The 72,089-nt window shown below is 42.5% G+C and overlaps 2 protein-coding genes and 1 long non-coding RNA gene across 6 annotated transcripts in view; 2 read left to right on the plus strand and 1 right to left on the minus strand.

Moving 5' to 3' along the window:
* The first annotated feature begins 23,245 nt into the window (after positions 1–23,245).
* LOC309397385 (dipeptidase 2-like) lies at positions 23,246–49,759 on the plus strand. 4 transcript variants are annotated; one of them, XM_081963376.1, is made up of 11 exons: positions 23,246–23,327; positions 30,802–31,099; positions 32,901–33,027; positions 35,227–35,356; positions 37,435–37,582; positions 39,834–39,903; positions 40,762–40,938; positions 42,096–42,183; positions 43,780–43,855; positions 47,499–47,634; positions 48,779–49,759. In XM_081963376.1, the coding sequence occupies exons 2-11, from the start codon at positions 30,981–30,983 to the stop codon at positions 48,959–48,961; spliced, it is 1,254 nt and encodes a 417-aa protein (XP_081819502.1). In that variant the 5' UTR covers positions 23,246–23,327; positions 30,802–30,980; the 3' UTR covers positions 48,962–49,759. The 4 variants fall into 4 exon arrangements, with proteins under 4 accessions (XP_081819502.1, XP_081819503.1, XP_081819500.1 ...); XM_081963377.1 differs by having other exon boundaries at positions 23,298–23,327; positions 30,805–31,099; XM_081963374.1 differs by lacking the exon at positions 23,246–23,327 and adding an exon at positions 23,346–23,795.
* Positions 49,760–54,174: 4,415 nt separating this feature from the next.
* LOC309397404 lies at positions 54,175–61,259 on the minus strand. The gene is made up of 3 exons (XR_014176250.1): positions 59,324–61,259; positions 56,906–57,083; positions 54,175–56,449 (listed from the first exon to the last, which is right to left on the minus strand). It is a non-coding gene; the product is annotated as an uncharacterized lncRNA (long non-coding RNA).
* Positions 61,260–61,401: 142 nt separating this feature from the next.
* SLC12A4 (solute carrier family 12 member 4) overlaps positions 61,402–72,089 on the plus strand; it is a 62,210-nt gene continuing 51,522 nt past the window's right edge. Inside the window, exon 1 of the mRNA XM_081963333.1 lies at positions 61,402–61,730. Coding sequence (XP_081819459.1) covers positions 61,574–61,730 — 157 coding nt within the window. The 5' untranslated portion in view covers positions 61,402–61,573. The remainder of the gene's footprint in view (positions 61,731–72,089) is intronic.

Here is a 72,089-nt window from a genome sequence, read left to right on the forward strand (position 1 = left end):
CTAAGGCACAGAAGGAGAGTCAGACCTAACCAGAGGTGGGATTCAGCTGGTTCTGACCGGTTCTGGCAAACCAGTAGTGGAAGTTTGGAGTAGTTTGGAGAATCAGCAAATACCACCTCTGACTGGCTCGGCCCCGCTGCCTCCCGAGTCCCAGGTGATCGGCTGGGTCTTCTTTTGTTGTCCTGCAGAGGAGAACAGAGCTGGAAAGCAGGTTAGTGGAGTGGGGAGGGAGTGGGGATTTTACACTATCCTTCTCCTAGGAGTGGGGTGGAAATGAAGATTTCACACTATCGTTTCCCTGCTACACCCACCATGCCACAGCCACCAAGCCACAGAACCAGTAGTAAAAAATTGGCAACCCACCCCTGGATCTAACCCTCTTGTTCCTGTGTAGCAAATCCAACCTAATTCCACATTTGATCCCTCCTGCCAACCGGGATGGTTACTCTCCAACAAATTGGCTGCAGCCTCCAAGGAACACCCAAAGCTAGATCAGTGAGAATACGGTCTGTTGAAATAAGGAAGTCTTGTAAATACTGCAGGTCTTCTGCAGTCACGACATAAGCCTAAGACTGAAAATCAGGCTTGTCAGATGCTACATCTTTTCTCTCCCGCTCTACGGAGTGGAGAGTTGGTCTCTGACAGAAAACCACTTGAAGAAACTAGAAGCACTTGAAATATGGATTGACGGATGGCTGTTAGGTTTAAGCTGGGTTGACAAAATCAGAAATGAGGAGGTGATAAGCCACCTGGGAAAGCGACACCTGGAAAAATACGGCATCCTTCACTTAATCCTCTAGGGAAAGATTAAATGAGGTCCAGGCAGAAGAAGGACATCATGGCTTCAGAATCTAAGGGACCGGTTTGGGCAAAACTCAAGCAGCACTTTTTCGTGCGGCTTTTGATAAAAATAGAATCACCAACATGATCGCCAATGTCTGATGTCAGATATGACGGAAGAAGGAAGAAGGAAGGGAGGAGGAGGAGGAGGAGGTGATGGTTGGGAAGACGGAAGATGTCAGCAAAGAGTCCACTTCCTTAAATGTGATCCTTGACTTGACTAGCATAATAATGGGCTGCCAAATCCAACGGTCAAAGTATTGAGTGAGCGTGTTACTATACATCCTTCATATTTTTAATTTGCAGTTTAAAATCGAAAATCTTTATGTATTTTGCCAGCAATATACCGTCATTCTCATTTAGCTATAATTATTTAAACATGCTTTTATCTGGAATCATTTGTATTTAAAGGCACAATCACCTACTGGCATTCATTAGCTATTCCTATAAACCTCCAATAATGACCCTTTTATAGCATATTTATTTATTTGCACGAAATTTATTTGCAACCAATCGACGTGCTTTCTACAAGATGTAATGAAGAATGTTTTCTGTGTGTGTTTTTGTTTAATTAAAACAATAACCCCCCCCCCAAAAAAAGTATTGAGTGAGTGGTTAAATTACATTATGCAAACTCCACTCATAAATATCCCGATGTCTGTAATGATTATTTCTTGAGTTTCTTTTCCCTTATATGTGGCAAAAAAAGCTACCCTGCAGCAGATCGTTCATTTTTAATTTCCGTCATGGCCATTTAGGGTGTTTGCAAAACTCCAAAGCAAATGTTTTCTTTTGCTTCTCTTCCTCAACGGTTCCCTCTGATACGAGAGACGGCACGAAAACGATTGTCATTTTCCTGCCAGCCTGTTGGTAGCAGAAGCATCGCAGACTAATTTCATGGGCGAGGCAGCATCTGACAGTTCGAACCTGCGTGCATCTGCTTGGAAGTGAGATTTTGGAGGATTAATCCCAGGGGGTTTGGCTCAAGGAGTCAGCCTTCATTCTCCATCCTCAATGCTTTTTGATCTGGAACCTTGGAAGAAAGCTTCTTCTGAGAGACGTCGCTATTTTTGCAGCTCTGCATTATATCTGAGCCTGTCAAAAGAAAAGACATGGAAGCGTGTTATAAGGAAAAAGAAAATGGCAAATGGTTAAGGGAGCTTCACGCACGTGGATTGTAAGGTTTTTTTTTGTTTTTAGGTCGTTGTCTTCCTATCTACTAGAGAGGGATGCTTCGGTACAAATTTTGAGCAGGCAGCAAATCAAAGAAATCCAGAGGTGGTGTAGGGATGTCATGTCCACGAGGAGGGGGTTAAAAAGTCAAGGTGGCAGTTGTGACTAGGAAATGAATAGAATGGGATGGAATAGGAATACTTGGAAGGAATCTTGGACGACCCCCCTGCGCTCCCCACGCTTATGGCACGTGAGCCAAAAAAGGTTCGCCATCGCTGCTGTATATCATTTCAACAAATGGTTGTCCAATCTCTTCTTAAAAACTTCCAGTTGTTGGAGCATTCACAATTCCTGGAGGCAAGCTGCTCCACTGATTAATTGTTCTAACTGTCAGGAAATTTCTCTTTATTTCTAGGTTGCTTCTCTCCTTGATTAGTTTCCACCCATTGCTTCTTGTTCTACCCTTGGGTGCCCTGGAGGATAGCTTGACTCCTTCTTCTTTGTTGCAACCCCTGAGATATTCAAAGACTGCTATCATGTCTCCCCTAGTCCTTCTTTTCATTAAACTAGACATACCCACATCAAAGCTTCATCTCTCTCTTTTTTTTTACTCAACACACATTAAAAATTAACAGGTCTTTGGTCCTATGGTTCTGGCCACCATCTTGACTAGTTGTTGCATACACACATATCCAGGCGACACCCTTGTCTGGTGCTACTGTTGGACCTGCCATGATTACAACCTGCATAAGACATTTTGGGGCATTAAATGAATATATTAAAAGGTAAAGGTTCCCCTTGCACATATGTCCTAGTTATTCCTGACTCTAGGGGAACGGTGCTCATCTCCATTTCAAAGCCGAAGAGCCAGCGCTGTCCGAAGACGTCTCCATGATCATACGGCCGGCATGACTGGACACTGAAGGGGCACGGAATGCTGTTCCCTTCCCACCAAAGGTGGTCCCTATTTTTCTACTTGCATTTTTTACGTGCTTTTGAACTGCTAGGTTGGCAGAAGCTGGGATAAGTCATGGGAGCTCACTCTGTTACGCAATGCTAGGGATTTGAACTGCTGAACTGCCGACCTTCTGATTGACAAGCTCAGCATCTTAGCCACTGAGCCACTGCGTCAAAATAAATATATTGGCAGTTATTAAAGTAGCAAATGAAGCCTGCAAGCCAGGTTGTAGAGCTGTGTGATTGGGATACTAGCCAGCTAGTAAAAAAAAAACATACTCCAAATGTGGCATTCTATCATTCTTCTTCTTCTTCTTCTTCTTCTTCTTCTTCTTCTTCTTCTTCTTCTTCTTCTTCTTCTTCTTCTTCTTCTTCTTCTTCTTCTTCTTCTTCTTCTTCTTCTTCTTCTTCTTCTTCTTTTCATCTTTATTTGATTCTTTTTATTGGATTCCTTCTTTTGCAAGCTTTGTCCTTCTCCATCCTTTTCAACATTTCCCACTTGTATATCTTTGGTTTGAATGTCAAAGAGAGGGACCGTTCCCGTCAACCTTTCAGCTACAAAGCTTGGGAAAAAAATAAAGATTGTGCCCCCAAAACCACAATGCATGAAATGCAAACGAGGGCAAACTATCTGACAGCCAAACTCATTTGAAAGTTTCACAGCTGCAAAGGAAAAAAGCTTCTTCCAAGTCCGTAACATGGCAAACCATCTTTATTGAGGGAGCACCAGCGCCTTTATAAACCTGTTCGGGCTTCAAGCTCAGGATCAAAAGCTTTCTGTTTTAGAATTAGTCTGTGTGCTTTAGGGACATCACCATGGCATTATCAGCAACCATAACAAAGCAACGAGATCTTAGTAGAAAAAAATTGAGATATTCACTAGATGACAAAAAATGACAGGAACTTTCTGTATTTCTTTATGGCCATCCAGTGGGTTTCTTTCTTTCTTTCTTTCTTTCTTTCTTTCTTTCTTTCTTTCTTTCTTTCTTTCCTTCCTTCCTTCCTTCCTTCCTTCCTTCCTTCCTTTCTTCTTTCTTCCTATCTTTCTTTTTTCTTTTTCCTTTCCTTTCTTTTTCCTTCCCTCTTCCTTCCTTCCTTCCCTCCTTTCTTTCTTTCTCCCTCCCTTCCTCCCTCTTTTCCTTCTTCCTTCCTTCCTCCCTCCTTCCTCCCTTCCTCCTTTTCTTCCTTCCCATCCTCCATCCCTTCTATTTGTCTTAATGCTAGCACTGTATTCCCATGGCAAACATACACTCCTGTAGAGATTTACAAACAAACAGTTTGTAATATTAGCTTCTGGTGGGGAAACAGGAATTGATGCTGATCTTTGATTTTGACAATTGAGCTTATAACTGATCTACCCCTAAATTTGGATAGGATTCTAAATTTGCATTATATCTCTATCTATCTATCTATCTATCTATCTATCTATCTATCTATCTATCTATCTATCTATCTATCTATCATCTATCTATCCATCTATCTATCATCTATCTATTTATCTATTTATCTATCTATCATTATCTATCTATCTTCTATCTTCTACCTACCTGCCTGCCTGCCTGCCTGCCTGCCTGCCTGCCTGCCTGCCTGCCTGCCTATCATCTATCATCTCTCCCTCTTTGCACTGGATTCTGTTTGCATTTTCTATCTATCATATCTATCTATCTTTCTATCTATCTATCTATCTATCTATCTATCTATCTATCTATCATCTATCTATCTAATCTATCTATCATCTATCTATCATCTATCATCTCTCCCTCTTATCTATCTATCATCGATCATCTTTCTCTTTCTCTCTTTCTCTCTCTCTCTCTCTCTCTCTCATATCCAGAACAATTTATTACAAATTGTACTCTTGATTCTCTTGAGGATCTTTAGCAGAAAAACCTTCCCCAAAAATCTCCATCTTCTCCTTAAAAAAATTGTTCAGGAAATGAGAGTAGGAGAATTCTGGAAGCAAAAGTACACATGTGAGCTCACATATGTGAGTTCATCTGTGTATCAACAATACCACAGCAGAGACATCAAAATCTGTAATATAAAAAAGATTCCTAGCTTGATATTGCTTGGTATTTTTGTTTGTATTTATTTATTGAGGTAGCGTATTGCATGGGAATAACTTTTGTGATAACAACTGGTTGCTTGTAGTCATGAAACAATATGCAGTTGTTTATCTCCCTGGGCAATTTGTTGGGGATGGCTAAAAGAAGAGTACAGCAAAATCTACTTAAGCTCTCCAGCATCTCTACCCTTAGTCTTGATTGTTGGAATATCTTTGCTTTGTTCCAATTATCATTTTATCTTGCCTTTCGTTCTAGTTGGCTTTCCAGCCCTCCACCAGAAGATGGAGTCCTTGTAGTAGATCAACAGAAAACAAACTTGAAGTAATTTTAAGCTGCAGGTCTTGAGTCACCCAGTGATTGACATAATATTCAGGGCAGACAAAACAAGTCTTCGTGCTGTTTCGCCCTGAAGAGATTGTATGATTCAGTCGTAATCCTGGTCCATGATAACTTTCGGAAGAGAGCTCTGAAAAAGGATACAATTGTCCTCTTAATTCCGCTTCACACATTTGCTTTTCCCCCCTCTCTGCTACCTTTGAACAAAGCTTTCTGTGTGATTCATTTAAAAGAAAACAGTTCCTTAACATTAACCACCTGAGGGTTAAGAGAATGAAGTCCAAATTTTTGTCAAGGACCTCACATGTCTCTTTGGCTTCTCGGACAGAATATCAAGACAGGTTTGTTGGCTGGGTCAACCTACCATTCCAAAACAGATGTCAATTAGAGAGTTGCACCACTACCACAAGAGTCTTTTAGGTATGATTTATATGCCTGAGTGCCAAGAGCTTGTGTTTCAACAAAGCTTTTCTTCTTCTCTCTGAATTTGATGATGGGCTTTGCAAAGTAGCATCGGTCTTTCTCAAAAACCCGTTAAAATCATGCATCAAACAAATTCACTGGGCCTGAGTGAAAAAAGGACTCAGTGTATATTTGTTGGGGCAATGGGAAAATGATCAAGTGGATACTCCGGGCAGAAGATCAACTTTCAGAAGACTCAATAAGAAGAAATAAACTGTGGAGAGTAGAGTAGAGTAGAGTAGAAAAGAATAGAAAATAATGTAGTGTAGTGTTGAGTAGGATAGGGCAGGACAGAATAGAATAGAATAGAATGGAATGGATGGAAAATAGTGTAGTGTAGTGTTGGGTTGAATGGAATGGAATAGAATAGAATAGAATAGAATGTGGGAATGGAATAGAATAGAATAGAATGTGGGAATGGAATGGAATAGAATAGAATAGAATAGAAAGTGGGAATGGAATGGAATAGAATAGAGTGGAATGGAATGGAATAGAATGTGGGAATTGAATGGAATAGAATAGAATAGAATAGAATAGAATAGAATAGAATAGAATAGAATAGAATAGAAAGTGGGAATGGAATGGAATGGAATAGAATGGAATGGAATGGAAAATAGTGTAGTGTAGTGTTGGGTTGAATAGATTAGAATGGAATGGAATGGAATAGAATAGGAAATAATGTAGTTTAGTGTTGAGTAGGATAGGACAGGGCAAAATAGAACAGAATAGAATGGAAAATAGTGTAGTGTTGGGTTGAATGGAATGGAATGGAATAGAATAGAATGTGGGAATGGAATAGAATAGAATAGAATAGAATAGAATGTGGGAATGGAATGGAATGGAATAGAATGGAATGGAAAATAGTGTAGTGTTGGGTTGAATAGAATGGAATGGAATGGAATGGAATAGAATAGAATAGAAAGTGGGAATGGAATGGAATGGAATAGAATAGAATAGAATAGAAAATGGGAATGGAATGGAATAGAATAGAATAGAATAGGATTGCACCACAAGTGGGTTTCAAATCCTGGCGCTACCATTTCACTCATGCTCTCTCTCGCATGCACAATGCTTCTGCACATACGCAGAACCGGCTGGGCAGATGGGCGGAGCCTCCCTCCGCCGCTACTACCAGTTCGGCTGATCCGGGCCGAACCAGGAGCAACCCACCTCTAGATTGGGCACACGAGGAATTTGTGATAGTGGTGAATATCTGGAGCTGGGGTGTAGGATGAAGGCAGATGTTCATTCTCCGAGCTTATGGGTTGGTTCCCAAACGTTTCATTGCCAGGCTAGGTAACATTTTCAGCGGAATATAGGAGATGTCAGTGCCAGTTTTATTCTCTTTATAAGGATTTCAGGTGGTCAGTAGGTCTTCGGGTGGGAGATCACATCAGGTCCGGGTCTTGTGATGGGTCTTGTGGTAGGTCAGCTGTGGGTGTGTCAAGTGAGGGTCTTGTGGTGATTCTGGTGATGGGGAGGTTATGTCAGGTGAGGGTCATTGGGAGATAAAGTGCTGGTTGGGGTGGGGGCAGAGGTGAGTCTCTACCAGTTCGACCCGGTTCAGCCCAACTGGTAATGGTTTAGTGGCTTGGGTTGCTGGCATCGGAAGTGAACCAGGCCTGCCACGCCCCAAACTGGTTCCCCTATGGGGCCGCCATCTTGATTTTCATTTCTGCGCATGCACAGAAAAATTGTAATTGCACACATTTATTTATCTTTCTTTTTTTAATGTTTTGCACATGCACAAACCTATTTTCGCGCAAATGCGCACACGCGCAAAGCATGCCTCCAATGAGTGCTTGAGCAAAGCAGAGCACACGTGAAAAATTATTTTGCGGCCAACAAACTGGCAGTAATGCCGGGAGCAACCCACCCCTGGGTGGGGGCTTGTGATGTTACCTACCCCGGTAACGAAACGTTCGGAAACCAACCCACAAGCTCGGAGAACGAATCTCCACCCTCCCACAAGGAATTTATCTCCAGGGCATAAACTCTTAGTGTACCTACAAACACCAAAGTGATATGATCAAAAGATAGCAATAGGAGTAGTTCATAGGGAAAATGAGAAGGATAATAGTAATGCAGCCCTACTACATGAGTAAATATCCTTAGGCATAAGACACTGTGTCCTAGAACTGAAAATGAGAGAATTATTCCTCTGGCTTCACACACCGACACCCACACACAAACACACAACTTCTCATGTAGTCGATGCTCTTTTCCATTGGGGTTTATTGGCTCTGTATTTTTTGCCTCTGCAAAACTTCTATCATTTCACTGCAAAATTCTTTTTCTTTTTTTATTGGAAAAGAATCTATACTTCATCCACTATGCTTACACCTCCATATAGTTTTGTCTCTGGGGGGGACACACTGTTTACCTCTGTCGATAAACAACGTTCCTTCCTTAAATTTTGTTTTATAAGGTTGTTTTCTAGGAGCCAATAAATGCAAGTGCAGAGAAGAGCAACGAAGATGATGAAGGGGGGGGGGGTGTAATAATAATGGAATTGCTATATATGTCTACATTTAAAAGGAGGTTGTATGTAAAATTACTAATATGAAAGACGATGATTGGAAGGTGCTCTTTAACAGTATCAATATTAAACTGAGTCTGCTCAGATGCTGAAATACACCATGTAAGCTAAGTGGAGAGTGTGGAAGGGAAGAGAGGAGAGGAAAGCAGAGGAAAAGTGTAGGAGAGAGAGAAGGGGCAGAAAGAGGAGAAAGAAGAAGGAGAGAGGAAGGGGAAGTAGAGAAGAGAGGGGTTGTAGAGGGAAGGAAGGAGGTAGAGTGGAGGTAGAGAGGGAGAGGAGGTAGTGCAACTGTGGAACAGGGTATAATATGGTGTATGGAAAGCAGAAGAGCAAACGAGAGTTATTGTGGGTAGAAGGTGAGAAGAATTGATATAATAATGGATGCTACATAATAGTGTTTGTTAAGATGTAATGGTATATTTGTGGATACTTATATGGAAATTTTAAAAAACACTTCTAAGAAAAAGATGATGAAGTGACTGGAGTCTAAATCGAAAGGCTGAGGGAAGTGGGAATGTCTAGTCTAACAAAGAGAAGGACTAGGGATGACGTGATAACAGTCCTCCAGTCCTTGAGGGACAGTAAAAGAGAAGAAGAGATCAATCTGCTCTCCAAAGCACCTGAGGGGAAGGCAAGAAGTAATTGATGGAAGACCATTAAAGAAATAAGGAGGAACTTCCTAACAGTGAGAACATTTAACTAATGGAACAACCTTACCTGTGGAAGCTGTGGGTGCTCCATTGCTCCATCCTTGGAGGTTTTCAAGAAGAGATTAGTCAGGAATGATATAGGGTCTCCTGCTTGAGGAGGTTGTAGGACTAGAAGACCTCCAAGGTCCCTTCAAGCTGTATTCAGATTGATTGAAACTGTGGAAGGTCCCCTCTAAGATGTTTGCCTTGTCACCAGCAACAGGCTAATTCACACAGGCCAGTGTACAAGATTCTATTATGGTTATGTTACAATAAGGGGACAGCCAGGATTCCTGAGTGATCTTCTTGTCTGGAGTACCACACAGGCTGATATTAATCTTGCAAGTCATGAAAGCACATCTCTCCCACCCTCATCTGGCACAGAGAACATATATGAACTTGTTTGATTATATCCTACCTTTATTAGTTTTTAAAATAAATAACTCAAAGTAGTAAACATACTTTATGCACCTTAATGCACCTGAGAACTCACAGTCTCCTGGTAACTGGCCAAACGTCACCCATGCCGACTGTACACACAATAATAATACAGATACTACTACTATTGCTACTACTACTATTACTATTACTACTGCTGCTACTACTACTACTAATAATAATAATAACAACCTGACTCTACAAAAAACCACCCTACTTGGGATAGCTTATATCCTCCGACGTTACCTTAACAGTTCCTAAGTCCCTGGTTAGGACTCGAGCTGTTGAGCTATTAACCAGCCCCAAAGGCTGTGAATCTCACCAAAGATTTACCACACAACAACAACAACAACAACCTGACAAGAAAATCATAAGAACAAGCACTACAAACTAATGCCGTGAAAGTGAAGATACAAAAATCCACTGACAATCCAAACTGCCGACTTTGCAACAACAAAGTCGAAACTGTTTCACATTTAATATGCGAATGCAGCAAAATCGCACAAACTGATTACATGACCGAGTTGCTAAATTAATCCACTGGTCATTACGTAATACAAGTCATGGGTGCACAAAGTGGAAAACGTTATCGAAAATGAGAAAGTGAAGATCTTGTGGGACTTTCGAATACAGACAGATTGTCTTTTGGAACACAACATGCCAGATATCACGGTTGTAGAGGGCCGAAGCGTACAGTTTATTGATATCGCTGTTCCTGGAGATGCCAGAGTCGAAGAAAAAAAAACCTATAAAGAATCACGAAATATCGTGACCTGGCCATCAAAAATACATGGCTATGAATGAAACGTGTAACTGTGATACCGATTGTCATTGGGGCACTTGGTACCATGTCCAAGAATTGTATAAGATAAATCAACAAATTGCAGCCTCCTGCAATAACACCAGCGGAACTGCGAAAAACTGTGCTACTAGGACCATCATATATTTCAAGAAGATACTTGGTTGATACTGAGGATGCTGGCAGCAACCCATATCAACCATTAGCACCAGTCAATGGTATTTGTGATGCATTTTTAAATGTTCGGTTGACTGAGTTTCATGCTTAATGAATAAAAGAAATAATAATAATATCTGATTATTGCTTTTTAAGTAGCCAAGATCTTTTCCCAGCCTTAACCAGAGATTTTGCAAAGATCCCTCTGATTTTTTTTTCCCTCTCCAAGGTTCCTTTATTTCTTTGCAAACAATGCCAGATGACAAATGCGAGGAACATTTTAGCTTTAAAAATGCCCCTGGCTTTTTGTTTGTCCACATTGTTCTTGTGCAAAAGTTTGTTTTGAAAGCATTCATGAATCATGTGCGGGAAAAGGGCACAAATCTTTTACTTCCCAAATAGGAGTGGAATTTGACATGTTCAGAACCCAGTTTGCCAGTGGCTCTTTTCCCAGTCTTTTCAAACTTTTTCGTAGTGAAACCTGACAAGCAATGTTTGAAATCCCCAGCAGCTGGTAAAGAGCAGCCTGGCTTTTACAGCCTGACTGCAGGTTCAGAGGCCGTGGAAACAAAAGATTCGCCACTGATTTGAAACGGAAAATTCAATACCTTCCTCTCCTGCTGCTCTTCCACGTGGGATCTTTCTTAAGAGGTTGGCAGTTCAAACCTTTCTGCGCCAGTCTTGACTTTAGAAGAACATCTAACATCTGCTGTAATCTCATTTAAAAAAAGCAGTGTTTCCTTTGGTACCACTGCTAACTAGTCTACTACGACTGAAGTTGTTATTAAGCTTGGAGCAAGGGTGTGCACAGGGAGATGTCTGAAAAGATCAAGATGACAATCCCAGACACGCAACTGAAGCCCTGTTCTTTTCTCATAGGTTTTGCTTGTTGTTATTCGGTTGCTAAGTTGTGTCTGACCCTTGGCAACCTCCTGGACCAGGCGTCGGCAGGATACAAAAATCCACTGACAATCCGAAACTGTTTCACATTTAATATGTGAATGCAGCAAAATCACACAAACTGGTTGCAAAGCTAGACACAACCAGGTTGCTAAATTAATCCACTGGTCGTTATGTAAAACATACGACTTAGATGAAAGATGTGGCACAAATACCAATCAATGGTATTTGTGACACATCTTTAAATGTTCAGTTGACTGAGTTTGATGTTTAATGAATAAAAGATGATGATGATGATGATAATAATAATATGAAAAACAACAACAACAACAACAACAACAACAACAACAATAATAGCAGCAGCAGCCTTTTGGAGCAATACCTAAAGGGCTACCTCGCTATTTGGAAATTCTAAATTTATCGGACTTGAACATTCTGATTCTACAAAAAACCACCCTACTTGGAACAGCTTATATCCTCCAACGCTACCTTAACAGTTCCTAGGTCCTTGGTTAGGACTCGAGCTATTAAGCTACCAACCAGCCCCAAAGGCTGTGAATCTCACCAAAGATTATCATCATCATCATCATCATCATCATCATCATCATCATCATCATCATATAACAGAGTTGGAAGGTCTTCTAGTCCAACCCCCTGCTTAGGCAGGAAACCCTGCACCACTTCAGACAAATGATTATCCAACATCTTCTTAAAATGTCCAGTGTTGGAGCATTCACAACTTTTGGAGGCAAGCTGTTCCACTGATTAGTTCTTCTAACTGTCAGAAAATTTCTCCTTAGTTCTAAGTTGCTTCTCTCCTTGATTAGTTTCCACCCATTGCTTCTTTTCCTGCCCTCGGGTGCTTTGGAGAATAGGTTGACTCCCTCCTGTTTGTGGCAGCCCCTGAGATATTTATATCTTAGAGGTATTTATATTTTAGATAAAAACAAAGAAAGGACAGTGTATTGAGCCATGCATCAATTTAGAAAGGCTAAGGAACACTCCTATTTTTTTAGGCAAGTAAATAAGAGGCCACAGAGACTTGCTTTTCTTTTGACTGCTGGTTTCTGCTTTGTTATTATTCCTTTTCAGTGGAATTCAGAGGTTGAAAAATAAATCCTTTTTAAAAACAGTGGTTTCCAGCAGCAGAAAATCCGCCTATCCTTGTTTGAATATTGCAAAACTGAATCTGTTACACACATTAGCACGTACAGTACATTAAAGAGTACTGTTTATACGTTCTTCTTGGGAAAAACATTCGATTTGGATTGAGATAAAATGACATGTTGGCTTAATCTTTGGCCTCTGCTTCTTAATAAACAATCCTTAATAAACAATTAACAGTGCAGAAGAGAAAAAAAATCCTGAATGAAAATAGAAATTCAAATGCTTCTGGCATAACAAAGCTGGGAAGAGCAGTTTCTTTCTATATTTGCTATCCTACATTAGAACAATGCTGGAGAAGACTCCTTGGACTGCAAGGCGATCAAACCGGTCCGTCCTGGAGGAGATCAACCCTGACTGCTCTTTAGAAGGCCAGATCCTGAAGAGGGAACTCAAGTACTTTGGCCACCTAATGAGAAGGAAAAAGGACTCACTGGAGAAGAGCCTAATGCTGGGAAAGATTGAGGGCAAAAGAAGAAGAAGGGGACAGCAGAGAATGAGGTGGCTGGATGGAGTCACTGAAGCAGTCAGAGTGAGCTTAAATGGACTCCAGAGGATGGTAGAGGACAGGAAGGCCTGGAGGAATGTTGTCCATGGGGTTGCAATGGGTCAGACACGACTTCACAACTAACAACAACAACATTAGAACAAAACCAAAATCACTGGATTTTTTTCTCTTATATCAATTACTACAAGCTTACTACATTGACAGCTGAACGATGGAAATAGGTTCCCCAGACTCTTATTATTAACAAAACATTTCTTCAACATTGGAAAGGCAAATATCATGATTTATATTTGTAGGCCAAGATTATATATGGACAATTACATTGAAGTAAGGTAATGTTTTATTGAAGCAATTACATTAAACATTCATACATATACACTTATATATGTGTAAGAATCCCCATGTATACAATTTATTTTCTTATAATTACATCTCTTTTCCTTGCTTTTGTTATTCTTAATCCTCTCTCTGTCTCTATCTCTGTCTCTCTCAGCTATCTATCAAAAGAAAGAAACTATTAATGCAATTAATGACAGACCAACCTACATACTATCTCTGTCTCTGTCTCTCTTTATCTATCTATCTATCTATCTATCTATCTATCTATCTATCTATCTATCATCTATCTATCTATCTATCTATCTATCTATCTATCTATCTATCATCTGTCTGTCTGTCTGTCTGTCTATTTATCTATCTATCTGTCTCTCCCTCCCCCTCTCTCTAAGAGCCAGAGTAGTGCAGTGGTTAGAATACAGTATTACAGACTAATTCTGGCCACTGCCATGAGTTCGATTCTGATAGAACTCATGGCAAAGTTGACTCAGGGTTGCCCTGAGGCTCAAATTTGACTCAGCCTTCCATCCTTTTGAGGTCGGTAAAATGAGGACTCAGATTGTTGGGAGCATTAGGCTGACTCGGTGAACCACTTAGAGAGGGCTGTAAAACACTGTAAAGAGGTATATATGTCTAAGTGCTATTGCAATGGATTTCTTTCTCTCTCCCCCTCTCTCTAAATCATCAATCAAAATAAGCAAAGTATTAATGCAACTAGACAAGAGACAGATGCATTCTGTCTTTCTGTCTTTCCGCCCGCCCGCCCATCCATCCACCTCTCAAGCTTTCTTGTCCACAAGCCTGCAAACCTAGAGATGCATTGGATCCACCATTTCTTAAGCCATCATAAACCAGCTAATGACTGGCCATCATTAACATTTTGAACCCATTAAGATTTTTGAAAGGGTTTTATTTATTTATTTATTAGAAAATAATTTAAAGCCGAAATCAATGCCCACATATTCCTGCTTAAAGGCCTCCAGTGATGGGAAAACATGATCTCTTCAATCTCTGCTTTTTGTTGAGATGGGGGCAGTGACATTTTGCAGTGAGGGGGGGGGAATGTACTTCAGAGGGCAGACATTGCATGCATTTAAATTGCCACTTTGTGCTGTGAAGTTCACAGAACTATCAATCAGTTTCCCTGCTTGGTACAGATGATGAGAAAAAAAATAACAATTTACACCAGGATTTGGTTTCTCCCCTGCTCATCATTTCTTTGTTTTGTTCTTCTTGTGGTGGTTATTTTTTTTAAAGCTTTGTACATTGTACAAATCCAGTCTGAAAGTTTTTACCTGATCTGGTTGAACATATTGTGCTTGTATTGTGGTTAAGAATATTAGAACAGAATAGAACAACAGAGTTGGAAGGGACCTTGGAGGTCTTTTAGTCCAACCCCCTGCATAGGCAGAAAACCCTACAGGACTTCAGACAAATGGTTATCTTCTTAAAAACTTTCAGTGTTGGAGCATTCACAACTTCTGGAGGCAACCCTCGGGTGCTTTGGAGAATAGTTTGACTACACACACACACACACACACACACACACACACGTATATCCAGGCTTGATTTATGCTACACACGTATCCATAATGTGCTTTGTTTAGTTTTTTGTTTAATGGAGAACACCAATACGCATTGGTGAACCCATGGCTAACCAGGGGTTATAGTTTGAGGATTGGCCATTGTAGCTGGTGTAGCCATTCCAGTTTAAAACATGCATGGTTTAGCAGAGCCGTGGGATTGACAATCCATATAATTCCAAAGTTTAGGAAAAGCACAGAAGTCAAAGGGAAAAGTTTGCAGGACCTTGGACAGATCACAAAGTGCTGGTGATTTTCTTGAATGAAATCCCTGCTCCAAAATGACCCATTATTATCAGTCTTCCATAACCTGGCCTCCATCCAAGCAAGCAAGGATAAACTTCCTGTTGTGATTTTGCTCTCTAGGAATGATGAAAGTGGTAAACCTAACACATCTGGAAGGCCCCAGGTTAGAGGGGATTGCTTTTCCCTCCCGGTTCTTGAGTAATTCTTGTTCTGACCTAGGCTTCCCAAGATCATGAAGCTGACTCCTCATCCAGAAAAAACCTCTTTTGTTTAGGTTAAAGGGAATTCCTCTCCAGCAAAGTCCCAGCAAACAGTCTTTCATGAGCTTTCACAACTACAGACCTTTATCAGGCTTGGAGAGTTGCCAGGACGATATCTTCCAAACGCCACGCTGTAGCTGCAATTACTTGGCAAGAAGTCAGGAACAGATCTTCCCCCTAATGAATTGAACTAATTGACTCCTGCAAACTTCCCTCCCCTTTTGCTCCTTTTTATTCCCTATGGGAGGGGCTATTCACCATCCACTTGTGGCTTTACTCCCGAGTCAGCCCTTGTTCCTTAGCTGTTCCTTTCTCCTGGCAACTCTGCACATACACACATCAGGAACAGGCTCCAGATGTTCTTCTGCCCCACTGATGTCTGACTCTGAAGGCAGCTGATAACTGTCAGACGGCCCTGGTCCCATCTCTGCCTCCAACACAGAGCACTCATCAGAGCCTTCCCCAGACTCCAGGGAGGAACATGGGCCAGGCCTGGAGTCTGGGGAAGGCTCTGATGAGGGCTCTGTGTCAGAGGCAGAGAGAGGGCCATGGCCATCTGGCAGTACTCAGCTGCCTTCAGAGTCAGACATCAGTGAGGCAGATGAGCAGCTGGAGCCTGTTCCCAATGTGCGCATGCGCAGAGTTGCCAGACAAAGGGAACAGCTAAAGAACAGGGGTTGACTTGGGAATAAGGCTACAGGTGGTCAATGAATGGCCCCTCTCAGAGGAAATAAAAGAGGAGGGAAAGGGGAATGGAGTTTGTAGGAGACAATTAGTTCGCTTAATTGGTTCTTGACTCTTTGACTTCTTGCCAAGTTTTGCAGATATCGGCCTGTCAGCTCTCTACGCCAGATAAGGTCTGTGACTGTAAATCCTCCCTTGAAAGACTTTGCTGGATGTGAATGACAAGAATTCACAGTAAATTAATAAAAGGGGTCTTTGTCAGGACAAGGACTTTGCTTCATACTCTCAGGAAGCCTCGGTCAGAACATGGTCTTCCAGAAAGCTAACAAAGATGGCGCCAACCACACCTCAGGGGGAATGATGTCCTGGAGGGAGGGAGCCACAGCAGAAAAGGCGTGTTGCCTGGGTCCCGCCTGATGGAGATGGGCAACTATCTTCATGGAAGGTAACCTGTCTGATCCCAATCAGAGGCAGAGCAGGAGCACATGTCTCTGAGTAGTATATGAAATAGTAAGCAGGAAAGGATTAACTCCCTTGCTTATTAGCCAAGAAAAACATTAGTTTATAAATGGAAGAAAGTTAGTGCTAAGCCTTTAACAGCTGCGGAAAATAAAAAGCAGGTTTATTTAACCTCCTTATTGAAAGGAATAAGGAATGAACTTGCAAAAATTCTTGGCAACTGGATATGTTTGCTTTAGCCATTAATTTACCTCTCCATTCATTGGGCGGGATTTTCTTAATCCTCTTAACTAACCACCCATTGATCCATTAGGGAAGTGGCTACTCATTTTGCTGAATAAAAAGAAACAATATGCGAGCTTTCTTGCTTGTAATAGCTTGCAAGTGACTACCTTTTTTTAGGTTCCAGGAAACCCATTAAAAATAGGGGCTGATTATTTCTCCCAAGATTTACTCTGTCCAATAGACATACATGAGAATAAGATGATATATCGTAAGCATTTCACATTCGTATCCTCCGTCTTTTAAACCTTACCTGCCTCACATTTTCTTATGTCTAGCCAGGGGGCTAAAAGGCATGGGAAGATCCATGAAGTAGTCTTCAAGATGAACTTGGATGGAGTGAAGAAAAATCTTCAGATTTCTCTTCTTTCCAGCTGCCCTTAAAAGTAAAGGTTCCCTTTGCATTTATGTGCTAGTCATTCCCAACTCTAGGGGGCGGTGCTCATCTCCATTTCAAAGCCGAAGAGCTAGCACTGTCCGAAGAAGTCTCTGTGGTCACGTGGCTGGCATGACTAAACGCCAAAGGTGCACGGGACACTGCTACCTTCCCACCAAAGGTGGTTCCTATTTTTCTACTTGCATTTTTACATGGTTTCGAACTACTAGGCTGGCAGAAGCTGGGACAAGTCATGGGATCTCACTCCGTTACAAGGTGCTAAGGATTTGAACCGCCGAACTGCCAACCTTTCTGATTGACAAGCTCAGCGTCCTAGCCACTGAGCCCCCTGGTACCATCACAAAAAAGTTTCACACACACCCCTTGTAGAGGCACGCCCTACCTCCTTTAGTGAGCCAACTGGGAAGAAGGCTTCTTAGATGATCTTTAGGTCTGGTTTGTACTTACAGAAGTAATGGGAGCTCACTCCACTATGCAGCACTAGGGATTCAAACCGCCGAACGGCTGACCTTTCTGATTGAGAAGCTCAGCCTCTTAGCCACTGAGCCACCACGTCCCTACCTGCTGTCCTTAAGGAATAATAATAATATTGGATTACCCCAGTGTGTGGAGTCTGAAGTGGGCATCACATCCTGTAACAACCGGTTCACCCAGAATAAAAAATGTGAGCATGCGCACGGCACTGAAAAACTGGCAATTATATAGGACTTGATAGCCCCAGGGTGGTGGGTGGACTTAGCTTGGTCTAGGATGATCCCGTGCCCCTAGATGTCTCAGTGCCATGACCATTCATCAAAGTCTGGTCATTGTCCTGTTGAAAGAAATGTCCTTCTGGGTTCGGCTCCAAGTGGGGAAAAAGACACTGGAGACATGGAGGCTGCTTGGAAAGATGGTTTTAATGGTGAACAGGACTGCGTGGCTTGAGTCCTGAACAGAAAAGGTCATCACATGCTTCAATGTTGGTGGAGAAGAAGAGAAGGCAAAGGAAGGGAAGAGAAGAGAAGGACTGAAGAAGGGCTTGCAGGGATTTTTATAATCTGTTCGGCCCCACCTATCTGTTTCCTGTTCCTGTGTAAGAAATGTATTCTGATTGGCTGTCAGACTCACATGGGCCCATGCAAGGGCAACCCTCTAGGCTGAGTTTTGAATCCATGTTTGGTTGAATTCTCAGATGCCATGTGGTCAGTTGAGTAAAAGGCAATATTATCCTGCCTTCATTCCCATCCCCCTGGAGCTGAAGGGGAGAACTCTTTATTATGTAAAGTGGACTAGCTTGGCCTTCTTAATGGCCCATTGACAAAGTGGGGATGGGCCGGAAGCTGCAGGAATTTACTTTGTGTTTAAAATGTGTTTCTCCCTTTTTCACATCCAGGAAAATATAATATTCTGCCTTTTCAATATTTCCTAGGATATTTCATTTTTTCTGGGAGAGGGCTGGGTGGTAACTTCCTACAGTCCATCTGATCAAGGTATGCTTTTCCACAAATGTTCTTTGCCCACAGGGTGAATGTGAGATGTACCAGAATCTTATCAGGAAAAACATGTTCAGGACTTCGCTATCCCTTCATAATTCAGAACATCTTGTTCATGCGTACTTTGCAGATTTCTTCCCCTACATAATCTTTTAGCCCTTTATTTTTTCACAGTTAATTTATTCCATAAGCCAAGCTCATGAAATGTTGATGCTTTGCCAACTTTAGGACTGATATCAAACTTTCTCAGTTTTCAGCCCCTTTCCTCATAGTTTAGGAAGACAAAGCATCAAAGAATTCCAGAAATTCAGCACAATTTTTGTTCAAGGGGGATAAGTTTCCAAGAAATACAGATTCCTGATGTGCTACAAAACTATTCATAGCTTCGACAGTCATTATTTCCAGATAACTCCAGAGAGTATTTCTCAAAAATAAAAAAATGGACCATAACTGCCATCCCCAGAGGAGGGAGGAAATAACAGAAGCGTAAGCAAGAATTTAACAGTAAACATCCTAAGAAGTGAGTAGAAAAGGTCCCAAATGGGTTTTTTTTATAAAAGACAACTAGACTTCCTTTGTTTTTCCTTGAAGATGTTTCCCTTCTCATCCAAGAAGCTTCTTTGCTCAGAACTGAAGAAGCTTCTTGGATTAGAAGCAAAACATCTTCAAGGAAAAGCAAAAGAAAAGTCCAGTTGCCGCTTGGAAAAGCATCTTTGGCACAGTCACGACCTGGATGACTGAGGATCTCCATGGGTGAGGAGAAAGAGGGTAAACAACTCCAGCTATTTATCTCTTGATACATCATCCTTTAGAAATTGCAGCTATGGCAACAATTGTGCAGGTTGTCCTCAATTTACAGAGTCAGCCTCTTGCCCCCAACAATCTGACTCCTCATTTTACTGACCTCGGAAAGATGGAAGGCTGAGTCAACTTTGACCTGGTAAGGATCGAACTACTGGCAGTGGGCAGAATGCTACATTCTAACCACTGCACGTCATGGATGGATGGATGGATGGATGGATGGATGGATGGATGGATGGATGGAAGGATGGAAGGATGGAAGGAAGGAAGGAAGGAAGGAAGGAAGGGCAATGGCACTTAGAGATATACTACTTCACAGTGCTTTACAGCCCTCTCTAAGTGGTTTACAGAGTCAGCCTCTTGCCCCCAACAATCTGGGTCCTCATTTTACCCACCTCTGAAGAATGGAAAGCTGAGTCAACCTTGAGCCTGGTGAGATTTGAATGCCAAATTGCAGTCACCCGGCAGTCAGCAGAAGTAGCCTGCAGCACTGTACACCATGCTCAAATGATAAGCATGGTGTGTCTCTCCACACAACCTCCTCTGCAATTTCATTGAAGCCACAGGCATAAAACAAAGAGAGACTTTGCTCGTAGGCTGGCTTAGATCACAAAAGATAGCCAGATATAAAGGTAACTATAATCTCTTGGCGACTACATTAATCCCTTTAGAAAATATATGAATATTAACAGATTAACAGAGTTGAAAGGGACCTTGGAGGTCATCTAGTCCAACCTGCAAGCAGGAGATCTTACCCCATTTCTGACAGATGGCAGTCCAGTCTCTTCTTGAAAGCTTCCAGTGATGAAGCTCCCACAACTTCCAAAGGCAACTTCTATTCCATGGGTTGCTTGTTCTCACTGTCAGGAAATTCCTCCTTATTTCTACGTTGAATCTCTCCTTGGTCAGTTTCCATCCAATATTCCTTGTCTGGCCTTCAGGGGCTTTGGAAAAGCAGAATTTAGTTCTGTAGGTTTTTTAAAAAAACTATTGCAAAAGAAATATTTAACAAAACAAGAAAAGGCTAAGGTAGAAAGTCTAAACAAATACGTATCCATTATTACCTTTAATAGGTTCTAGTCCACCCCCCACCTCCATTCCAAGATCTTTGTCACTCCATATGAGAAATACCTTAGAAATGTCAAGAGGTAGCTGTGAAAACTAGGCCTTAAAATAGTGAAGTGATTTAAGCCAGAAAAACAACAAATAGGCTTATGGTGCCTTAAAGGCTAAGAAATAAATTAAAGTGCCAGAAAAATTATGGTCTGATGAAGTTATCTACAGTCAGCGATAGATGCAACTCTAAACTAGGAGGAAAGCTGAATGCCACAAGTATAGATACTGTATTTTTCCAGAAAATATCCAAATTCAGAGAACACCAAGGACACCACAATTCAACCCTGAGCTGTAGGCAAAATCTGGATTGAGGAAACGTATTTACTTCTTTTTAAAAATAAATGTTATTCATAAACATTTTTTTTTGAAAAACAGTGCATCGTCAGGGTACACCATTTACAAATGAAAAAGACACCAAAAAGAGAAGAGCGGTGTTAAACATTGACATACAAACTAATACCAATAATAATGATACAGTAACAATAATAATAATATAACCGAAAAGCTTTTAGCTCAGTTTCTTCTTACATTAAAATATTTACATTTTGGTTGATTGTTATAATTGTAGTTATTTGCCTTCTTATTTTCAGTGTTCACATTTAAGACCTTACTTTTCTCTGATTCCTACCTCTTGCTTCCAACTGTTTCTAGAATTCATTCCAAATCATATAATAGTCTGTATCTTCTTGATCTTTAATTTTAAAGGTTAATCTAACCGTTTTGATTAACCATTTAACACAGTCAAAAAACCATTTCGGCACAGTCAAAAATTTTTTTTGGGGATTACAGCCTCCTCTGGTGGGGTATTCACATTTTCCCAATATTTAGAAACGTATTTACTTTTAATCTTTAGCGATGTAACCGAAAGACTGATCAATATTGTTTTATCAATATATAAAATCTAAAGAAAAATAAAAGAATAGGAAATTAAGGGAAGCAAAAAGAGGAGGGGAAAGAAAATATGAAGTACAAGCGAAGAAGAGGGGAAAATAATATCTGTTAGAAAGACTGATCCATATGACCCTTCCCTACTTCCAGCATAAGTTTCTGGACTCCCAAAACATTTGGAGATGAAGCTTCAAACCCCTTTCCAAACTCCAACCTCTTCCTCCATGAGAGTACCTCGAAAGAGGAAAAACTACAGGTAGTTCTCAGCTGAAAACATTTCACTTAGTTACAACGGCACTGAAAAACTGACTTGGGACCGTTTTTCACACTTACAACCATTGCAGCATCCCCAGGGTCACATGATGAAAAATCCAGGCGCTTGGCAAGTGGCTCATATTTACGACGGTCGCAGTGTTCTGGGGGCCATCCTTCGGATAAGCATTGTGAAGCAGATTCACTTAATGACTGTGTTACGAACTTAACAACGGCAGTGATTCACTTAACAAGAGGAGCAAAGAAAGGTTGTAAAATGGGGGGGAGGGGTAGAAACTCACTTAGCAACGGCCTCACTTAGTCATGGAAAATGTTGGTTTTTTTTTCAATTTTTTCAATTTTTTATTCTCTTCCATACCATTGTAACTATACATTCACATAATTGTTATTCTTCTTTACGTTTGTCGTTTTTATACATTTGTTATTCCATTTAATAGGTTATAATATACAGTTTGGGCTGCTTTATTTACCATCCCTTCTGCCTGTTGTAACACCACTTTATTTTCCCTTTATTTTCTCCCTCCCTCCCTTCTCTACTTCCTTCCTTCCTCTCTCCTTTCCCTTCCTTCTTCCCTTCCCTCTCCCCTACTCTTCCCCTTCCCCTTCCTGCCTTCTCTCCTTCTCTTTCCCTCCCTTCCATCCTCCTCTCCTCACCTCTATCTTCCTTCCCTCCTCTTCCTCTCATTCTCTCCTCCTTTCTCCCTTTCCTTTTCTGCTGTTAAAGGTGTCTCTTTCAAATCTCTGTTTGGAATGGTATTTCCGCAAACCCACATATAATTTAGTATCATTTCTTATTCTCTTACCTTCGCTAATCTATCCTATCTGTGTTTTTTCCCCTGCTCTTGAATATATACTTGTATATTTAGTATTTTCTTTTCTGTTTTCCCCTTCTTCCCCCTGTACATTATAGCTTTTGGGAAGCTTTAACTCCTTTTCCTCCCAGGATTGTCAGAGTTGGAATGGAAGGATGAAGTCTCCTTGACTGGCATTGTGTCTCCTTACCCTGCCAATAAGCCCCCATAACTTTAACTTTAAACTGTCTAGCATGGACCCTTTCCTAAGAGGTCTGTAAGGGGACATAAGCACACCTGCATGCCTACCGCCCCTGTCCTACTGTCCCCATTTATTCATACCCATTTCCTGTATTCTTATTCATGTTTATTCTTACTCCTGTTATCTCGTACATGAGTGACAAACTAAATGACTGAATGAATAAATACCCAGTGGGCTTATAAGAAGGAAAAAAATTGCTTTTTTTTTTAAAATGGGAATTCAATTGCAGATTTCTCCCTCTGTCCTAGCCTGCCCTTTGCTATCTTACTAGTTCCCCTTTTCTGGTGAGCTGAAATGTGAGGAATAGATAGTAGACCAACTGGGGAAACTCCCTCCTAATCACCGTCCCATCATCTGTCCTCATGATCACATGCTGATCCTTCAGAAACGGCCGTGCCTTCCACTTGCATTATGCGTCATAGTGATGCTGACCATGACTACTGCTGTTTGGTAAGATTCAACGCCCGAGCTTCTCCCCTTCTACAAATATGGGAAAGGAAATTATGCATTTTGTGGGAGGTGGTGGCGGTACCCATACATTAATCCTTGGGAGGATCTGGAGGTTTTGGCTACTATTGATCTGGAGTTTGGCCATTATTGAGACACACCAGAGAGAAAGAGAAGGCTATATGAACCACATCCTAAAATTTCTGTACTGTAGATTGATATAATAACCAATGAAGCCTAAAGCCAAACAATTGGTTTGTTTTGAAAGAAGTCTTCTGTTTTGGAGTGATGGAAAATGGAAGTGGTCAGAAAGTAGATCAGGTTAGACTTCTGGATAACTTATTGAAAATCTTAAGGATCTGCATTTTGATTATATAGACATATTTTAATGGTAGGGTAGGATTTCAGAAAGGGGACAGCATTTCCCATTCACTGATCTGTGTTGTGAAGAGCAAACGGGATCGTCTGAAGGTAGGTGTCAGCCTCTGTTTCGCTATTTGCTTTCAGCTGCCATTGAAACGGGGAGGGGAGGCTGGTATTTGAGAGGGGAGGTTTAAGTACAGGAGAGATTGTACAAAGGGAGTTTTGGTCTCGCCGTCTACTGCGCATGCCGGAGATTAGTGTTTGGTGTCGGTCAAGGCCAACCGTCCTGCATACCAACCTGATGATGCTCCTTGAAGATGGAACTCACATGACACCTAAGGGATTTGCAGATTGGACACTGGGATGAGGGTTACCAGGGGGAGGGGGTTTGGTCACATATTGATATGTATGATTTCGCGCGCTTTTGCCTCAGATCTTGCTTTGCTTAGGTGCTATTTTTTCATAACCAGTAAAAGTACTCTTAATTCTGCAAAATGGAGTTAAGTGGTTTCTTTCTTGGTTGCAGTTTAGGATTGTGTGAATTTTTTTGGCTGCCGCTGCACACAGCTAGCTCATGTTTAGCCTGTTGTCCACTAAGACTCCAAGATCCCTTTCAGAATCACTGCTATTAAGCCTGGTTTCACCCAGTTTATATGTGTCCTTTTGATTTTTCTTGCCTGTGTAAGACTTTACTTTTCTCTGCATTGAATTTCATTTTGTTAGAAATGGTAGAATTTCATGGTAGGAAGGATTCAAATCTAATAGAACAAGCACTATCAAAAGTAAGAGCAGATGATTTCAGGGGTGAGAACTGGGGAGAAGAAAGCCGGGTCTTTTCCCATGTAAGATTGAGATTGTCTTGGCAACGTTTTGGCGAGGTCTCACTCGCCATCTTCAGGCTGGGTTTTGGGCTTAAAGCGTGGTCGGAGCTGCCGTCTTTCTATAAATCTTGGTGTGTGTGTGTGTGTGTGTGTGTGTGGAGTGCTGGCTTTGTTTCACTAAGTGGAATGATTGGTTGTGTGGTTGTATAATGATTGATAGATTGATGTATAATGATTGATAGATTGATGCTGATTGGTGCTGGCTGTGTGTCTGTTGTTGTTTCATGTTGTAACGGCCTGGGTGGTGGGTGGGGCTCGTTTGTTGACTAGGGCTGGTTTCCAGATGTCTGGTAGGTACATACATACATACATACATACATACATACATACATACATACATACATACTTCGGAGAGAGTGAATTGGGAGCCCTAAGCATAGAATGACTTTCCCAGGAAATCTTGGTTTCTCAATTTAGGAGAACTCCCAAATTCCAGGAGTGGGATTTGGGGGGGGGGGGGGTTCTCCAAACCGCACAGAATCTTAGCTAGAGGTTCTCCTGAACCACAGCAGCCCATCCTTGAATGCATCACACACAGGACTTGCCCACCCCAGTTCTGTAAATGGGGGAAAATGTCACAAAATTTCAAGTGACAGCAATGTGATTCCACGAGTTTGACACCTCTGCGCCTTAGACAAAGCAGATGATAATTCTGATTTCATAATCAAAGACAGGAAATGGAAGGCAGTCTTAAAAAGAAAGAATCCTGAAGGAACAAGCCGGAAGAATTTCATTCAAGATTGAGAACTTATAGCTGGAGGTTTCCAGCTTGTAGCACAGTGCAGGACTTCGAATAGAAACTGCTGGAAACGTCTGTCATAGGCACCTCCAACAATTCCTATTAAGCATAGTCTTTTTTTTTTCTGGTGACCTATAACCCGGATGAAATATTGGCCTGTTTTGCCTTTTAAGGAAGTTCCTTTAAATTCCACAAGCATTTATGTTGTAACATGTACTGTATGTTAAAAGTATGACAAGAATCCTGTGTGCATTTGATGCCTCAAATTGACATTAGGGTAGCTCCTTTTGAGTTTTCCAGGTTTTCTATTAACAGAAACCGAGTAGAAATGGAAAAACATCTCCAATGTATGCCTTCCCCCCCCCCACAGTTTTATGCACAGGTACTTACACTTTATACACACACAAAATAATATTTAATATTTAATCTAAAAATTCCTTAACCAAAATTAACGAGAGACCACTTCATTCTAAAAACACAAACTAAAAATATATATTTTGTACTTATCAGTAGCCCCTGCTTTACCAATAAATTACCTGTCTAATACAATCAGTTCCACATATTATTGTAAAATATCACAAACATCACTGCAATAGCAACACATATTGCTGGATCCTTTCATTAATAGAAAACAAGTGCCTTCCCCCAAAATAAATCTCATATCCCAAAGTGATGCCTAAGTAAATCCTAAATTGCATTAACAGAGGTATACAATCAAGATCAAGGAGCTACTAATACCACTCTATAAAGCACTAGTAAGACCGCACTGAGAGTACTGCATCCAGTTTTGGTCATCAGACTATAAAAAAGATGTTGAGACTCTAGAAAAAGTGCAGAGGAGAGAAACCAGGATGATTAGGGGATTGGAGACTAAAACATATGAAGAACAGTTGGAGGAACTAGGTATGGCTAGTCTGGCAAAGAGAAGGACCAGGGGAGACATGATAGCAGTCTTCCAATATTTGATGGGCTGCCACAGAGAGGAAGGGGTCAAACTATTTCCAAAGCACCTGAAGACTAAACAAGGAACAATGGATGGAAATTGATCAAGGAGAGATTCAACCTGGAAATAAGGAGGAACTTTCTGACAGTAAGAACAATCAACCCATGGAACAGAAGTTGCCTTCGGAAGTTGTGGGAGTTTCATCACTTGAGACTTTCAAGAAGAGATTGGACTGCCATTTGTAAGAAATGGTGTAGGGTCTCCCGCTTAAGTTGGACTAGGTGACCTATAAGGTCCCTTCCAACTCTGTTAATCTGCTATATATTTGCAGCCTTTGTAAAATGCACAACAGAAAGTTGTGCAAAGGGTGTTGTGACTCTTAAAAGACTAACACATTTATCACAGTGCAGCTTTCCACAGTATGTTAACTGATGTTTCCTATATATTTCCCTCTTTAAACGTCTAAAAGTGATCTCATTCACACTTTTTTTATGCATGTCTCGACTTCCAGGCTCCTCATCTTTGTTGTGTTTACAATACAATCTTCTGTTCAAGAAACTTGTTTTAGAGGAATGTTGTGTAATGTGCTTTCAAGGAACTGCAGCAGCTTTTTCCACTCTGGTGCCCTTCAGCTGTTTGTTGACAATTCTGGGAAGTGTAATCTCAAACACAACTGGAGGACAGATTGAAGACAGCTGAGATACAGGAAAAGGAACATGGGAGACTCAGTTGGGAATTAAAATCCTGCAGAAGAAATACGGTCCAGAAAATCCTCTAGAACAGGAGTGTCAAACTCAATTTCATTGAGGGTCACATCATGGCCGGGTTTGACCTCGGAGGGCCGGATGTGTGTGTCAGAGGTGGGAAATACCACCTCTGACTGTCCCCACCCCCATCTATATAGTAATAAGGTCTGAAATCTCACAAGGCTGCCACATCTCGCAAACATCAGAGTTCTGGCATGAGCTGTCGAGAGATTTTGTGTGGGAAGGCTGACATCTAATGAAATGTTGGCCTTCACTTAAGTTCTCAGTCATTTTTAAATTCCAGTTTTTATTTTTTTAAGCTGCTGGCATCAAAAAGTTTCTTAGCGTTTATATCGAGTTTCTTCAGCTTAGATTCCTCCAGATGCATCAGTTCAAGCCTTACAATTCCTTCTCCATAGGACCAGAAATGATAAAGAATGAGCAATCTTCTAGATGTCTATGGAGATGTTCAACAATCTAAGTCATGGTTGTCCCAAATATGCTTTTCCAAAAGTCACTGGACTTACTTGTTTTTTCTTAAAGGTAAAGGTTCCCCTCGCATATATGTGCTAGTTGTTCCCGACTCTAGGGTGTGGTGCTCATCTCCATTTCAAAGCTGAAGAGCCAGAGCTGTCCAAAGATGTCTCCGTGATCATGTGGCCAGCATGACTAAATGCCAAAGGTGCATAGAACACTGTTACCTTCCCACCAAAGGTGGTCCCTATTTTTCTACTTGCATTTTTACATCCTTTCGAACTGCTAGGTTGGCAGAAGCTGGGACAAGTAACGGGGGCTCACTCCATTACGCAGCGCTAGGGATTCGAACCACTGAACTGCCGGCCTTCTGATCGACAAGCTCAGCATCTTAGCCACTGAGCCACTGCGACCCCTTGTTTTTTCTTATTCAAGGAAAAATACCCAAGAAAGCCCAATTGTCTTTAGAAAAACACCTTGGGATCAATCCTCTGGGTATCTTCTAGAAGTTGAGAACTCAAACTCTCACCAATGGTCTGGTCGTGTATTCTCATCTTTAATTCCCATCATATTCCAAAACGTCTCCAAGTGTGAAAGAATAGAGAGGCTATTTCAACCTCTTCCATCTCCACTCATCGGAGATCATAATCAAATCTTTTGATGACCACTCATCAAAACTTTCAAAATTTTCAACTCGGCTCAAAGGAGGAGACTTCCATGGAATTACAAAGCTGGACTATGCATGATGTGCTTGGTCAGAAGGCCAAAAGTCCCCCTTATAGCTAAAAATCTTGCAAACTTACATAGACAGAATTGGGGCCACCATGTCGAGGGAGGCAATTAGAATGCCAAGCTCGGCAATCAGGGCTGTGAGCAGAAGAGCCCAGGTTGGTTCTCCATTTGCCTTTCCGTGGCCAAACACCTGTTTCAAAAGAAGTGGGGGGGGAGGGGGAGGAGAGAGAAACAGAGACTGAAGAACAAAACTATTTTGTATGTCATCCTTTCATGATGAGTCACTTCAGCCCCATTCATAAGGAACTGATTGGATTCATCTCCTGTTTGGTCAAAACAGTGGCTTCCTCCTCACTTCTGAAAGAAGCATCTGTGCTCTCGAGTCTTTGTTTGGTACCGTAGGCCGATGAGAATTAGTTTCACACTCAGGAGATGACAACTTCCCTTGGCTTCAATTCCAGAAGTTATTGTCTTGAGGTCTTTAGCTCAGCCTCAGTGAGAACTTAGTCTAGCAAAGCCACTTAAATCCAGCATATGGTGCTGATGTTTTGACAGAAAATTGACCCAAATGACAGAGAAACAGCTTCGGATGGCAAGAGATCAGCATCTGTCTCCATTCACACAATGACTTCCAACACCAGACTCAGAGGTGGCATTCAGCAGGTTCTGACCAGTTCCGGAGAACCGGTTGCGGAAATTTTAAGTAGTTCAGAGAACCAGTAAATACTACCTCTGGCTGGCCCCGCCCCCATCTATTCTCTGCCTCCCAAGTCCCAGCTGATTGGGAGGAAATGGTGATTTTGCAGTATCCTTCCCCTGCCACGCCCACCAAGCCATGCCCCCAGAACCAGTAGTAAAGATTCTTGAATCCCACCACTGCTTGTAGGCCATCTAGTCCAGCCCCCTGCCCAAGCACTGGTGTGTGTGTGTGGCTGTGGCAAGGCCATGTTGAGTGTGCCCAGGATTGGGTGTGGCCATAGTAGGCATGACCCAGGACTTGTGTCGGGGGCACTGTGGTGACCAAGTGGTGGCATGACTTCCCTGAGATCCACCTCTCTCTCATTATAATCTCCTTCCTTCCTTTCCCCCTCCCTCCCTCCCTCCCTTCCTTTCCTCTTCCTTCCCCCTCTTCCCATGTTTTTCTTTGTCTTTCCTCTTTCCCTTTCTCCTTTCCTGCCCCTTCCTGGATGCTCAAATGCAAAAGGGGAAACTATTCTCCTTTTGTTCTGCTTTTAGTTTGTTTTGGTAACCCTCTGCCAGCGAAAATGGAGCGCGGGGGAGGGGGGGTGCCTTTTGCTGGTAGATGCACCACAGGTCGGTGCTTTGTTGCTTCTAGGCTTGCCCTATGGGCCACATCTAAGCATCTCATGGGCCAGATCCAGCCCATAATCCCTGCTCTAGAAGAAATGATTAAGATACCTTTTCTCTGCCCAATCGCCTTCCTTCAACGGCCTTCCAAGGAAATCCATATTTAATGGCATGGCAAAAAAGTGATTTCAACGCAACCACCCGCCCTCGCATTTCCTTTTATAGATTTTAGCCGTGCTGCATAATCTCTTTTTGTCAAACTATTTTTATTGCTTGTATATTTGCATGGCTTCTTTTCTTCCATTACATTGAGCTAGGACTGTAGGATGTTAACCCTTAAGGGTTCTAAAGTGGCTTCAGGTTCTTACTTTTGCAAAAAAAAAAAAATCTTAATCACAGCTTTCTACAAATACATATCCTCTGAACCCATTGAAGAAACCCTCCCATTTTTGGCTCCTCTAATACAATCAGTTCCGCATATTATTGTAAAATATTACAAACATCTCTGCACATTGCAGACGCACATTGCCGCAACCTTTGATGGATAGAAAACAAATGTTGATCGCGTTAGACCAAGGGTGACAGTTGTTAAGTGTGAAAAATACTCATTTTTTTCACTGATGTCGTAACTTTGAATGGCCATTAAATGAACTGTTGTATGTCAAGGACTACTTGTGTGTGGGTTTTGAAGCCTAGAATGTTCAGCAATAGCGTGGTTGGGAATTTCTGAGATGGAGATCTTAATACGATGAAAGAAAAGTTATTTTTGATACTGCAAATGGAGGGAAAGCTTTGCTTTCTTGCTTTCTTGCTTTCTTGCTTTCTTTTTAAGATGAAAGAACATTTTGTTTGCCAGCCAATGCTTTTTTTAGCCCTGATCTTTATACACATTTGTGCGTGGGAGGGAGGGTGGGTGGGTTTGGAAAAGAGATATATATGTATGAAAACAAATTTCCTAGGCTCCCCCAATCCTGGCGTGGATTGTATGAAAACTTAAGTGTCCTTCCTTGACATTTTGATGGGTCTGGTGCGAGTGTGGCTTGTATATTGTAAATAGTAGATCTGCCCAGAGAAAAATCTGGCCATCAGTAAAATAAAAAAAACTATTCTGGCAAAGTTGCAGGAAAACGTGGGTGTGCATTTTCTGTGTGGGAGAGATTCCCAGAAGTTTTTATGTAATGTTATTCAGGATCTGAGCTCTCTGCGTTGAAAAGTCTGAGAGAAACGTATATTGGGTCCTTTTAACGCATCACAAGATTGTACCCATTAAGTCTTTTTCTTCCCTTGTCAGCAGCAGGACGACTGAGCGAAGATTTTCAGAGATTGATTACTTCTTTTCACTGGGTTTGAAATCCTTTGCCTGAAGAACGTGGAAGGAAACAGCGTGCTCCGTTTTTTTATCCAAGAATATATATATACATATATTTGGAGGCATCTCATTTAGCTTGTGGACTTCCTTGGGACCCAGTGATGGTGATGCTTCTGGGGCTACTCTTTCTGTTTGTGGACATTTTGGAATCCACAGCTACGGAAGAATCCTTAAGAAGTGAAGTTCTTGAACTCATGGAAGCATCTCGGCTAATCGATGGGTATGTGGATTTCCTTCCTTGCAGACATATAACAGCAAAGCCATGATTTGTACCAGAATCATAGTCTGATAAGATGGCACTGTGGCTCAGTGGTTAAGACACTGGGCTTGTCAGCTGGAAAGCTGGCAGTCTAGGTTCAAGACCCATGTACCATATGACGGGGTGAGCTCCTGTTCCGTGCCCCAGCTCCTGCTCGCCTAGCAGTTCAGAAGCATGCAAATGCGAGTAGATTAATAGGTACCACTCCAGTGGGAAGGTAACCGTGTTCCATGATGTCATGCTAGCCATAAGGCCAAGGAAGTGTCTTCAAACAGCCATTGGCTCAATGGCCTTGAAACAGAGATGAGAACAGTGCCTAATGATTGGCATATTCTGATAACTTTCTATTTGTTTTCTCTCTTTGTGTCTTTGTGTCAGTAATGAGCAAGTAGTAAATAAATAGTAATTCCTCTTGATGTCTAGGGAAGTCCCTAGAATGTTCTTGGCAGCTTTTTCAGAAGTGGATTGCCTCCTTCCTAGAGCTGAGAGAGAGGGACTGACCCAAGATTATTCCTTTGGCTATACTAAATTCACTTTCTTTAATACTTGGCTTTATACTACACATGTCAAAAGGGACACGGTGGTTCAGTGGCGAAGCTGCTGAGTTTGTCAATCAGAAAGGTCAACATTTCGGTGGTTCAAATCCCTAACGCCGCATAACAAGGTGAGCTCCTGTTAGTTGTCCCAACTTCTGGCAAGCTAGCAGTTTGAAAACACGTAAAAAATGCAAGTAGAAAAATAGGAACCACCTTTGGTGGGAAGGTAACAGCATTCCGTGTGCCTTCAGCATTTAGTCATGCCGGCCACATGACCATGGACACGTCTTCAGACAGCGCTGGCTTTTAGGCTTTGAAACGGAGATGAGCATCGCCCCCTAGAGTCAGGAACGACTAGCACATATGTATGAAGGAAACCTTTACCTTTACACATGTCAATCAGTTTGCACAGGGTGATATAATGGCAGTAATTGTATTGAGAGCCAGTTTGGAGTAGTGGGGAAGATATCAAGCCAAAATGCGGGGGGGGGGGGGTTCTGTGAGTTTGTGTCAAGCCTTAGACACAAAGCCAACTGGCTGGCCTTGTACCGGTCACTTTCTCTCAGAGTGGTGTTCTTGACTTTTCTATAATCAAGCCTCAAGCATCATAGCACACTTCCAAGTGATTTTGATCATGTCCATTTCTTGTCATAGAATAGGAATAGGAATAAGAATAGAGTAGAATTAGAACAGGATAGGAATAGAATCAAATTAGAATTAGAATTAGAATTAAGAATAGAATAGAATAGAATAGAATAGAATAGAATAGGAATAGGAATAGGAATAGGGGTCATCTCTATTTCAAAGCCAAAGAGCCAGCGCTGTCTGAAGACATCTCCGTGGTCATGTAACTGGCATGACTAAACGCCAAAGGCGCACGGAACGCTGTTACCTTCCCACCAAAGGTGGTTCCTATTTTCCTACTTGCATTTTTACATGCTTTCGAACTGCTAGGTTGGCAGAAGCTGGGACAAGTAACAGGAGCTCACTCCATGATGTAGCGCTACAGATTCGAACTGCTGAACTGCCGACCTTTCTGATCAACAAGCTCAGCATCTTAGCCACTGAGCCACTGCATCCCTCTTCAATGTTTAAGAAGAGGAAAATGTCCAGCTTGCAGCCCTTTCAAGTAGATTAATTTTTCATGTGCCCCAAAAAAAAAAAATAGCTCATCAATCCAAGATCAGCCTTTAGGGAAGGTGACAATTCTCTGTCTTACCTTTCAGACACAACGATCTGCCCTTGAAATTAAGATGGTTTCACCACAACAAGCTAAGCACGATTGACTTGAGGACACTCGGCGGTACCAACACCAACATTGAGAAACTCAAGGCTGGCCATGTTGGGGTACAGGTAAATGCTACCTGAGTTTCAAACTAAGCTAAGGGCTAAGAAGTAGACACTTACCAGAATGGAGCTTGGGCAATGTTGGAAGAAATATCCATCTGGTTCAATTCCAAGTCGGGGAAAAGACACTAGAAACATGGAGGCTGATTGGAAAGATGCTTTAATGATGAAGCAGAGCCACCAAGCACATGGTTCACTGGTGCACTGAACACATGGAGTTGAGTGTGTATGTGGGGGGTGTATTTATACCTTCTCTTGAGCTTTGCACTTGAGCTTCCTGTTCCTGTGCAAGAATATGTATTCTATTGGCTGTTGTCAGACAGTCATAGGGCCATGTAGGGATCATGTTTGTCTGAGCTAGTTTGGTTGATGTTTGCTGGGTGATGCAATGTCCCCAAGTGATTGTGCCATGTGGCGAGCTCTGCTGCTTAAATGGGTTAATCCAAGGGTGAAATGCTACTGGTTCAGACCGGTTCGCCCAAACCACTAGTAAAAAAATGCTACCGGTTCGGGCAATCCGGTAGCTCCGACGATCAGCTGTGCGACCATCAACTGTGCTGCCCAATTAGAAATCACACGGCACAGCTGATTGTTGTACAGCTGATCGTCAGAACTACTAGTTCGTCCTAACCAGCAGCATTTTTTCATGTTCTGACGATCAGCTGTGCCGAGGGATTTCGATTCTCTAAAAAAAAAACAGGAAATCCTGCTTCCTAGCAAGTCTAAATCGCATGGCACAGCTGTTTCCCCTTCCCCTCGCTGTTCCCCTTCCCTTTGCAGACTCAGAAAAGCATTCTTAATCCTCTTTTTTTCAGGGCTGCGCGGTAGTGCCTGTGGTGCACGTGCGTGCAAAGCGTGCGTTTGACGTGTGAAGCAAACCGGTAGCAAAGCAAACCAGTAGCAAACTTCAGAGCATTTCACCTCTTGGTTAATTCTATTATGTCCTGGAGAGTCATGTCTTCATCCCATCATCTTGCTGAAAGTCTTTTGTCTTGTAGATAGGCTGGCTCAGTCTTTCTTAAGGGGTACCAAATATCTGCTGGGAGCAGGGAGCTGCTTTCTATCTTTATTATTTTATTTATTTATTTATTTACTGAGCGCTTATAGACTGCCCCCTCTCCCAAAAGGGACTCGGGGCGGTGTACAGTCCATATCGGAAATACATCATATAAATAACTATAAAATTAAGCAATTAAAATTATTAAATAGATAAATAGGTACGAAGGAGGATAAAAAAGGTTTAACAGAACTGTACAGCCGAGTAAATAGTTTAAAACCCCTACAAATATCCCATAAAATTAAATTTAAAAAACAATTCCCCTAAAATACCAGTTAAGAAATATGTTTGCCAGGAGGTAGCAGTTATGATTATGCCAGGCCAGCCAATCGGAACAGGTGTGTCTTCAATTTTTGTCGGAAGGAGCGGAAGTCGGTGGTGGTTCTAATGTCGGGGGGGAGGTCATTCCAGAGGGTTGGGCCCATCACAGAGAAGGTCCTACTCCTTGGCGCCGCCCGTTGGCATTGCCTAGTGGACGGCACTAGGAGAAGTCCCTTCCTGTGAGAGTGAATTGGCCGCAGGGATGTGTGTGGAGAGATGCGATCCCGCAGGTAGCTAGGTCCTGTGCCATGGAGCGCTTTAAAGATGGTGATCAAAACCTTTAAAACATGTTTCTTCTTTTATCATCCAGGGGAATATAATATTCTGCCTTTTTTAATATTTCTCAAACTATTTAATACAGTACAATACAATAGCAGAGTTGGAAGGGACCTTGGAGGTCTTCTAGTCCAACCCCCTGCCTAGGCAGGAAGCCCTATACTGTTTCAGACAAATGGCTATCCAACATCTTCTTAGAGACTTCCAGTGTTGGGGCATTCCCAACTTCTGGAGGCAACTTCTGTTCCACTGATTAATTGTTCTAACTGTCGGGAAATTCTAAGTTCTAAATTTCTAAATTTCATTTCAGTTCTAAATTTCATTCTTCTAGCAGAGAGGTGGGTGCTAAGTTTCTACATCCACATTGGTGGAAAAAAACTTGGTGTTTCACATGACGCAAAGACGCAAAGTATTGAATCGATAAAAGCAGTTGCTGTCTTTATTTTACTGGTTTATTCGATTTTTTAAAAATCCTGCCTTTATTACTTTTATAAATAACTCAAGCAGGCAAAGATAGTTTATCCTCCTTCCTGTTTTCTAAATCTTCCCAGTTTTGGTCAGTCTATGTTCTCTGTGGCGCCCAGAACAAAGACGCTGTGCGTTTGACGCTAGAACAAATCGATGTAGTGAAACGGATGTGTGAAGACTATGAAGAACTGGAACTGCTGACATCTTCGGAAGGTAAATTTGGTTTCCTGTGCTCAGGGAAAGAAATCTTAGACAGAAATATAAGGGATAAGAAACATGCATTCTTTTCCCGTTTTCATGAAAAACAACATAATTGACCTAACTGCATAAGAATGCAATTGTCTGCAAATTCAAGAATACTTAGCAAACTCATTCTTTTGCAATCCCTTTAGGTAATCGTTAAAATACTTACAGGAGGGGGAAGTATCTCTAGGCTCTGAGGAGTATCAGAGGAAAACTTTAGAACAAGGACAGGCACTATAGGTCTAAAAACCTCCCAGTGGGTGGGAAGATGGAACGCACACAGCCAAAAATTATAGCATACAAATTTTCATTTGGAGGAGATGAACTTTATCTCCTTAATTTTAAAGGTGTAAAGATTTGCAAAGATCTGCAACCTAAGGCTGGAGATCCATATAGGGGTCTTCAACAATGGGGTGCTTGTGCCTTCTTTAGGAGGAAAAACTGTGGGGTGGAAATCATAATAATCTTTAGTTATTGTGACCATAAGGGATGCAGTGGCTAAGACGCTGAGCTTGTCACTCAGAAAGGCCGGCAGTTCAGCGGTTCGGATCCCTAGCACCACATAATGGAGTGAGCTCCCATTACTTGCCCCAGCTTCTGCCAAGGTAGCAGTTCGAAAGCACGTAAAAAAATCCAAGTAGAAAAATAGGGACCACTTTTGTGGGAAGGTAACAGTACTCCGTACGCCTTGGGTATTTAGTCATGCCAGCCACATGACCACGGAGACGTCTTCGGATAGTGCTGGCTCTTTGGCTTAGAAACAGAGATGAACACCACCCCCTAGAGCTGGAAATGGCTAGCACGCATGTGCGAGGGGAACCTTTACCTATTGTGACCATGGAGCATACTGGATGGATTTATTCATCTGAGATAGAATGCAGACTGTTGAGAAGGTTAACGAGAAGGAGAAGCAACTTGCAGGTAGTCCTTGACTTATGATGATAATTGGGACTGGAATTTCCATCGCTAAAGGATGCAGTTGTAAAATGTAACTGTGCGGGGTAATCACATGACTGTGGGGATATCAGAACAGCCAGAAGTCTAAGAACTGATCATGACCAACATCACCAGAAGTCCACAACTCTTAAAGTTGTGCCAACGTTGGACACTCCTGGTTTAGAGGCCGTTTTACAGACAGTCCTCGATGTACGACCACAATGGAGCCTAAAATTTCCGTTGCTAAGGGAGACAATTGCTAAGTGAGTTTTGCCCCATTTTACGAACTTTCTCACTACATTTCGTAAGCAAATCAATGCAGTGGTTAAATTAGTAACACCGTCTTTAAGTGAATCCAGCTTCCCCCATTGACTTTGCTTATCAGAAGGTCGCAAAAGAGGATCACACGACTCCAGGACACTGCAACCGTCATACATAGGGACCAGTTGCCGTGCATCTGAATTGTGATCATCGCATCACCATGGAGATTCAGTGCCATCGTAATTTTGTTGTAAGTCAAGGGCTACCTGTATAAAACCTGGCACAACACTTTCAGTATATATGTAGTCCGATAAGTATTGATGGGAACATAAGGCTGGATAAGAGGATATTCATCACCCCTGGAATTTCAATATATCACATGGATACGAAGTATGAGTTGAGGCTCTCCCTATCTACCCAGAATTCCTACCCTCCATGTAGTACCCTAGTCCAGTTACAAATATGTTGTGTGGCCATTATTCCGTGATGTTGGTGAAGACCACATAGTTGTATTATGGACGAACAGGAAGTAGTGTCCAATCAGAAGTTCAAATTTTGGAAACTGATCTCAACCTTTACCTATGCAAGGGGGACCTCCATCAAAACGTTGCCGTCTTGAATGCTTTTGTTGAGAACTCCAGCTGGCCATGCTCTTTCCCAAGATCCAGGCAGTCCCTGACTTATGGCCATTTGCTCAGTGAGCATTTGAAGTTATGATGGCACTGAATCCTCATTGTTGAAGTCCACGAGTCTTAAAGTTGTCAAAGTTGGCCGCACCTGCTCTAAACCATAGGTGTCCTCTGAGGATCTGCCTTTTAAAGTAGAATGCTCTCTTTCTGTTTCGACTCCAGGCATTGAGAGTCTTCGCCCCGAGAAGATAGGATGCTTGATTGGCATTGAAGGCGGTCATTCCATGGACAGCAGTCTGGCCACCTTGAGGATGTTTTATGATCTCGGCGTCCGGTACATGACTTTGACGCATACGTGCAACACGCCCTGGTAATCCACGGATAAAAATGTTCTTTCGGAGATGGATTGTTATGACAGTCACCACTGTTGCTTTGAATCCGGGGTGTCAAACTCGATTTCATTGAGGGCCATATCAGGGTTGTGTTTGACCTCGGAGGCCAGAGTGGGTGTGGCCAGCTTGATGTCACTCGTGTCGGGACACCTGTGGTCGCCCGAGAGCTCTGCCAGCAAAAATGGGCTCCCAACAGTGGTGGGTTCCTACCGGTTCAGACCAGTTCAGATGATCCGGTAGTAACTTGGAAACCTGGATTGCTGGAACCAGTAAGGCCTGCCATGCCCCAAACTGGATCTTCCTTTTGTTTTTTGTTTCTGCGCATGCGCAGAGCAATTTTAGTTGTACTGTGCATATGCAGTACAACGAACCAGCAGTAGCTGCTGCCAGAACCCACCCACCGGCTCCCGAGCTCTGTTTTCAGCCATGATGGCCTCCTACTGCCCTCTGCCAGTGAAGATGGAGCTCCATTTTCACAGGGAGAGACACTTTGCTGTTTCTAGGGTGACCCCGTGGGCCAGATGCAAGCACCCTGCAGGCAGGATTCGATCCCCGCAGGCCTTGTGTTGGACACCCCTGCTTTAAATAATATAGTGTTTGTAAGGTTTAAGACAGGGGTGTCCAAACTTGGGAACTTTAAGATTTGTGGACTTCAACTCCCAGAATTCCCCAGCCAGCCATGCTGGCTGGGGAATTCTGGGAGTTGAAGTCCACAAGTCTTAAAGTTCCCAAGTTTGGACACCCCTGGTTTAAGAAAATGAATTGCAGGCCGTCCTCAACTTAAAACCATTTGTTTCGTCATCATTTGAAGTTACAACAGCATTAAAAATATGATGAACGCCAGTTCTCACACTTACGAACTAGAGATGGGTATTCAGCAGGCAAACCAGACTTTTCCTAGCTGGAGTGAATTCTGCTGGGGAGCCAAAAATGGCAGGATTTTTCAATGGATTCAGAGGATATGTATTTTTAGAAAGCTAGATTAAGAAAAAAAATGCAAAAGTAAGAATTCGAAACCACCTTGCAACCAGAGGTGGGTATTCAGCAGGTTCTGACCAGTTCTGGAGAACCGGTAGCGGAAATTTAGAATAATACAATACAATACAATACAATAGTAGAGTTGGAAGGGACCTTGGAGGTCTTCTAGTCCAACCCCCTGCCTAGGCAGGAAACCCTATACCGTTTCAGACAGATGGCTATCCAACATCTTCTTAAAGACTTCCAGTGTTGGGGCATTCACAACTTCTGGAGGCAAGCTGTTCCACTGATTAATTGTTCTAACTGTCAGGAAATTTCTCCAATAGTTTGGAGAACCAGTAAATACCACCTCTGGCTGGCCCCGCCCCCATCTATTCTCTGCCTCCTGAGTCCCAGCTGATGGGGAGGAAATGGAGATTTTGCAGTATCCTTCCCCTGCCATACCCACCAAGCCACGCCCAGCAAGCCACGCCCACAGAGCAAGTAGTAAAAAAAAATTGAATCCCACCACTGTTACAAATGTCGTAACATCCTCACAATCACACGATCAAAATTTGGGCACTTGGTAACCGGTATATATTAACAATGATGGCAGTATCCCCAGGCTCACTTGATGATGATCTGGGACCTTCCCTCTTGGCTTTTGACAAGTAAAGCATACTAGAGGGAAATGGGAGGGTTTTTTTAAAAAAAATGTGGACAATAAAATGTGAAAAATAAACCATGTAAATAATGGGGGAAGTTGGATTCTCTTAATGACTCGGTGATTCACTTAACAACTCCAGTGGTTTGTGGCAAAAAAAAGTCATAAAATCAGGTGCAATTATATTTTAGATAAATTAAATGGATGAAGTCTGGAGTTTATTGGAGGAAGGGTTACATAAATAAGAATATGATTAATAAATAAATTATGACTGTTTTGCATGTACTGTATATTTAAAAAAATACTGTTAAAATTCCTGTATACTGTTACATGTGCCTGAATATTGTTAAAATTCAGAGCTGAAGAAGCTTCTTGGGTGAGAATGGAAACATCTTCAAAGAAAAACCAGAAAGTCCAGTTGCCTCTTGAAAAAGCCCCTTTGGGACAACCATGACCTGGATAACTGAGAATCTCCATAGATGTTGAAATTTGACCTGTTTAAACTTTGAAATATTCTCATGATGCTTTTACAACCTTTGATTTGAATACCTTTCAACCTTTCACCTTTCACTTGAATAAAAGTCCTTATTTTTTTTGTTTATTTTTAGGGCAGAAACTTCAACGAAAGGCAGAAATAATTTCTATCCTGATGTTAAAGGCTTGACTCCTTTCGGCATCGTAAGAGAAATGTTTAAGTGTAACTTAACAAGTGACTTGAATTGTCCCTTTGACGTCCCTCTTACGTAAGGGAGATCTGGGAATTAATCTACAAGGGTGTCTTGATGAGAATCCACCATAATCAGTATTTAATTATGATGAAGATCTTGGTGGTACATACCATCAAGTTGTTGACTCTTAGAGAGTACATAAATAGACCTTCTCCACGAAGATCTGTCTGTAATCTGGTCTTCAAGACTTCCAACAGTGCATCTATCACCAGATTACTGCCAATTGTCCTCTTCTCCTCTTTTCTTCCATCTATGCCAGCATCAAAGCCTTCTCCAAAGAGTCAGGTCTCGGCATAATATGTCTGAAATAAGCCTTGTCTATTTCACATATGTGAGCCTGGTCATATGTGCCTCAAGTGATGGTCCATTGGAGAATTGGGGAGAAATGCTATGTAGCCATAACAAAATTCTTTGTAGAAAGCCAAGGTCATCCTGGCCAGAACTGGATGGGTGGAACTGCCAGCATGGCAGTGGGAGATTGGACCATGTGATGGACTTATGAGTGTGGGGGCAAGAACATGAACTTTCAACTAGGTGGGAAAACCGGGAAGCCTTCAGATTTGGGTTTTCCCAGATGTGCCAACATGGCTCTCTTAATAAATTGGAACTTTGAGCAATACTTTGCCTCAGACTTTGAATTAATTTTGGGTGCTATTTCTAACCCTAATATTGTTTGGAAGAAAACTTGGAACAGCACTCAAGAAATGAACATTTATTGTGATTTTGGGGAGGATGGTCAGGATCCCAGCTTTGGGTGAGAGAATATCTCTGTGTCACTGTACCACAATATCTACTGTATTTTCTCCAGGAAGTGGTGAAGGAGATGAATCGCCTGGGGATGATGGTAGACCTATCGCACACCTCTCAAGAGGCAGCAAAAACCGTTCTTAGGGTCTCCAGAGCACCTGTCATTTTCAGCCATTCTTCTGCTAACTCTGTCTGCCGCCATGCCAGGAATGTTCCAGATGACATTCTCCTAAAGCTTGTGAGTCTTGTTTTCCAGATCGTCATGCACTAAAGGAAGGGGTCCCTCAACCAGAGACCCCTTTAAAATTCTGGATTTCCAATATTCCTGGTCACCTAAGTTGCATATTGTCAAACAAAACATTGGGTTATGTGAGAATAATCTGTAGAAAATAATCCTTTTGGTGTGAAATTACGAAGAGACAGCTGAACAATAATAAAGAGCCATTTATTATCTTTTGCAAAAGGGACCTCCATACTCATAAGGCAGAGCAAAGGAGGACATCTTCCATAGAGAGTTATATACATTTTCAAAAGATCGGCCTTGTTACTGCCCACTCATCCTATTGGCTAAATTCTGGTTATGTAAGGGTCCTCTTCCTGTAACTTCCATCCAATCATTTCCAGTAATCTCTATCCTTTTTGATGTATTCTCCATCCTATTTGGCAGCTACTACTATAGTCAGCATTGTTACTTTTAGCGTGACTACAGACAGCCTAAACTGCCAGCTATTGTTAACCAGGTTGTGGGAAACAAACTTGTTATTATAACTACCGGGAACATTCTTACATAATGTCTTATTCCAGTACAGTGTCTTAGGTCACCTGGAGGCTAAACATGGCATTATCACTGCTCTAGCTTTTACAGGGATAATTCTTACTTCTCACAGGTTTCAAACCACTTGATCTTCCTAATTTCAGATAATGCCTGAGGTTGATGTAAGATCGAAAGGCATTACTGGAAACGATGGCTGATGGAAGACCAGGGGTCTCAAAACCTGGCAACTTCTGGAATTTCCTAGAATTCTCCACCCCTTTAGAATTGAAGTCCACAAGTCTTAAAGTTGCCAACTTGGGAGACCCTTATAGTAGAGAGAAGTGGTTTGCTTTGCAACGTATTACTTCTCTGATGCGTTGGGTCAGGGACCTTGATAGGCATCAAGAGAGGCTTCCACGGTAGGAGAAACCCATTCCAGATATCTTCCCTTGACATGGACTTACTTTTATTTCCTCCTAGCAAGTTTCCTCAAAAATGACCCAGCTATTTTCAAAGACTTTCCAGACAGTTGCTATATTTGTACCCCATGTGCGCCAAAACAATTTTTGGGAATCAAATCTAAGGCATTGCACAGTCTCAGAACTGGATATTTGATTTATTTAATCTTTCCCTTGTTTTAGAAAGAGAACCATGGAATTATAATGGTGACGTTCCCTATGAAGTTTTTGGCTTGTGGAAGTAAAGCAGTTAACATTACAACTGTTGCAGGTTTGCAAACATTGTGCTGTTTCTATATACAGGTAGTCCTTGACTTACAACTGTTCATTTAGCAACTGTTCCAAGTTACAAGGGCACTGAAAAAAGTGACTTACTGTTCCAACCTAGGCTTCCTGATACAGTAAAAAGCACATGCTTAGTCCCAAAAACTCTCTTTTTATTTCAAAGGCTGTGAATTATGTTCATTCACAACTTGTAATGAGTCCCAAATAGTTGTAAAGAATCCTACAGTAGGCTGCCAAAGTCTTTCGGGATAAGGCTGATAAGCACCCACCTTTATCTTCCTTGAAACGCTGCCAAAGACTTAATTGGCACTTAGCTTGGCAAGGCCACGCGGACCAAAGAGTCAAAACAGAGCTTCAGAAGGTAAACTGACCAGCATGCACCAAGTTGCTTCCTGCAAAGGCTCACATGCCTTTGCTCCTCCTTTATGTCCTATGGCAGGGGCCAATACTTACTCCTGAGTCATCCCTTTTGTCTTAACTGTTCTTGCCTTCTGGCAGCTTTGCGCATGCATGCACTGGGAACAGGGGGAACCTATTCCTTTGCCTTGCTGATGTCCGACTCTGAAGGCTTCAGAGACAGCACATAACTCCCAGATGGCCCTGGCCCCCTCTCTGTCTCTGATGCAGAGCCCTCATCCGAGCCTTCCCCAGACTCCAGGACTGGCCCATATTCCCCCCCAACCTCCTCACTGTCCAACTCTGCTGTGAGCTCTGCAGGCCTCCGGCGGACCACAACACTTACAACTGGTCCATGCACCTAACACCATTGCAGCATCTCCAAAGTTACGTGACCAAAATTTGGCCACTTAGCAATTGATATGCCTTTACGTTTACTGCAGCATTCCCAAGTCATGTGATCGCCGTTTGCAACCTTCCCAGCGGGTTCCTGACAAGTAAAGTCAATGTGGGAATTTGGATAAAGCATTCTCAAGGGCAAACAGAACCATTTGTGTAGGTTGCAACAGAAACGATTTATTGAAGCCTATACACAAGAATATAGTAACTAATAGCACTAAATTGGCACTAAATTTGTATTCGCATTTATTAGTTTGCCAAACATGTACAAGAGAGCAGGTATAAATATAAGCATGATATAAACGAAAGAAATGAATAGAAATAGATGGGAACAGTAGGACAGGGACGTTAGGCACTCTGGTGCACTTATGCACGCCCCCTTTACGGACCTCTTAGGAATGGGGTGAGGTCCACAGTAGACAGTTTGAGGTTAAAGCTGTGGGGGGTTTGAGGATGTAACAACGGAGTCGGGTAGAGCATTCCAGGCATTGACCCCTCTGTTGCTGAAGTCATATTTTCTGCACTCGAATTTGGAGTGGTTTACCTTGAGTTTGTATCGATTGTTTGCCCGAGTATTATTGAGGTTGAAGATTGAAGCCAATGGAATTCAAGGCAGACTGGACTTGGGTTGTTTGTGCCGACATAAGGAGTCTAAACTGATGGCATGTTTTACTCCACCCTCCAACTCTGCCTGCTCCTCGCACGGAAGCATTTCCCTTTGTCCATGCTGTGTTCTGATGCTATCTCATCATCTTCTTTTTTTTTTTCTTGGAAAAAAAAATTCCAGATCACTTTGACCACATAAAGAAAATTGCAGGTTCATCTTCAATAGGAATTGGCGGTGACTATGATGGAGAAACTCGGTTAGTAAGTGGGTACAGTACTGTTTGGTGATGTGCAAAACGTTTCCCTTTCAAGTTATTAGGGGTTGAAATGTACTTCATATTCCATCATTTCAGAAGTGCTTTGAACTCAAAATAATTCCATTTTCTGAATCCCAAAGACCTCAAGCGACATTTGAACCAATCCGATTCAAAAGCAAAACCAATTTTTTTTTGAAAGGGAAACGGAACATTTTATATTCAAAATGAGTCACCTGTGAACTTTTTTGCACTTTGTGATCAAGCATTTTACGTGTGTAGGCTCCAAGTGTATAGAAACCTTAAAGAGGTGCTCCAAGAGGAGCCACTTTTAGCGTTTAATATGTTTAGTTTGATTATTATACTAACTGTATTTAGCTGATATCCTTTTAATTAAAATTTAAGTGAAATTACACTTGAAAAGGGACACAGTGGCTCAGTGGCTAAGATGCTGAACTTGTCGATCAGAAAGGTTAGCAATTTGGTGGTTCGAATCCCTAGCGCCATATAACTGAGTGAGCTCCTGTTACTTGTCCCAGCTTCTGCCAACCTAGCAGTTCGAAAGCATGTAAAAAATGCAAGTTGAAAAATAGGAACCACCTTTGGTGGGAAGGTAGCAACGTTCCGTGCACATTCAGCATTGAATTATGCCGGCCACATGACCACGGAGACGTCTTTGGACAGCGCTGGCTCTTCGGCGTTGAAACGGAGATTAGCACCGCCCCCTAGAGTCGCGATTAACTAGCACATGTATGCAAGGGAAACCTTTACCTTTACACTTGAAAAACCTGCTGCTTTCTACCGGTGCTGTCCATTTTTTGGAAATTTTGCCTCCTAATGAGCCAAGTCCAATGAAATCTTCAGTCCGCAAAAGAATTCAGAATCCCTGTGATCTCTTTGATTCTTTAAGCAAAGTTATATCATCAGAAGGAAATATGTGCAGCTCAGGATTGAACTGTGGAGTCCTTGATATATGTGGAGATTCTCAGTCATCCAGATCATGGTTGTCCCAAAGGTGCTTTTTCAAAAGCCAACTGGACTTTGTTTTTCCATGAAGACGTTTCACTTCTCATCCAGGAAGCTTCTTCTGTTGGGGTCCTTGGGGATCTCCAAGCTTTGCTTTGCTTGCACATGTTTGATTGCCCAAGTATAAAAAAAGATGTTGAGACTCTAAAAAGAGTGCAGAGGAGAGCAACCAGGATGATTAGAGGATTGGAGACTAAAACATATGAAGAACAGTTGGAGGGACTGGGCCTGGCTAGTCTAGTGAAGAGAAGGACCAGGGGAGACATGATAGCAGTCTTCCAATATTTGAGGGGCTGCCACAGAGAGGAGGGGGTCAATCTATTTTTCAAAACACCTGAAGGCCAGAGAAGGAATAATGGATGGAAACTGAACAAGGAGAGAGTCAACCTGGAAATAAGGAGAAATTTTCTGACAGTGAGAACAACCAACTGATGGAACAGAAGTTGCCTTCAGAAGCTGTGGGAACTTCATCACTGAAGCTTTCAAGAAGAGACTGGACTGCCAGCTGTCAGAAATCGTGCAGGGTCTCCTGCTTGGATGGAGGTGGGGTTGGACTAGATGACCTACAAGGTTCCTTCCAACTCTGTTAATTTGATATCCATTAACTAGGTAGTATATTCAGTGCTAGTGAGCATGGTGTTTGCTTTCAGTTTATATTCAGCAGCTTGTCCTGCCAGTATTGGTGGGAGTACTTCGTTGTTTAAGGAGATTACACTACCTTAAACAAGCAGGTACCATGTAGAAAACCTAATCAAGTAGAAAACCACTTACATACTCCAACACTAGTGGCAGGTCAAGTTACTGTATCAGTGGTGGGATTCAAAAATGTCTACTACCGGTTCTGTGGGCGTGGCTTGGCTTGGTGGGCGAGGCTTGGTGGGCGTGGCAGGGAAGGATACTGAAAAATCCCCATTCCCTTCCCACCCCACCAACCTGCTTTCCAGCTCTGTTCTCCTGTTCAGGGCAGCAAAAGATCAGCTGGGAGGCTGGGAGGCAGTAGGGGCGGAGCCAGCCTATTTGCCGGTTCTCCGAACTACTCAAAGTTTCTGCTACCGGTTCTCCAGAACCTGTCAGAACTGGCTGAATAGCACTTCTGTAACAGAGTTGAGTTGCTTCTGGTTTAGCCCAGATCGCCCGAACTGATAGTAGTGGTGGCGGGAGGCTCCGCCCACCTGCCCGGATGCTCCTGCGCATGCAGAACCGGTAGTAAAAAAGTTAGCAACCCACCTCTTCTCTGCACTGTATGTATATAAACAGGGAGCAAAGCCTACACAAGCCAGCATTGATGATACCTAGTTGGGCAATGAAATGTCTGTAAGCAAACAACCAAATGCAGAGATCACCAAGGATTCCAAAGTTATTTTAAAATGAGCTGAAATGCCTCTTACTTCCTTCGCAGAGAGTCGTTTGGCTTGCTTTGACCATTTCCTAAAGCATTTCTCCATCACCACCAGTTGCAGCTACTTATGTTGTAACATCAGGCTTCAAAGTAGATGAGTGTGCTTGGTTTAGCCTGACAAGGAAGAGCGGCGCACTCCTCGTTTTCGGAAGCCCATTCTCTCTGACCTCTTCCTCATCCTTCTGAGCCTGTGGTTCGACTTGCATTGGCTGTTTGGCCTAGTGGTCTATCCCAATTTCTCATAGACTGTGCAGCTGGGAAAATGTTTTCACCCAAGCAGGCAAAGAATTAGGAGCGGTCAGTCTAAGTTACAAAATTCCAGAGGACAGAAGAAAACTTTCATTCTGTTAGTTGGTTCTTGTGGCACTTAGCTGTCCTGTTGAGGAGGTAGGTAGCAATAATTGCTCTTAGACTTATATATCACTGCGCAGTGCTTTACAGCCCTCTGTAAGTGGTTTACAGAGTCAGCCTATTGCCCCCCACCCAACAAACCGGCTCCTCATTTTACCGACCTCGGAAGGATGGAAGTCTGAGTCAGCCTGGAGCTGGTGAGAATCGAACTGTAGTCAGCATAAGTAGCCTGCAGCAACTGCATTCTTAAATCAAATAGCAAGCTTTGTGGTAAAAGCTGGCACCCTTCTTGAATAAACAATGAGTAATAGCTAAGCAGAACTGCACATGTACGACAATCAACTATTGACTGTGGCATTCTTTGTCCTGTCACCCATCTCAAATTAAAATTCACCCACTACTACTTTTGCTATATATTTTTTTCTATCTGGGACAGCATATTTTGTCCATCCCCACACCATGGTAGATATGGAGAGCAAGCTAGTTACAGCATTGCTACAACACTTTTCAGAAAAATCATGAAATGAATGGTAGTTTTATGGTGTGAGAATGTTGCGCAGATTTTTTAAATATGTGTGAAAATAACCTTGCTCTACTCAGAAGGAACCCTTTGCATTTATCCTAACATCAAAATTTGTTTAGATCAGATGAAAACAAAAAGTCACAAGGTACAACTGGATAAAATTATTGGAATTGCCCAGTTCCTTTTTTTTTTTTTTAAATGCATTTATACAATGCTTGTAAGTCTCTCGTGAGCAGCCATTTTACTAGAAGCAAAAGCTGACAGTGAATTTTCTTACTTCCTAATCTGGCTGTGGTTTTGCTAAGAAATAGACATTTAGTTTGTACCGCTCATGTCTTGACTGACAGATTTCCTACGGGACTGGAAGATGCTTCGAAATATCCAGACTTAATCAAAGAACTGCTGAGGAGAGGCTGGTCCAAGGATGAACTCCGAGGCATTCTGAGGGAGAACGTACTTCGTGTTTTCAAAGAAGTAGAAAATGTAAGTGCTTCTCGTTCTAGGACATTTGACTCTTAGCTTTGCTCCTTAGCAATATTAATTCCTGATGGCGGACACCCCTATAGGACTTGGCGCCCACAGTGACAATCTTAAATTGTCGATTGACCTCATCAAATGCTACTTCTCATGGGTGAAGGATAGTAATGAGCTTGATGTTTGACGAACAAACCAACTAGAGCCGTGATGGCAAACCTATGGCATGCGTGCCACAGTTGGAACGCAGAGCTCTCTCTGCGGGCACACCAACCGTCACAACAGCGCACCTCCACCGTGCTTGTGTGTGCACCTCCCACTGGCCAGCTGGTCTTCGGGTCTCTGCTTCGCATGTGGGGGGGTTTACGCACATGTGTGAATGCATGCCCCTCCTTGCCCTGTTTTGGGCCTGGAAGACCTCCCTGTCAGGGTGTGAATTCTGCCCTGGAAATGAATGAGTATGGATCTTGGCATATCCTCGAAGTATACTTTTGAAATAAGAAAAATAAACCCGAGGCATAATCTAAGAAAAAACATTTTATTGTAAATAAAGTAAAAATACAAACTGACTAAACTAATAATCACATCTTGGCAGAGTTCCTGTCTGCCTTGGCATACAGACAAAGGAAAGAAGGTAAAGAAGGTATGTGGAATGTATGACATGCACAGTGAATCATTGCTGATAAGAGACAGTTCATTCTGCCGTAGAACTCAGAATGTAGGCACAGCTGGCAAACCAAATAAATGCAGTGACACTCCTGCACCACCCTGGAAGCCAACATGGGATGTGGGAAGGGCGCAAGGCACCTCCGTGCCCCATTTTGGGCTTGGAATGCCTCCTGCACCACCCTGGAAGCCAAAACAGGATGCGGGAGGGGCGCAAGGCGCCTTCGTGCCCCATTTTGTGCCTGGAAGGCCTCCTGCACCACCCTGGAAGCCAAACAGGGCAGGGCACATGCACGGAGGGTGTTTGCATTGCATTTTGGGGTTTCACGCACACACTTTGCCCACTCAGCACCAAAAAGGTTACTGGCCTAGAGTAACCCGAAACAGCGAGATGGGTGGTACACAAACGTAATGATTACAATTTCAGATGTTTGTGTTCCGTGCGAAGGGATTTGTGAGTTGGGCCTTGACTCTGAACTTCCCCTAGGTGAAGAAGAACATGCAAGAGAAGGCAAGTGAAGTGGAAATCCCACTTGAAGAGGTGGCTCACACCTGCCGCCTAGAGCTGAGGCCTCCAGCTTCATCAAGGAACAATTCCTGCAGTCTGATTCGCATGGGGCTACTGGAAAGCTTCGTCTTCACTCTAGGAATGTACATGATGCTACCCTGATGTTGATTCCGGCCACGGTGCCGAGGGCTGCGTCTTCCAAAGTTAAGACAGATACGAAGAACAACACTATTTATTGCCACTAACTCTGGGACCGTCAATGCTCCCTGCTTCATTTGCACAAAATGGTAAAAGAATGACCCAAAGGTGCTTTCTCTGCACAACTGGACTTTCTTGGGGTTTTTTTCTCCTTCAAAATGTTTCACTTCTCATCCAGGAAGCTTCTTCAGTTCATGGATGAGAAGCGAAATGTTTTCAAGGAAGCCGAGATGGCGCAGTGGTTAGAATGCAGGACTGCAGGCTACTTCTGCTGCCTGCCGGCTGTCTGCAGTTCAGCAGTTCAAATCTCACTGGCTCAAGGTTGACTCAGCCTTCCTTCTTTCCGAGGTGGGCAAAATGAGGACCCATATTGTTGGGGGCAAGAGGCTGCCTCTGTAAACTGCTTAAAGAGGGCTGTAAAAGCACTATGAAGTGGTATATAAGTCTAAGTTCTATTGCTAAGTGCTAAAAGACAAAGGAAGTCCAGTTGCCTTTTGGAAAAGCACTGATGGGACATCCATGACCTCGATGACTGAGAATCTCCATAGATATTCGCTAAACGCATGAGAAGATTTTGGGGTACCAAAGGAAGACCTGCTCTAACAGATTGTTATTTTCTACACACATCATCTGGGTACATGCATACTTACATGCTCAGCTCAGAATGAAATCCTGTCACATTCACGATGATATTTAATTCCTGTTAAATTCTGTGGGACTTCCTCCGAGTTGTTTCTTCAAGTAAATACGAATGGATTAGTATTGTGAATTTCTTTTTTTTCTTTTCGTTAATCCATGTGATGGCATAGGGGTCTGATGGCAAATGAGACTATTTGCCTGTCAAGGGGGTGACAAGGGGAGACAGGATAGCAGTCTTCCAATATTTGAACGGCTGCCACAGAGAGGAAGGAGTTAAACTATCTTCCAAAGCACCTGAAGACCAGACAAAGAATAATGGATGGAAACATAACAGGGAGAGATTCAACCTTGAAATAAGGAGAACTTTTCTGACAGTGAGAATAATCAACTAGTTGAACAGAAGTTGCCTTCAGAAGCTTCATCACTGGAAGCTTTCAAGAAGAGATTGGACTGCCATCTGTCAGAAATGGTGTATGGTCTCCTGCTTGAGTTAGGGGTTGGACTAGATAACCTATAAGGTCCCTTCCAACTCTGTTAATCTATTAATCTGTTAAACAATGCAAATAAGAAACAATTCAGGTTTCCCAAACTGACAGCAGTGCTGTGCTAAATCCTGGGGAAGATAACATTTTTAGAGCTCATTCAGGCTGCTTAACAAGGACATTTTTTTTTTTTGCATTTCAAATCTTTATTAAGTTTCATTATAAAAAACACAGAAACCCCCCACAAAAGTTTAAAAAGAAAAGATGCAAAGAGAAGAAAAAGAGGCTGACTTCTGACACTTTTCAATACAGTAAAATACATAAAATTACAACCTCAATCTTTTGCGTTATACTTTCACAACGCTAATGAAAACATCCTTATAATCATCAAAACCTAAAGTCAAAGTTTCCTTTTCATTCCACTCAAACAAAAATCCAGAAGCTTTTTCCAAGCAGAAACAAGTCTAGATGAGAGGGCCCTGGTGCTCTCTGAGCTTGGTGGTTTTCTGGCAGGCCTTTCATTACCCAAACTGGATGATGTTACCCAGATGGGTAATGAAACGTCTGCAAGAAAGCCACCAAGCTCAGAGGGCACCAAGGACCCCTCAATTTATTGTTTAAAATGGGTGTCATCTGTTTGTTGTCTGCTGAACGTACCAAGAGCTTTATGGATGATTTTGCATAATGATCTTTTCCGTCTCAGCTAGGCATTTATATTTTATAACTTTTTCCAATTCTTTTGTTTTGTTCCTCTTGTCCCAAGATACTGCCACAGCTACAAAGTTGTTCTTTTTGAATATGTTTATATTTGGTGTGCTGTTGCGTTCTAGGTAACTGTCTGTTTGTATTCAGGAATCCCAGGAAATGTTAACATCATTTTCCACAAATTTATTTTAGAAACGTATCACATTCAGGAAATGATCGTTTGAGCACAAATGCCAGTAGATTAATAGTGTCTATCCTGTCATTATTTATAAACATCCCCTAATAACATAATCATGGTTTCCTCCTCTTTTACCAAAACAAAAGCAAAAAAAAAAAAAAAACCACCAGCCTTTGGCGCTAATGAATCCTTGATTTCATCACATTGCTTTGACTTATGCTGCAAAAATTAACCCATCTGTTTCCTTCCTTATAGCTACTGTCAATCCCTGGTCTTGCCCACTTTGTTTTCAATCTACCGGCCACGCTATGCTTTACTTCTCCGATTCTCTACAAGTTTGTCAACTTGTCCATTTTCATGGTTCTCTTTACTCTTTTCTTTCTTTCTTTGCAAACCTCAGTGATCATTCTCTCTTTGTTTGCCTTGATGTCATTATTTCACCCACATTTTTCTTCTGACTTGCAGTAAACCACGTTAAAACCACAGTAAAAGCATGAAAAAAAGCTCTGATTTTTTCATGCTTTTCAAGTAGAAATAGACTAACAGAATTGGATTCCGTCCTTCCAAGGTGGGTAAAATGAGGACCCAGATTGTTGGGGTCAAGAGGCTGACTCTGTAAACTGTTTAGAGAGGGCTGGAAAGCAGTGGGAAGCGGTCTATAAGTGCTATTGCTGTCTTTCTCTCTATCTGTCTGTCTGTCTACCTATCATATCTATCTATCTACCATCAATCATCTATCATATCTGTCTATCTATCTACTGTATTTTTTGGAGTATAAGACGCACCACGGTTTTGAAGAGGCAAATTAAAAAAAAAGTTTTTGCACTCTGCAGACCTCCCAAAAATGGCCCGTTTTTCACAAAAATGGGCCCATTTTTTTAAAAAAAAATGCATGCATCGCCTTTAGGAGGCTTATAGAGTGCTCCTGGGGGTCATGGAGGACAAAATTGAGCAAAAAATAGCCTTTGCAAGGCTCCTAAAGGCTATGCATGGCCATTTCGGTGAAGGGGGCCGGGTTTCGAGAGGCAAAAAAATGTGAAAAGTGTATAAGATGCACCCAGATTTTCAGCCTCTTGTTTGAGGGGGAAAAGTGCATCTTATACTCCAAAATATGGTATCTATCTATCTATCTATCTATCTATCCATTCATCTAGCTATCCTGTTTCCCCAAAAATAAGCCCTCCCCCAAAACATGGCAACACAGCAGCAGCCATGAGGTGGCCATGCTCGCCACCTCCTGCACCCCCAAAATAAGAACTCCCCAAAAATAAGGCTGTGTCCTATTTTCAGGGAAACATGGTGTCTGTCATGTCTGTCTGTCTGTCTATCTATCTATCTATCATCTATCTATCTATCTATCTATCTATCTATCTATCTATCTATCTATCTATCTATCTACCTACCTACCTACCTACCTACCTATCATCTCTCTCTCTCTCTCACCTATCTGTTATCATCTCTATCTGCTATAATCTCTCTATGAACTGCGAGATAGGTAACAAATAAATTTGATAAAATAATCTGTCTGTCTGTTCATCCGTCTATCCATCCACTCATCAACTCTCCACCATCATCACCCCTACCTGATGTGTCTTGCTATCTGCTGTTTCAGATTGCTGATTTTTAGCCATTACATGTTCCAAGGGAGGATTGCTTGGGTACCTGGATCTTGTAGAGAGCTTTGAGATCTCCTTAGATCAGGCTGCATCCAGACTAGGCTAAGTGCCAAAGGATTTCTGGATTTAAGTAGCTGCGAAGTAGATAGTTAGGGCCATTCACCTGAGAATTAATCAATGCTCAGCAAAATCTAAAGACTTTACAATGTGGTGCAAATAGGAGGATCGGGGCCAGCTTCACTTTCCTTGGTTAATATTTGGATATAGGAACGCTGCAGGTGTGAAAATGCCCCTAGTCAGGACTTAGTTTAATCTAGCGTAAGTAGTAGAAACTTTTGCAAAATGTCACATCAAAAGGCACATCTTTTGCTGATGCAGTCCAGCAGGACTGAAAAAAAACAACATATGATTCATTTGATTTAATTAATCTAAAAGTCATATTCTGGATGGTAGTGCCCTCTTGTGGCTTTTACTGAAAAATTGTTCTTGTTCTGCTCTGCTCTTATCCTACTCTATTTTATTCTATTCTATTGTCCAAAACTCTTTCAGAGGTAATGTTTATTGCACAACCGCACTGCTGATTTTAATGCAATTTTTCAAAGGACCCAGATATGCACATTTTCTCTTTATAACCTCTGTCACTTTTTAACGACGGAAGATTCATGGTGGAAGTACCCTTACCCCCGCCAGTTTCTGCCAGAGCTCATTCTGAACCTGGGAGGTGAACGTTTTGCTCAATCTTTTCTAGGAAAGTTCCTCTTTCCAGCAATAAAAGGGAATTGCTACATTGCAAAACCTGTTTCTGCATTTTAGCAATGACCCCCCCCCTTTTTTTTTTTTTTCAGGGAAAGTGGTTTTTTTAGAGGGACCTTCGGCTGAATCTCTGGGGAAAAGCAAGGCTTCGGTGGCCAAGTTCTTGTTTTCTTCACTCCTCCTTTGAAAGAAGGAACTCCCCATATATTGTTCAATCAAAGCTTGTGATGTCAGCTCTTCCTTCTCTGTTTTGCTGCTTCTGTCTCCAGATTTCAAATCCAAGCATGGTTTCAACTTTTCAACAGTTGAGGAGCAGGTTATCTGAAAGAGCCTTTTCTTCCATAAGTACAAAGCAGACCTAAAGATCATTTAAGAAGTCTTCTTCCCAGTTGGCTCACTAAAGGAGGTAGGCTGTGCCTCTACAAGGGGTGCGTGTGAACCTTTTTCGTGGTGGTACCAAGGGGCTGAGTGGCTATGACGCTGAGCTTGTTGATCAGAAAGGTCCGGCAGTTCGAATCCCTAGCACTGCATAACTGAGTGAGCTCCCATGACTTGTCCCAGCTTCTGCCAACCTAGCAGTTTGAAAGCACGTAAAAATGCAAGTAGAAAAATAGGAACCACCTTTGGTGGGAAGGTAACAGCGTTCTGTGCCTCTTTGGTGTTGAGTCATGCCGGCCACATGACCACAGAGATGTCTTTGGACAGTGCTGGCTCTTCGGCTTTGAAAAGGAGATGAGCACTGCCTCCTAGAGTCAGGAATGACTAACACATATGTGCAAGGGGAACCTTTACCTTTACCCCATTTGCAGAACCGTGTGGTGTACTGGTCAAGGCATCAGACTAGAGGCTGGGTGACTGGGAGTTCTAATCCTGCCTTAGGCATGAAGCTAGCTGGGTGACCTTGGGCCAGGCATTTTCTCTCAGCCCTAGGAAGGAAGCAATGGCCAACCACTTCTGAAAAGCCTTGCCAAGACAACTGCAGGGACTTGCTCAATCTCTGAGAATTGGACACAATTGAATGAAAGAATTTTATTTTGCAGAATTCCTTTCTCATACTTGACGGGCACCCACATCCTTGGGGTGTCCCTAAAGCAAGATATCTTCTAGTCTTCTTTCCTAACTTAAATCTTGCTTGTAGGGGCCAAGAATTTGGGAGTTCAGAAGCAACATTTTGAACTGGATGGGCCAATGATCTTATTCTGAAGGGCCTTTCTTTCTTTCTTTTTCTTCCTTGCCTTCTTTCTTTCTTTGCATGCTTTGTTACAAGTTTGAAAAACAAAGAAGAAAAAACACAAAGCGAAACCAAGCAACCACAAAGAATTTTATTTTAAAATACCCACAACTGAGAAATAAACATAAAATGTATGAATCAATATTAACAAAAGGGAGGGATGGACACTTACAGTCTAAACATCTCTGCAACAAGTGCTAAACCAACCATGAAAAAACCCCAGACGTACACAAAAATGAAACTCTGTGGTTGTCAAATACTGTGAAATACAGGCCAGCGGGAAACATGTTGCATCATTTTATGGTGAGCAGCAACAATTACCTTCCTGAAGAGAAGAGTCAATGCCATTTCAAGCCAATTTAATTGTGTGAACCCAGGAAATTCGGGGCCAATTGAATTAATGATGGTCGGACAAACCCTGCCCAGAACTTAAGGCATTACTCACCTTCAGAGTCCCTGCAGAGCCTTCCCTGGCGACTGAGAAGATGAGGAAGGAAAGTTCAGTTGTTTCCTTTTTCATTTCTTAATAAAAACCAAGCTCCTGCTCTTGGAAGGGTAGCTGAACAAAACAATCTTGCATTGTTCGCTCAGCTTGGCTAAGCCATCCATCCTGTTCCCGGTAACGACATTTATGAGAAGCAATGGACTACATCCCAGAAGAAGGGAATAAGAGCCAAGCAATGCCCCTTAGAGTTGGGAACGTCTAACACATATGTGCTTTACCTTTACCTTATTAAGAAATAGGGCCGTGGTAGCGCAGTGGTTAGAGTGCTGAACTGCAGGCTACTTCTGCGGATCACCACCTGCCAGCAGCTTGGCAGTTCAAATCCCACCAGGCTCAAGGTTGACTCAGCCTTCCGTCCTTCCGAGGTGGGTAAAATGAGGACCCAGATTGTTGGGGGCAAATAGGCTGACTCTGCAAATCGCTTAGAGAGGGCTGGAGAGCACTGTAAAGCGGTATATAAGTCTAAGTGCTACTGCTATTGCTAAATACTCTCAAAAGCCCTTTTTATTAAGCTAATGTGGATTCCTCTCATTCCCATCCAGCAAAGTCCCAGCAGAGTGTCTTCCGAGGGTGAATTTACAACCACAGACCTTATCAGTCTTGGAGATCTGCCAGGACAATATCTCCCAAACGCTGTACACGTGGCAAGGAGTCTCTGAGAATTACGAACAGATCTTCACACTAACTAATTGTCTCTTGCAAACTCCACTCCTCTTTCACTCCTCTTTATTCCTTATGGGAGGGGCCATTCACCGTCCACCTGTGGCCTTACTCCCAAGTCCACCCCTTTTCTTTAGCTCTTCCGTTCATCTGGCAACCTTGCACATGCACACACTGGGAACAGGCTCCAGCTGTTCTTCTGCCCCATGGATCTCCGACTCTGAAGGCAGCTGATAACTGTGGGCGGGCCCTGGCCCCATCTCTGCCTCCAATGCAGAGCCCTCGTCAGAGCCTTCCCCAGTCTCCAGGACTGGCCCATGTTCCTCTCCAACCTCCTCACTGTCTGAGTCTGCCAACAGCTGCACCGGCAGGCCACACCACCACCTCTGGATTTCAACTCCCAGAATTCATGGCTGGCTTGGGAATTCTGGGAATTAAACTCCACGGGTCATAAAATTGCTATAGTTGCCTACTCCTGTGATAAAGACCAGAATAGAAGAATAGATCCAATGGGGGGGAAAAACCAGGAGGAGGTAGAAGCCAGCACTAAACATAAATCAGGAGAGGTTCCTGTCAAAAGCAGGTTAAAAATAATTCTTTCAACTTCCACGTTTGATCTAATTTATGCTATAATTCAGAATTAACCTTAACCAGGAGCCGGAAATCAATCTTCAGTCATGCATCTGGAAAAAAAAGGAAGCCATTATATGCAGGAAACCCTTACCAATTCGTTTGTGGACAAGGAAAGGCAAAATTAGATTGAGATCAAATTGTAATCAAATGCCCGGCTTTTGATTGTGCTTTTTTAAAGGGGGTGTTCTCAAAAAGCGTGAGAAAGTTCTGCAAACAGGATAGGATCAAGTTTTCCCACATTCATTTCCTTTTAAAGAGCATATCCCTCCCCAAATATATATACATGCAGTCCTTGCAATCATTTGTTTAGGGATGTTCTTATAGCCAAAGGGACGCAGTGGCTCAGTGACTAAGACGCTGAGCTTGTCGATCAGAAAGATCAGCAGTTCGGTGGTTCGAATCCCTAGCGCCGCATAACAAGGTGAGCTCCCGTTACTTGTCCCAACTTCTGCCAAGCTAGCAGTTCGAAAACACGTAAAAAATGCAAGTAGAAAAATAGGAACTACCTTTGATGGGAAGTTAACAGCGTTCTGTGGACCTTCGGCGTCTAGTCATGCTGGCCACATGACCATGGAGATGTCTTCAGACAGCGCTGGCTCTTCGGCTTTGAAACGGAGATGAGCACTGCCCCCTAGAGTCAGGAACGACTGGCACATATGTGCGCGGGGAACCTTTACCTTATAGCTGCACAGAAAAAAGTGACTTATAATAGTTTTTCACACTTATGACCGGTGTAGTATCTCCAAGATCACATGATCAAAATTCAGATGCTTGGCAACTGATTCATATTTATGATGGTTGCAGTGTCCGAGGACCATGTGATTCCCACTTTGCAACCTTCTGGCCAGGGAAGTCCATGGGGAATCCAGATTCACTTAACCATCAGGTTACTAACTTTGTATCTGCAGCGACTCACTTCATAACGGTGGCAAGAAAAGTTGTAAAATGGGGCAAAACTCACTTAGCAATTGTCTGGCTTAGCAACAGAAATTTTGGCCTCAAAGGCTGTCATAAATCGACGACTACTTGTATAGGAATGGGACTACAGTGTGTTACGTATCAATTATATAAAAGAGAAATAGAGAAATTGTTCTTAGGGAGCATCAGAAGATTTCTTCACTTTCAACCAAATTCCATGGAGAAGATGAGTCTTTACAAGTGTGTGTGTGTGTGTGTATGTGTGTGTGTGTGTGTGTGTGTGTGTGTGTTATGTCAAAGCAGCTGGTCTGCCCAAATATGGGAGGGAGCACACTGCTTCCCTTTTGCCTTTCAGCTCCACCCTAGGAGCCTTCCAGGCAAAAAACCATTTTTGTGTTGCATTTGTGCTGATAAATAAATAAAGGGAGACTATTATAGATCTATTTCAAGCTATTTAGCTCTCATCAGCTAGCTATACCCTTGCTGGGATTCGAACCTGGGCTGCCTAACATGTAAAAACAGCCCAGTTTCGAATCCCAGTAAGGGTATGGCTAGCTGATGAGAGCTAAATGGCTTGAAATAGATCTATACTAGTCTCCCTTCATTTATGTATCATCAACTTGTGGCTTAGAGGTTAATATAACTGCCTCATATGTAAGAAGCCCAAGTTCGAATGCCAGCAAGGGTATGGCTAGCTGATGAGAGCTAAATAGCTTGAAATAGATCTATACTAGTCTCCCTTTATTTATTTATCAGCACAAATGCAACACACACACACACACACACACACACACACACACACATGCAGATGAAGATTTTTTGAGATTCTGTGTGCCAGAGGAATTATTGAGTCTGTCATTTGCACCACTTTAACTGTCTGGTTTGGTTCTGCAACCCAACAAGAGAAACACAGACTTCAGAGGGTAATTAGAACTGCAGACAAAACAATGGCTACCAACCTGCCTTCCATTGAGGACCTGTACACTGCACGAGTCAAAAAAAGGGCCGTGAAAATATTTACAGACCTCTCACATCCTGGATGTAAATTATTTCAACTTCTGCCCTCAAAACAACACTATAGAGCACTGCACACCAACACAACTAGACGCAAGAACAGTTTTCCCCGAACACCATCACTCTGCTAAACAAATAATTCCCTCAACACTGTCAAACTATTTACAAAGTCTGCATTACTATTACTATTAATCTTCTCATTGTTCCTATCACCCACCTCCTCCCACTTATGGCTGAAGGACTGTAACTTTGTTGCTTGTATCTTTACAATTTATATTGTTTCCTACTATGATTCGATTGCTTATTTATACCCTATGGCTATCACTAAGTGTTGTACTTTATGATCTGTGACAAATGTATCTTTTCTTTTATGTACACTGAGAGCATAGGCACCAAAGACAAATTCCTTGTGTGTCCAATCACACTTGGCCAATAAAGAATTCTATTCTATTCTATTCTATTCTATTCTATTCTATATTCCTGTGCACAAAAAAGCCCCAATATTTTCATTTTCATTTTTGCATTTAAGGAAAAGAGCGGGATGGAGGAAGATAGAGTCAGAAAAAAGTTACATGCTCACTGTTTTTATTATGTTTTTTATTTGAGGAAGAATATGTGAAGAATTTGAGAATTCTTTATGGCATATGCCTTGTCTTGGTTTTCCAATTACTTTCTAGAAGCTTGAATGTTTCTAAACAGCCTCTTGCAATCCCCGTTCTTAACTCTTTTCTGAAATTCTCCATTTTCTTTTCCCACCCATTTCTTCAGCTCCAGATCTTCTTTTATTTACGTTCGACTTACTGGCCCGTGATTGCAATTGCAGAACTCATTAAACATTGTAACTTCAAGCTTCGTTTACCAAAACTTCCCAAATGCTATTGTAATCTCATCATCTGTGTTTGCACAACAAAAAGAACCACAGTGAAACAACACAAGGTTAAAAATTACTCATGTTTGGCCTGTTGTCAAACACACCTTTGCTTGTGTCTTACCTGAATTGTCTAGGTACAGAAAGTGTTAACTCAGTCGGTTAAATCATCCTCATTTATTCTCACATCTCTTCCAGGCAAGGCAAAATGATCAGCAAGGATTTGTCTTGCAGGCCAAATAAAGCATTCAATCTTTGCAAAGCAAGCAACTATGGCCTGTTTCCTGAATCATTCTTCCAAAATCTTACTGTTATGCAGAAATGAGGGGTCCCTGGTGGTCTCTGAGCTTGGTTGTTTTCTCGCAGATGTTTCATTCTCCAAAATAGATACTGAACAGTATGAAACACCTGCAAGAAAGAACATGGATGAGCACAAATCCTTTTGCATTCCTCTCCCCAGTCCAATTCCACCCAGAAGAAATTATGTCTTGATTCACACGTTACACTATATCAAGGTTTATTTGGTAAACCAAACTGGGCTGCTCTTGTAAATGCATAAACCATGATTTGCCACAATTCTGCTCACCTAGCCTGCTGAGCCAAAACCACTAACCACGTTAAGTCTTAAGTGTGTGAACCCATCTATGTTTGATTCAACAAATCACAGGTAAGGCAGCCCTTTGTGTGACTCCAGCCTAAAGTTAGCAAACAGACCTCTCAGTCAGAAAAATATTGACCTAGTAGTCAGCATGGAAATGTCTAAATAAAGAGGATGATGTTGTTACTATAGCGGAATTATTGGCAGCTGAACAGTGGCTGAGTTCATTCACACTTTGGAGCAAGTCATGGTGTGCTGAATAAATCCCCATCAATTGCATTCACACAACAGCTCAAACACAAGAAGCTGAATTGACACTTTGGAGCAAGCCATGATGGGCTGAATAAACCCCAATCAGTTGCATTCAAACAACACCCCAAATGAGCCAGCGTTGTCTTTGAGGCAGGCAGGGCCGTGCAACTCCCATCCTGGGCTCGTTGGGCTAGGTCCAGGTTTGCCCTCCAAAAATGAGCAAGTCAGGGAAGGGGAGACATGAGAATCCAAGGTGCAGGGTTGAGAAGAGGCAGGGAGACAGACAACCTGGGTCAATTTCACCGAGTTTGGGTAACGAGCAGCCGTCTTTGATCTGACCTGGGCATAGTACATAAAATTATCTGTTACAATGTCCTAACTGTCAATAACCACTTCAGCTTCAACCTCAACAACACACCAGCACACAATAGATACAAACTTATGGTAAATGGCTCCAAACTCAATTGCAGAAAATACAACTTCAGCAACAGAGTAGTCAACGCCTGGAATGCTCTACCTGACTCCGTGGTTTCTTCCCCAAACCCACGGCCGGGCGGATTTAGATGAAAAGAGACCCTAGGCTATTCCACTTATGGGGCCCTTTCACCTCCCATTTTTAAGTTTGTAAATTACATGAGAGATAATAAAATACATCATTACTGTGATACATATCAATATATTAAATGAAACATGTTGTAATTGGTACTAACCTTTATAAAAAATGTGGCACGGATAATAAATAAAAATAAAAGGCCCCTCTTGATCTTGAGGCCCTAGGCTGAAGCCTAGCTAGCCTATAGGAAAATCCGGCCCTGCCCAAACCCCCAAAACTTTAACCCCAAACTGTCTACTTTCGACCTCACCCCATTCCTAAGAGGTCTTTAAGGGGCGTGCATAAGCAACACCAGCCTGCCTACCGTCCCTGTCCTACTAGTCCCTTGTCTGCCTATCCATTTCATGTATCCATAGTCATGTCTATACTTGCATCTGTTATCTAATTCATGCTTGATGAAATAAATACATAATAAATAATAATAATAAATAAAAATAAGCAAATAATACACAAACAAACAAACCAAGCTCCGAGAGCACCAGGAAACCCCCCCTCCCAACTCCGCGGCAACTTTGAGCGGCGGAAAACTTTTTCCCCGGGGCCAAAGTGAAGGGACGAGCGAGGACCCCCGGGGGGGGGGAGAGAGAGGGGGGCTGCGCGTCGGAGCCCGCCGCCCAAGCGAGTCCCCCCGGCGCCGGAGCCAGCCGGAGCCCCTTCCCCGGCGCCTGCCCGACCCTCACCTCCCTCCTCGGGAGCGCTGCAGTCCCTGGGAGCGGGAGTGGGGGGCGTCGCCGAGCCGCGCTTCCTGGGAGGAAGTGACCCAAGGCCGCTGGAATGCCAGCCTGGCTCAGCCGAGGCTGCCGCGCCGCGTCTCCCGCTCGCCTCGTCGAAGCGGCTCCGGCCAAGCCTCGGCCGCGGCGGAGGGAGAGCCAGGCGGGGACGGCTGCTCCTCCGACCTCCCGCCGGGCGCCATGCCGCACTTCACCGTGGTGCCGGTGGAGGACCAGTCGCGGGCCGGCTACGATGCCTTGGAAGGGCTCAGCTGGGTGGACTACAGCCAGCCCGGGGCGGACGGCGCGCCCCGAGCCTCCAGCCAGCGCGATGCCTACGACTCGGTCAGCTCCGACGGTGAGTGGCGGGGAAGCGGTTGGGCAGGCTGGGCAGGCAGGCGGGCGGGCTTCCCAGCGCCCCCGGGCACTCGGTGGCGCCACGGGCGCTTGGAGAGGCGCGGCTGCTCCCGCTTGGAGAGGCGCCTCGCCGACGCTGGAAACGGTGGCCGGAGAATAGGCTTGCATCCCGGCTGGAGACCGGGAGGCAAGAGGTCTCTGAGCGTACGCAGAGTTTGAGAAGCCGCCCAGCTGCAAAGGAAGGCGGGGGAGGCGCTTGGTTGGAGTTCAGAAGGCGTAATTTTAAGGATGGTTTCCTGGGCAGAGTTGAGTCCCCGTCGTCTTCTAGGACACCCACGCCAACTTTTTTTCTAAGCTAGCATTGCTACCTTTTTCCTCCGGCTAGGGGTCTATACTACATTTCCCATCCTTTGGGAAATGATGCTGGGTGGGTAGAGTCGCCCAATACTTGGGGGTCTGGTCTAAGGAAGCTCTTTGGAACGAATAGGAGTTACTCCGGGTGGGGAGGTTTTGCTTGCTTGTTGAAAAGTTGAATGCTTATAGTTTTGATTTTAACAATTGTGGGGAGGGGGGGAGAGGAGGATTCTAAAAAGCAGAGACTTCACACTGCCAACAAAAGTGTGCATAGTCAAGGCTATGGTTTTTCCCAATTGCAATGTATGGCTGTGAAAGTTGGACCATAAGGAAGGCTGAGCACCAAAGAATGGAGGCCTTTGAACTCTGGTGCTGGAGAAGACTCCTGCGAGTCCCTTGGACTGCAAGGCGATCCAACTGGTCAGTCCTAGAGGAGATCAACCCTGACTGCTCTTTAGAAGGCCCGATCCTGAAGAGGAAACTCAAATACTTTGGCCACCTAATGAGAAGGAAGGACTCACTGGAGAAGAGCCTCATGCTGGGAATGATGGAGGGCAAAAGAAGAAGGGGATGGCAGAGAATGAGGTGGCTGGATGGAGTCACTGAAGCAGTTGAGCTTCAATGGACTCCAGAGGATGGTAGAGGACAGGAAGGCCTGGAGGAACGTTGTCCATGGGGTTGCAATGGGTTGGACACGACTTCATGCCTAACAACAACAAGGAGGAGGAGGAGGGGGAGGGCGGGAGGAAGAAAGGAGATGGATGGAGGTGGATTGCTGGCAATAAGAGCTTCCCAGCCTTTATAACACAGAAAGAGGCTGGATTCACACATTGCACTAATCCAGGGGTGTCAAACTGAATTTCATTGAGAGCTGCATCAGGGTTGTGTTTGATGTTGGGGGGCGTGGCCAGGATGGGCGTGGCAGGCTTGACATCACTCATGTTGGGGTGCCTGTGGTGGCCTGAGCACTCTGCTGGCAAAAAATGGACTCCAGAGCTCCATTTTCGGCTGTGACGGCCTCCTACATTTCTCTGCCAGCAAAAATGAGTTGCAGAGGCACCATGTGCTGGTCCTTCACTATTTCCAGGGCAGCCCCATGGACCAGATCTAAGCACCCCATTGGCCAGATCCGGCCCACGGGCCTTGAGTTTGACATCCCAGGACTAAGCGGTGCTTTGTTTAAACCAGGGGTGTCCAACCTTGGCAACCAACATGAAGTGATGTCAAGCCTGCCACGCCCATCCTGGCCACGCCCCCCTGACATCAAACGCAACCCTGATGCAGCTCTCAATGAAATATAAACTTTAAAGATACAAGCAACATGGTTATAGTCATAAGTGGAAAGACATAGGTACCAGGAAAAGAAGAAGAATAGTAATGCAGTCTTAGTAGATAATTTGACAGTGTTGTGGGAATTAGTTGTTAAGCAGAGTGATGGCATTGGGGAAAAAACTGTCCTTCGCACAGTCACTCATGCGCTGGTGACGTCCCGTCTGGACTACTGCAACGCTCTCTACATGGGGCTCCCCTTGAGATGCACCCGAAGACTGCAGCTGGTCCAGAATGCGGCCGCGCGGGCAGTCATGGGGAGTACTAGATACTCCCACATAACACCTCTCCTGCGCGAGCTGCACTGGCTACCTGTGGTTTTTCAGGTGCGTTTCAAGGTGCTGATTACCATCTTTAAAGCGCTCCATGGCACAGGACCTAGTTACCTGCGGGATCGCATCCTGCCCCATACATCCCTGCGACCAATTCGCTCTCACAGGGAGGGACTCCTCCGGGTGCCGTCCACCAAGCAATGCCAGCGGGCGGCGCCCAGGAGTAGGGCCTTCTCTGTGATGGGCCCAACCCTCTGGAATGACCTCCCCGCCGATATTAGAACCACCACTGATCTCCGCTCCTTCCGCAAGAAACTCAAGACCCACCTGTTCCAATTAGCTGGCCTGGCACAATTATAGTCCTATTCTTTAATCCTCCTGGCAGTTATTTTAATTTTTGGGGTAGATTTTAATGTTGTTCTAATTTTATTATTTTGTACAGTTTTATATAATTCGTTTTTACCGGGTTTGATGCCTCCTCTATGTATATGTATATGTATATGTATATGTATATGGTGTTTTAACTTTGATTGTACACCGCCCCAGTCCCTTCAGGGAGAGGGAGCGGTTTATAAATTTAAATAAAGTAAAGTAAGTAAAGTTGTGTCTAGTTGTCTGTGCAATGCCCTATAGCCTTGTTTTGAGGGTAGGAGTTGAAACAATTTATGTCCAGGATGTGAGGGGTCTGTAGATATTTTCACAGCCCTCTTTTTGACTCATGCAGTGTCCAGGTCCTCAGTGGAAGGCAGGTTTGCAGCAATTGTTTTTTTCTGCAGTTCTAATTATCCTCAGAAGTCTGTGTCTTTGTTGGGTTGCGCAGCCAAACCAGACAGTTATGGAGGTGCAGATAACAGATTCAATAATTCCACTGTAAAACAGAATCAGCTGTAGTGTTCAACATGTGTATTCTGCCAACACCCACATCATCAGGCAAGGTTATTCAGACACTAAACCATTTAAACTAAATTGGTGGTTTCCATTCTCTAAACTGTCTCTGTGTGGTGTAAGTTTGAAATGGGAAAGGAAAAGTTTGGAAATGTGTATGCTAAAGAAAAAAACACAAAACAGCTTCGGGGAATATTTTCCCTTGTCCTACTGTTGAAGAAAAACAAGTTCAGACATTGACAAACAGAACACATGCTGCAGATAGATTGATTCTCCCAGGATTGTATAATCGTTTGAGGATGCCTCTCCCTGCAAGAACTGGCCTTAATACTTGTTGTGTTCTTGCTTTCTGAAAGTTGGAGTTGGAGCCAAGATGAACACGAGTTTTTGATAAGTGGCTAAAAGAGGTTGATAGGCGTTTCAGATCAAATTGTAGCCATGGTAGGACACCGCTCTTGATGCATTCCAAATGTTGCAGTTGGGGCCAAGAAGAACGCCAGTTCTTGATAAGTGGCTAAAAGGGGTTGATAATCTTGTGTTCAGGCCATAACGTAGCAATCGTAGGACGTCACTTAACAGAAATAAAAAATAACGGAATACCAATGATGGAAGGGACCTTGGAGGTCTTCTAGTCCAACTATTTCAGACAGGAGTCTGTCTAATCTCTTCTTAAAAACCTCCAGTGATGAAGCACCCCCAACCTCTGAAGGCAAGCCTGGTTAATTGTTCTCACTGTTAGGAAATTTATTCTTGATTCTAGGTTGCTTCTCTTCTTGATTAGTTTCCACCTATTGCTTCTTGTCCTACCTTCAGATGCTTTGAAGAATAATTTGACTCCCCCTTCTTTGTGGCAGCCCCTCAAATATTGGAATACTGTTATCCTGTCACCCTTAGTCCTTCTTTTCCTTAGACTAGACATACCCAATTCCTGTAACTGCTCTTCCTATGTTTTAGTCTCCAGGTCCATAATCATCTTGGATGCTCTTCTCTGCACTCTTTCTAGAATCTTTTTTATAATGTAAATCTAAGCCAGAGTTGGGGAAATCTATCACTTGTTTTAGCTGAATGACAATTTCCAAGTCTTAATTAGAATCATCAGTGTTAAAGGATGCTAGGAGCTGTAATTTAGCAATTTATGGAGGGTTTCAGTTTACCTATTCTTGCCATTAGCGGTAAACAGCTATATTCTTTCTTTCCTTCCTTCCTTCCTTCCTTCCTTCCTTCCTTCCTTCCTTCCTTCCTTCCTTCCTTCCTTCCTCTCTCCAGTTTTCAGCCCTTGTTCTTGATGGAGCATTCCTTAGAAACTACAAACTTCATGCAATATTTATTCAATTCATATCCTGCAATTTTCATGAGTAAATTATGAATGAGGAGATAACTGCCAGGAGTTCCTTGGAGAAATAGAATACGGAAGCTTACCATTATTAAAGAGTCGTTTATGAAAATGGAACAGAAACATCAGGTGCCATTCACAAATCACAACTCCAGCAAAGTGTGGGCCAGTTTTATTTTAGGCCAGAATGTGTAAATCGTGTCGTTTCTTTGCAGGTCTTGGGTTATGAATGTTACGAAAATTCAGCCCTTAGGGGTGTATTCAGCAAATCCTAGTTAGAGGATATAGAGGAATATATCTTCCCCCAAATGTATCCGTATTTTTTTTGCCGGACTTTTGGTTTAGTTGAAGAACAGCCTGTTTGTTTGTTGAAAGAAGGAGGTTCTTAAATAATGACATAGTTTTGTCTAAATAGAAAAAGGTAACATGTAATTTCCAGGCTGCAACTGCTGACTTTACAGTGGTTTGATAACTAGAGCATGGTTTTGCTTTCCACCTGATGGATCACAACAGCTTAATGCAGCTTTATAAATGCTTTTTTTTTTAATGCGGAAGAAACCCCAGAGAAGAGCTTACAAAGTAGAGGACCAATGAATTTACTAGCTTCTCCAGCAAACTTGGGGGAAGGGAGATTGGAGAGCGGAAATTCTACAGAAAAGAACAAAAGAGAAACTTTCTGCTAACAATAAGACCAGGGTAAAAGCCCTTAGGAGTACCCTCTTGTTTTCTTTTGAGATTTACTGGAAAAGTGGGAGGCAGCTGAAGGCTGGAGAGATTACTGGTCCTCAATAAAAGACCTTCACACAGCCCTTGGCCAACTCCTTAGCTGGACGTTTTTCTCCTCCTTTGAAAGCAGTTTCAAAAGCAGCGAATTCTTGTCACCATGAAGGAGAAGTGGTAGAACAATCAAGCCAGATAATGAACCATCAGGAATTCGTCCCTTTTCCATTATGGTTATTCTGAAACAAGCAGCCGGGTGTTTTTAAAAATAGAATTAAAAATATCCTGAGTTTGCTGGCTGCTATTTTTAAACACTTCGGTTTGCCTTTTTTATTTTCCCAAGCTTGCAATTCCATTGCGTGGCACAAAAAGGCCTTTATACAAAACAAGTTTTATATGATACAGGTCCTTTGTTTTATGTAACCCAAAAGCTATTTTTGCCTTAGGAAAAAAAAAACGAATGCTGTTTGTCATTTGTAATGCAGACATAACTAACGTTCTCCTCTTAAACCTGTTTTTTGTCATTATTCCCGTCTGCTCTTTTTCTCTGTTTAGTGTCATAATTTTCGGGACTGAAAATGGAGGAATGTGCTTACCGAGGCATGCATCCTTGGTCAAATTTGTACACTACTAAGAAAATTGCTTTTGCAAAAGATGCATGTTATTAAAAAGGTAAAGATAAAGGTTCCCCTCGCACATATCTGCTAGTCATTTCCGACTCTAGGGGGCGATGCTCATCTCCGTTTCAAAGCCAAAGAGCCAGCACTGTCCAAAGACGTCTCTGTGGTCATGTGGCCGGCATGACTAAACGCCAAAGGCACACGGAACGCTGTTACTTTCCCACCAAAGATGGTTCCTATTTTTCTACTTGCATTTTTTACATGCTTTCGAAATGCTAGTTTGGCAGAAGCTGGGATAAATAACGGGAGCTCACTCTGTTACACAGCGCTAGGGATTCGAACCGCCAAACTGCCGACCTTTCTGATCAACAAGCTCAGTGTCTTAGCCACTGAGCCCTTACAACAGCAGTGAAAAATCGAACTTGCGACTTTTCACAATTATGACCTTTGCAGCCTCCCCATGATCATGTAATCGAGTTTCAGATGCTTGGCCACTGATTCATATTTATGACGGTCGCAGTGCCCCAGTGTTACGTGATCTCCTTTTGCAACCTTCTGACAAGCAAAGTCAATGGGAAATGGATTCGCTTAACAACCGGGTTACTAATTTAGCAACTCCAGTGATTCACTTAACAACTGTGGCAAGAAAGTTTGTAAAACAGGGCAAAACTCCCTTAACAAATGCCTCACTTAGTAACAGAAATTTGGGACTCAATTGTGGTCATATGTCAAGGATTACCTATATAATTACAACTATTGGAGGAGTAAGAATTTCAACACATAAAAAAGTTAAAACTCACTTAAATAATCTTGCTGTTGTCAACATGTATGTATGTATGTGTGTGTGTGTGTGTGTTGTATTTGTACTGATAAATAAATAAAATACAACACAAATGTAACAAAGGCAACATTAAAAATATGGTTTTCTGCCTGGATGGTCTCCTGGAGTGAGCCGAAAGACATAAAGGGGAAACAGTGTGTTCCCTCCCATATTTGGGCATACCAGGGGTTGTGACACAATGTGTGTGTGTGTGTGTGCGTGTGTTCCAATTCCCCCCCCCCCCAGTCTTTTTCCATCAATCCAAAAGGAAAGTTATTGGTTTTATCTTTATATTTACTTTTGAGAATCTTCTATATTAAGATGAGAATCCTACTCCAATACTTCTTGGCTTGAACACCATCAGCATTGACAAGTTCACCCTCAGTCAATTGCAAAAGGCAGCTTAACTGGAACAGCTTCCATCCGGGGACCATATCTTGAACACCATCAATAATAATATCTGCCTATTTCAGAAGGGCTTAAAAGGACTTGGGAAGGACTGAAAAGATGGATACAAATGCCATATCGAGCCCAAACGTCTGGCTGACTGCACGACTATCCATATTAATAATAACAATCGCAATTCATTTCTCACTATTACAATTCATTTCCAAAACTGGGCCAATAGACTTTGGGAGTCGGAGCTTTGAAACAGCGACAGCGAAACTTGTGGTTTGTTAATTATTGTGTCACAAAAGTTTTGGGAATCTCCACCGACTTTTAAATGACAAATGTCAGCTTTGCTGTAAGGAAAGATGTTTCCTCTCTGGAGATAATTTGTATTTATGTACAAGGTAATAAATATAAGTATGAACATAAACATGATCAAAGGAAGTAGATGCAGATGAATGGAGATAGCAGGACAGAGACGGTAGGCACGCTGGTGGGCTTATGCACGCCCCCTTTATGGACCTCTTAGGAATGGGGTGAGGTCCACGGTAGACAGTTTAAGGTTAAAGTTATGGGGGTTTGAGGAACTAACAACAGAGCCGGGTGGAGCATTCCAGGCGTCGACTACTCTGTTGCTGAAGTCGTATTTTCTGCAATCTAGTTTGGAGCAGTTTACTTTGAGTTTGTATCTATTGTTTGCCCATATATTATTGCGGTTGAAGCTGAAGTAGTCGTTGACAGGTAAGACGTTGTAACAGACAATTTTGCGTACTGTGCTTAGATCATACCGCAGGCGGCCCAGTTCCAGATTGTCCAAACCCAAAATTCCAAGAGAATAATTAAAAGTAAAACAAAAATGCTGTTTTGTAAATCATTATTGAGCCTTCTCTCTCTCCTGCCATCCTCTAAATGGGTTTTTCTACAAACCTCGAAATAATACTTTTTTGGGAGTGGGGGAAAATAAATTGCTGGAGAAAACAGTGTGTTTGAAGGACTTTATTTGCATTTAATGGCAACAAAGGGTGATTGACAATGTCAACATTTACCTAAGCACTTTCTCTTTAAAGTAGGCTTTTGCATTTGAAAAAAAGTGGAGTCTGTAATCTCTGTGTTCTTTCTTCTTCTTCTTTTTTTGCAGTCTTTGAATTCTTTCCTTGATGTCTGTCTGTCTCCCCACCATCCCCATTAAACAAATCATGATTTAATTTGAGGTACAAATCAAGCCAAGGGGTTGCAGTATTGTTTCCATTTGCCCTGCAATCCCCTGGATAGGTTCATGCCTTGAATTAAATTATGATTTGCTAGGTTTTTTTGTTTTTTTAAAAGCACAAATAATACAAACAGTACATATACAACTGAATACAAAAAAAAAAGACAAGGAAAAGGAAAAGCACCACATATTACAGTGCCCCCCTACCCCATGGAGACCTTTCCCCCCTTATATTTCTTAGATATACAGTATATTCCAATTGTGCCCTTATCCCATCCAAAATGACACATATTCTTGAGTACCGTAGATTTATTCCTTCTGCCTTCCACCAACCCTGATTTTACAAAATCCCCCCATATTTCTTTATAATTATTTACCTTAATCATCCCTTTTTAAAGTTTAATTTCTGTTGTTAATTTATCATTTGTTGCCATACTCCAAATTTCATTATACCACTCATTTCTTTGAATATCCCAATTTCGTCTCCAATACTTAGCCATTACTAATCTAGCTGCCATTATCAAATTTACAATCACTTCCTTTTTTTGTTTCATTTATATCCTGTTTTTCCACCAGCAACAATAATGCAATCCTCGGTGAGATTTACATTCAACAGTGCTCTAATTTCTCTAAAAACCATGCCCCATATTTTTTGCGCAATCCCACCACATAGGTTTATATGTTCCAACCTCTTTCTTGCAGCTCCAACAAATATTTGTATATTTACCATGTACTTGATTTAATTTACGTGGTGGGAGGTACCACCTCCGTATCACTTTATATACATTTTCCTTAACTCTAACTCACATATTTTTATATACTCTTCTATTGCACATATTTTTCCAATTGTTATCATTTATTTCTCCCAAATCTGATTCTCTAATTAATTTTAGAATAAATTAGAATTAGAATTAGAATAAATTAATTTTAAACCTTTTGCCTGCTCTTCTAATTCTTCTAATGCTAGATTAAAGAGAAAGCACTTAGACCAATGTTGCCATTATTAATTCAACTTTACAGAATCTTTATATCGGGATGTATTTTGATCCTATGAGTGTTTGACAATCAGATGTCAGGCAGGAAAAACTAGGTTCACAGGTGAAGGTCCAGGTAAACTGATTTATTGTTAAAAGCCAATGCACAGGAATCTTCTTAACATCAGCATCTGTTTGGAGTTAAATGAGGGTCAATGGAATTCAAGGGAGGTTGGACTTAGTCCGCTTGTGACTACGTAGGGATTGTAGACTGATCCCTCTTTTAACTCCACCCCAGATTCTCCTTTGTTACCTTCTCCTATGCAGAGCAGCCTATAAACCCCATAAGATGAATAAATATATTTCAGCTCATGAGACGATATGGTGTATGTGGAACACAAGGCGAGATGTCACATGTGTCATAATGCCATAGGGAACTGACTCAATGATAATATGCTGGATATGACCTCAATATGGATTCTCTTAGATGCCCGTGGTTTGTATGTGCCCTTTAGAGCTAAACATGTGTGAATACACCCCTTCAAATTGATCCTGGTAACCACTGTTGTAACTTCCAGACAAATCTACCTGGATGACTGAGGATCTTCATAACTGCCCCTAACTATGAGGGATGCGGTGGCTAAGATGCTAAGCTTGTCGATCAGAAAGATCAGCAGTTTGGCGGTTCGAATCCCTAGCACCGTATAACGAGTAAGCTCCCATTACTTGTCCCAGCTTCTGCCAACTTAGCAGTTTGAAAGCATGTAAAAAAATGCAAGTAGAAAAATAAGGACCACCTTTGGTGGGAAGGTAACATCACTCCGTGCACCTTCGGCATTTAGTCATGCCGGCCACATGACCACGGAGACGTCTTTGGACAACGCTGGCTCTTCGGCTTTGAAATGGAGATGAGCACTGCCCCCTAGAGTCAGGAGCGACTAGCACATATGTGTGAGGGGAACCTTTACCTTATTCTAAATCAACATTAAACATGGTTTAGCAACTGGTGGCCACTTTTGGGTGGTTTCATATGGAAACTTAGCTTCTCAATCTCTTGTAGGGAAGTTTTAGAATTTCCAGGGAAAGGGGCAGGCCTGAAATCTTTAGCCTGGTTTGGCTGAAGAGTTACGGGTGAAAATATGATAAAATCTGCAAACCACACTCTAAAATCTACTCCATCCTGAGGGATGCCCCAAACTCCATTCCCAGTGATGGCTTTGCTTGGCCAACCAACAGCAGAACCCAACACCCCAGGCTGGTATTGAAACGATTAAATCTTCCTGCACAAAGGATGGGGAAAGTTGAGAGTTCCTCTATGTGGAATTTTTGAAAGAAATGTAAGGCTTCTGTTATTCTGCAGAAAATCGTGTATCTTGAGGCAATATTTCTCTCAGAAACCACAAACGAGGCGGGATGTTATTAATCTAATTTGGGAGGCAGCCGCTGTTGATTT

The sequence above is a fragment of the Natrix helvetica genome (genome assembly GCF_964273705.1).
Source record: "Natrix helvetica genome assembly, chromosome: 10".
NCBI lineage: Eukaryota > Metazoa > Chordata > Lepidosauria > Squamata > Natricidae > Natrix > Natrix helvetica.

Excerpts from the sequence above, each read along its gene's own strand:
- LOC309397385 (XM_081963376.1), top strand. The coding sequence starts at position 30,981 with ATGGTGATGCTTCTGGGGCTACTCTTTCTGTTTGTGGACATTTTGGAA. Across the intron at positions 33,028-35,226 it reads CTGGCCATGTTGGGGTACAG|TTTTGGTCAGTCTATGTTCT; the intron begins GTAAATGCTACC and ends AAATCTTCCCAG. Across the intron at positions 35,357-37,434 it reads ACTGCTGACATCTTCGGAAG|GCATTGAGAGTCTTCGCCCC; the intron begins GTAAATTTGGTT and ends TTTCGACTCCAG.